Source organism: Mustelus asterias, chromosome 8 (genome assembly GCF_964213995.1).
Source record: "Mustelus asterias chromosome 8, sMusAst1.hap1.1, whole genome shotgun sequence".
Lineage (NCBI taxonomy): Eukaryota > Metazoa > Chordata > Chondrichthyes > Carcharhiniformes > Triakidae > Mustelus > Mustelus asterias.
The window spans coordinates 115,841,259-115,913,347 of record NC_135808.1 but is presented as its reverse complement, the minus strand read 5'-3'; the positions used below and the strand labels follow the sequence as shown (position 1 = coordinate 115,913,347).

Below are 72,089 nucleotides of genomic sequence, written 5' to 3'. Positions count from 1 at the left end.
ATGAAGGAAAGGTTAATGGGACTACTGAAAGCAAAGACTCGAGGTTAAACGAGCCGCAGCACAGCTTTGGCACTTTCAGTTTAGCAACGGATCCGAGTGTGGTGGGCAGTGCAAAAGAAACCAGTGATGGGAATCATAATGGCATGAAGCTTCCTTTCACAATTGAAGGTTTGGATCACACCGCATCAGCACCTTTAGCTTTTGAAAGCCTGCCTTCATCCTATGAAATACCAGAGGCCATTTATGCCATTATTCATAAAGACCTCTTCAAAGACCCTTCGAGTGCAGTGCTGGGCGGAGCAGCTGCCAAATTCCTGACCATGGAAGATTTCGAGATAGGCCAGGACATTGCCAGAGCACCTTTCTCAGACCAAATCGACCAGGAGGAAGAGATGCTGAGGGCCTTCCAAACGACCCAGGGAGCTGCAAGTGAAACCCTCCTCACTCCGGCAGTCGCAAGGTCAAAAGAATACTTATCAGAGATCTCCTCATTCGTCGACCTAAATGAGGGAATACTGGAAAGCTTGTCAGAAGGCAGCCAAAAGGGAGGGAGTGTTGGAAATCTCTCAGCCATTGGTTTAAGTAAACTGACCGCGGAAAGTTTGACTCCCTTAACTGTGCCACATGATGAGGATGATGAAGGTTTGATGGATGTGTCAGCCAGCAGTCTAAATGGACAGATAAAGCCTTACTTGGCCAGTAATGGCAATCAAATATCCAACGAAAGTGTGATGCATCACAGAGAGTCAGAACCCATTCCAGTTGCCAATGGAAATGATTTCTTACCCAGTGCCTCTCTCCTGCCATATGTGGACGGGCTAGAACCTGCCCAGGCAGACACATTCAAGAAACATTCAAACGACTTAGTTCATGAAAGTTGGTCAAATGGAAGCGTGACTTCCCCCAGCAAGAAGCCGGCATTGGAAATGATGGAACTGGAGCAGGAGTCACTGACAAGTCACCCTAACCAGAAGGATGAGGTGCGGAGTAACGCTGAGCTCCAGTCTGCGGGACAGATCCAAGGACAGTCTAAAGCGGCAGAGAATGAGAATGTGGACACGGAGCATGTGGACTTCGCAGCTGCCCGCAGGCAGTGGCTGCTGCTGGAAGAGATTAGCAGAGCGCCCAGCGAGAGGCCCCCGGTCAAACAGAAGAAACGCAAAAGCCCGGCCAAACGCCCGGTGAACGACAGCGCGGAGGACGCCGTGATCACCGAGCTGCTGAGAAAGGTCCATCCACACGCCGCAGCTTTCCCCGGCAAAGCGCAGGGCGGCGATGAGGTGGAAGGCTGGAGGAGTTTGACCAACCTGAATGGCAAGCAGGACCTGGGGGCAGTGCGGGAGAGCAGCGGCGCAATGAGGGATTTGGAGCTATTGAACATTGCTGACTTCAGTGCCTGCTCAGAGGGCAGCGACTCTGGTCTGGACGACTCGACCTGCAGGTCAGAAGCTGACAATCTGGCCGACAGCCTATTCCAGAGCGAAACTTCCAGCTCTGTGTCCCCGGCAAATGGGAAATCCGAGACTCCGATCGAGAGAGAGATCCGCCTGGGTGTCAAACGCGAGGAGAGCCTGAGGAAGGCGAGGGGCATTAAAAAGCACGCTTGTTCAGAGGAATTCGTGGAAATCAAAACTCGCCCACTTATCCTCCAACCTGCCCCCACCCCCGCGGCAAAAGTTAAAAACAACCAGTTTGCAGAGATGCAGATGCAGAGAGAAATCTTACTTGAACGCCAACGAGAAGAGGACCTGGTCCAGCAGGGAAAGGTGAAGGGGACCTATGACAAGAGTCTGATCCCAGAGATTGAGGAGAGAAGGAAGTTCTTTGAGCAACATTATCCTTTCCCACTCCCAGTCAACAGTAAGCTATTCATCCCCCATTTCAATACTCCTGCCATTCTGCCGGGAGCCCATTCTACACCGAAAAGACAGCCCTCCAGCCACGACATGAACCTTGGTCACTTGAGATTGGAGAATGGCACCTTGACTTCTTCAGAGGAAGACAAGACGGATGCTGGGCTGAAGCTCAGGTACCCAGCTGTAGAAAGTGCCAATGTTGTCATCCTGGAAACAGCAGACGTGGTCCTCCGGCACTCCGCAGACTTTGTGCTCTCGCCGCTGCAGCCTCCGCAGACGGAGGAGATATTGCAGAATAACCCCTTCTTCAAGCTGCGCTCGCACGGATCCCAGTCCATTCTCAGTCAGGAGATCCGAGAGGTCCTACAGCGGGAGGAAGAGCTGCGTCAACAGCGGTGCTACCTTCACGGAGCAGCAACTGCCCCTGAAAGCTTCCTGCCAACTTCCACTGCAGCTGATCATTTGCCACCAGGTAAAATTGACCAATTCTTTATTTGGGTGTGGTCCGTAGAAAAATTTCTTTTGCCTGAGTTTCCAGAAATTCTTGATTTTCCCGTTTCTACGACCAAACTCTGGTTGCCAAAATTGACCCTTAAAATTGCCCATGTCACAATCACAAGAGATGTTGCTGGCATCTCTATTGCTGGGTGCTGTCAGATAGGACAGTACTCATCCTCCTGGGATCAGTGGGAAGACACTTCGTTAGCATGCTTCAGATAAATGCAAACACCATTCTCACCTTCATGAGCCCATGTTGGGGGCAACTCCAACTTTGGCAGAGGGCTCCCCATTTCTGCATGGGTTTCCTCCAGGTGCTCCAGTTTCTTCCCACAGTACAAAGATGTTCAGGTTGGATGGATTGGCCACACTAAATTTCCACTTAGTGTCCAAGGATGTGGAGGTTGGATGGATTGGCCACACTACATTGCCCCCTAGTGTCCAAGATTGTGCAGGTTAGATGGATTGGCCACACTAAATTGCCCCTTAATATCCAAAGGTATGTAGATTTGAGTGGGGTTATGGGGATGGGGCAGAGGGGGAGGGGGAGGGTCTGGGAGGGATGCCCTTTCGGAGAGTCGGTGTAGACTCGATGGGCTAAATGACCTCTTTCTGCACTGTAGGGATTCCATGGTTCTATGGCTTGGAGCTTATCCAGGTCAGGGTAATTGTTAAATCGGGTTTATCTGGCTGATTCCAACAGGGAATTCAAGGAAAGCTTCTTCACACAAAAACGGGTAAGAATGTGGATTGCGATACCGCAAGGAGTCGCAAAGGCAAATAGATGTATTTAAGGGGAGTGAGATAAAGAGATGAGGGAAATGGAATGGAAGGAAATGCTGATGGGATTAGGTGAAGAAGTGTAAGGGAAAGTTCAGATGGGACACCAGTGGCAGCAAAGGCCATTTGGGTGGCGTGCTATGTTTCTGTGCTGCAGCCTCTGTGCAATGAATTGGGAAAAAAACGTTTTAATTCTTGAATCCAGGCCACTTGTCTGTAAGTCCAAGTCCGTTGATGCAATACAAATAAAGCCTCCTGCTTCATTGGACTGCACACATGTTGGGTGCTGAGGAAACATGATTCCTGGCCTGCTCCCACTTAGTTCCTCTGCCACAGCTGGAGAAAGCCAAAAACCTTTGAGATAAGGCCACATCGTGTCCCCATTTGATCATCCACCCAGGTTCTTGGGATGTCTGGAAATAATAGGTAGGCAACTGGACCTTCCTTTCCTGTACCCCTACTGCCACTGGGTCTTGTCAGGGAGTAGTATTGAGCCAAGTGCTTGCTGGGACAGGAAGTCTCAATAATCTTGATGCTGGATAAGACAAGTGTATTCCGAGTGCCGCTGTTTAATTGTAATACAGCCAAGAAAAGCCACCCTAAATGATTTTCCTCTGGTTGTGCTTAAAGTTCCAAACTTTTAAACTGTCTAAGATTGACTCTGATGGCTCTTACAAACTTTCAGTAATGAAAGTTGAATAGACTTGACGGTTTGGTGCATATTTTGGCCTTGGGTCGGCACGGTGGCACAGTGGTTAGTACTGTTGCCTCACATCCCCAGGGACCCGGGTTCGATTCCTGGCTTCGGTCACTGTCTGTGTGGAGTTTGCACATTCTCTCCGTGTCTGCGTGGGTTTCCTCCGGGTGCTCCGGTTTCCTCCCACCGTCCAAAGATGAGCAGATTAGATGAATTGGCAATGCTAAATTGCTCCTTTGTGTTAGGGGCACTAGCTAGGGTAAATAGATGTGGTTATGAGAATAGGGCCTGGGTGGGATTGTGGTCGGTGCAGACTCGATGGGCTGAATGGCCTCCTCCTGCACTGTAGAGATTCTATGATTTTCTACCATCTGACCCTCGTGGGTGGAATTTTCCACTCCCGTGGTGGGAATCATAGTGGGCGGGGGCAATACATTTGAAGTGATGGGAAAAGTCAGTTTCTTGCCATGGGAAATCAGTTTGGAAATTTGTTCTCCAACCTTTGATGGCGGGCTAAAGGCTGCTTGCCTTTTCCGCTGATGTAGGTCGGGAACCATTCATTTGCTGGTTCCATCCACATGGAATAGAATAACAAAAGCTTTGATTCAATTTGAGGTGATTTCTGAATAGCCTGACAACTACTGACTATTTAGTGTTGCATTGAAGGACTACGGTTACTATGGTGTTGGTGCATTACTGTTCACTTGGGGCAAAATTTTCCCCTTCCCCCACCACCGACTGGAATCATGGCAGGCAGACAGATTTAGTTTCGCGTGAATGAGAAAGTTATTTTCCCGCCAGCGGAAAATTAGTTTTGGAACTTCATTCTCACAACTTTGAAGGCTGAACTAAGTCGAGAATAACATTTACATTCATTTGCATCTCATGAGTACTCATTAAAAGGCCAACTCGCAGGAATCATGTTTCCTGCTCCAAATTAAGTAGGACGTTTAACAACACCAGGTTAAAGTCCAACAGGTTTATTTGGTAGCAAAAGCCACACAAGCTTTCGGAGCCTGAAGCCCCTTTTTCAGGTGAGTGGGAATTCTGTTCACAAACAGGGCATATAAAGACACAAACTCAATTTACATGAATAATGGTTGGAATGTGAATACTTACAGCTAATCAAGTCTTTAAGGTACATGTCTTTTAAGATATATGTATCTTAAAGACTTGATTAGCTGTAAGTATTCGCATTCCAACCATTATTCATGTAAATTGAGTCTGTGTCTTTATATGCCCTGTTTGTGAACAGAATTCCCACTCACCTGAACAAAGAACAATACAGCACAGGAACAGGCCCTTCGGCCCTCCAAGCCCGCGCCGCTCCCTGGTCCAAACTAGACCATTCTTTTGTATCCCTCCATTCCCACTCCATTCATATGGCTGTCTAGATAAGTCTTAAACGTTCCCAGTGTGTCCGCCTCCACCACCTTGCCTGGCAGCGCATTCCAGGCCCCCACCACCCTCTGTGTAAAATATGTCCTTCTGATATCTGTGTTAAACCTCCCCCCTTTCACCTTGAACCTATGACCCCTCGTGAACGTCACCACCGACCTGGGGAAAAGCTTCCCACCGTTCACCCTATCTATGCCTTTCATAATTTTATACACCTCTATTAAGTCTCCCCTCATCCTCCGTCTTTCCAGGGAGAACAACCCCAGTTTACCCAATCTCTCCTCATAACTAAGCCCCTCCATACCAGGCAACATCCTGGTAAACCTGAAGAAGGGGCTTAAGGCTCCGAAAGCTTGTGTGGCTTTTGCTACCAAATAAACCTGTTGGACTTTAACCTGGTGTTGTTAAACTTCTTACTGCGTTTACCCCAGTCCAACGCTGGCATCTCCACATCCAAATTAAGTGCCCTGCCTGTGGATAATTAGAATGGTCTGTATCCTGACTGTATATAAAGGGCATGAGCCTGGCATCAACGACTTTGAGGTACTTAGACATTGCTTTCGCCTAACTTTAACAGAGACACAATTCGGGTGCGTGTATCACAGGCAGTTCTGAGGCTGGACAGGGGAACAGGCTTATTGGGTGGAGAGGGAGTTGGGTGGTGTGGGGGGAGGAGAAGATGCTATTGGGTAGGAGGCCCATGGTGAAAGTCTGGTAGGTGAAGGTCTGATTGGATGGGTCACAAATGGGGACAAGACATAATGAATAATGGGAGGGGGCAGGGTTACAGGTGTCGGTTCTGAGGGGAGAAATGGCATGTGGAGATGAACCATGACATGGCCCAGTGAAAAGGGGGGAGATTCAAGGGAGATGAATAGTGATATTGGGTGGGTCTATGGTGATGGATAGCTGGTGGGTGACAGGGGGAGGGTGGAAAGTGGTGGAGCATGTCTGTAACATTACACGCACTATTTTTTCAGTACAATGCAACACATTTGTTATAAAATTCTGATACTTAAAAGTGTGAGGAGGGTCTTTTCAGGTGGGTGGATTCAAGGTCAGCCCATTGGCTACCTAAAAGAGCACCCTATTGATCATGAAAACAATGGATGATAACAATGCTGAATTGTGATCCTCACTCTATGGTGAAGCTCACATGAAAGACTCTCGGCAACCAACCCTATCTTGGTAAGGTGCCTCATCCAGAAAAGGAGATGAAAGGCCCATCACAGGGCAATGACGAGCAAGGGCCTGAGCTGCAAGTGGCAGCAGGGCCTCTATAAGGTCAAGAGATCAGTGAACATGGACCACTGCAATGGTAAATATTGGCCCATCAATGAGTATATTACTGATTGTTTGCTCATCTCTAGACCTGAGCACAATGTCAGAGGTGCCTGGGATATGACTGCTCACATCTCCCAACTTCTCCAGTATAAGTTGTGGCTGCAAGGACTCCAGAAGAGAATTGTGGAGCTCCTGGCCTATGATGAATGAATGTGTGTCCAGGTGCCCTTTAAATATAGCGCCAGGAAATTCAACCCTTTGAGATAACATCAGGGTAGGTGACTTGCTGCCTATGCCACCACAAAATTTGCCAAGCCCCTCACACATAATTGATGGGCTGAAAAGCAGAAGGTTGTGTGTTTACCTGACCTGCTGCCCAGTGGGAATCATCCCAACTTTCCGGCCTGCCATCGCCCTTCGTCTCCAATTGGAACGTTCCACCCCATGTCTTCGAAAGTTCTGTTCACAGATTGAACTTTGCAGCATCTCCTATTGAATCTGTATGACAAATTAAAAAATCTTCCAAAATGCCAAATGGACTTAACTCATTAGATTTAAAAGTCAGGACATAACTTTCATAATCTTTTTCCAATAGGAGAACATGGTTAACATTTCTCAATACATAATAGTGTTTCAATCTATGGACAATGTTCTATTTTCCATACAGTTCTCATTTTCCAACTGATAGTAAAACTGTACAAACAGCAAGGGCTAGAAATCCTTAGAATTGAAAATGTGTTGCAATAGAATGAAATGTTGTGGAATGAATCTGTACAAAGGAGTTTTCAACCTTACAGTTTAATGGGATTTCACCCAAGTCAAAAAACAGCGAATTATCCAAGGCACAGCTAAGTAGCTAAGCAAGTCACATCCATAGTATTTCTGCCAAAATGCTAGTTAGTGAGCTAATGAGGCATTTAATTGGCTGTGTCAATTTGATTCAGTGGTAGCATTTTTAGCCTTTGGAGTTGGAAGGTTGTGAGTTCAAATCCTATTCTACAATGTTCCAAAGATGTGCGGGTTAGGTTGATTGGCCATGCTAAAATTGCCCCTTAGTGTCCTGAGATGCGTAGGTTAGAGGGATTAGCGGGTAAAAGCTGTAGGGAAATGGGGGTAGGGCCTGGGTGGGATTGTGGTCGGTGCAGACTCGATGGGCCAAATGGCCTCTTTCTGCACTGTAGGGTTTCTGTGATTTCTGTGATGTGAATTTAAACATTTAATCTAGACTGGAACCTCAAGCGTAGTGGAGAGTGCTGTCTTCCTAATAAAATGTTATATCTCCAGTCAAAATGCAGACAAAATACGATCCAAGGCACTATGTAGAGGAATGCAAGGCCTTGGCTGATGCTTGCTCCTCAATTAACATCACCAAAACAAATTAATTAAATGTTTATTCAGTATTTTCTCTTTACAGGAACTTGCTGTGCATAGTTTTAAAAATTGCATTTGACCATCAACGATGGCATTATCATGGTGTCTGTCCTTCTAAAGAGAAACATTCAGCTGGAAAGAGGTGGATTCCTGACTGCCTTTAGAGGCAAGATGGCGTGGGGTGTCATGATATGCCCAAAGAGCCACATTGCCAAGAACTGGTGGCCATCTAGTGGCAATGATGGATGAACAACATCCCAAAATACACAAGCTACAGTGCTATAACCTCTGATTCTTTAACCAATCACCTTAAATCTGTACCCTCTGGTTATAGATCTTTCTGCCACTGGAGATTGTTCTTCCGTATTTGCTTTAGAAATCCTATTAATAATTTTGACACTTTTATCAAATTTGTTTGTAATCCCTACTTTTAAGAAACCACAGTTTCTCCATTCCCTGACCCCTATTCTACCTAATTTCTCTTCACCTTCTCCAAGGCCTTGATGCCCTTACTAAAGTGTTCTGTGCAGAGATGTATTGTAATAACCTAGCTGGAACCTAGCCAATGATTTACAAAGGTTTGACATAACTTCCTTGTTAATGTTAATTCTTCCCTTCTGCCTTCAATCAAACAATCCAAAGAAGTCAAAGTCAGCTCCTGATATAATAAGAAATATGGAAATGGTAGCGATTTTGAAGATTTTTTTAAAAATCTGTCTTCGTTGACACTAAAAGCATCCCAGTAACAGTAGGAATTAAAGGAGGTGAATGGAGGGAGGAACTTAACCAATAACTATCACTAGAAAAATTGTATTCAGAAAACTAATGGGACTAAAGGCTGACAAGCCTCCTGGACCTGATGACCTGCATCCTTAAAAGAAGTGACTTCAGAGATAGTGGATGCATTGATTGTAATCTTCTGAAATACCCCAGACTTTGGAAAGGGTCCAATAGATTGGAAAACCACAAATGTAATGCCTCTATTTAAGAAAGTAGGGGAGAATAAACCAGGGAACAGTAGGCCAATTAGTCTAATATCTGCCATTGGGAAAATGCTGGATTTTATTATTAAGGAAGTTGTGCCAGGGCATTTAGAAAATCATCATAAAATCATGTTGACTTTGATTTTATGAAGGGGAAATCCCTCATATTTATTAGAGTTCTTTGAGGATGTAACAATCAGGGAGAATCAGTCAATGGTAATGTATTTGTATTTCTAAAAGGCATTTAATAAGGTGTCACCTAAAAGGGGAGTACACAAGAGTTTATGATGTTGGAGTTGATATATTAGTGTCGAAAGAGGAGACAGCTAACAAACAGGAAACAGGGCGGGATTCTCTGGGCTTCCCACGTGTTCCTCACGGTGGGAGGCGGTAATGGGATATCCCATTGACTTCACCCCACGCTGCCAGGAAACCCACCATAGGGATATGCCATTAGTGGGATCAGAAGATCCTGCTAGTGTGAACAGCTGAAAAGTTCTGGTCAGAGAATCATGGAATGGAGATGAGAAAAATGGATAATCTCCACATTGGCAAACCATAGCCAGTGGAGTGACACAGGGATCAGCTCCACTACCTTCAATCTATTTTAATGACTTGGATGCTGCGTATTGTAGCTAAATTTACTAACAAATCAAATGTAGGTTGGAAAGCAAATTGTGAAGAGGACAAAGTGTTTGTAAGTGGATGGGCAAAATGTGACAAATGGAGTATTAGGAAAATGTGAGGTTGTCTACTTCGATAGGAAGAATAGAGAAGCAGAATACTATTTAAATGGGGAAATATTGCTGTGGTGCAGAGGGATCTGGGTGTCCTGGTACATGAATCACAAGTTAGGATCCAGGTTAAGCAAGTAATTAGGAGGGCAAAATGAATTTTGGCCTTCATTGCAAGGAAGCTGGAGTACAAATTCAGGGAGGTCTTGCTATAACTGTATAGGATGTTGGTGAGATTGCACCTATGATACTGTGTGCATTTTTGGTCTCTTTACTTAAGGAGAGATATATTTGCCTTGGAAGCAGTTTAGAGAAGGTTCACCAGGTCGATTCCTAAGGTAAAGAGTTTGTATGTGTTGTCTGATGAGGATAGACTGAGCATGTTGGACCTGTACTCATTGGAGTTTACAAATGAGAGATGATCTTATTGAAATCTGTAAGATTCTGAGGAGGCTTGACTGAACAGATGTTGAGAGGATGTTACCCCACATGGGGGAATCTACCAAGGGGGACATTCTCAGAATAAGGGGTCAACCAATTAAGAAGGAGCTGAAGAAGAATTTCCTCTCTTCGAAGGTCTTTACTCTTTGTAATTCTCCACCCGAGAAAGCAGTAGACACCGGGTCATTGGATATATTCAAGGCTGGCTCAGACAGATTTTTGATTGAAAAGGGAGTATTAAAATCAGTCCTATCTATTTGTTAAGGCATTGGAATTAGAAGACAAAATGTGTTGACATGCATTTGGAGTTCTTGGGAACAAAGGGAGATTAAGACAAGTATTCATGTACTTTCTAAGTTTACTGTTAATCAGTTTAGTAAATTTAATACAAAGTTGTATAAACTTTTCTCTCTTTCTTCCAAAAACCTAGCTCCTCTGCTTAGTGGATTATTTGATCCTCTGTATGGTTACAGAACAAACTGTTAACCCATGGTAACAATCCTCACCTGCTACCGGCTTCTCTTGTCCAACGATAGCAGTTTCATGTAGCAGATATTTTCTTCAAGCTTTTTATAATCCACTTGCATTTAAATTTTGTTCCTTAGAGATATTTTAAACCTCATCATCACAGCTCCAACAATGAGGCACAACTTAACCAACCCAAACAGTCCAGCTCCATTTGTCCTCATTATTCTGCCTTCATGTTTCTTCAGTTCAGTCTACAGCTTGTTGACGTTGATCAGTGTTTTCCCCAAGATTGCTCCTCATCAGGGTCACCAGTTTTACTGGATTCTTGTCTGACAACATGAAGATGTTATTTATATACATTTCACAGCATAGGAGAAAGGCATCATGTTACAAATGACAGTACACAGAGTTCAAGTACTCATTCTGCCAGTTCAGAACTAGATTCAGTTAATTTCAGCAAATAAAAAATACATGTCTGAACATAATGGAAACTGTGTAAACTTGTTACAGTACAACTCTATCTTTAATAAATGAATACACTAATTGGCATGGACACTTAACTTTTTCTAGTAGTTCTTTTATGGAAACTTAATTTTTAGATAAGCATAATTTGGAATTATGCATATACAATGATATGCAACAACTATAGTCTACTATAAATACTGTAATAGGTGCTGCAAACTTCAGTACTACACTCTATCGCTGAGTACAACAGCGAAGATTTTGGTGTTACAGAAAGTACAGTAGTAATATACTTCACGAATGCTGCACAGGGCCATCGAGATCGAAAATCCACAACGTGATTAAAGATGGCGCACGCACACTGCCCCGCCCCCCCCCCCCCCCCCCCCCTCCCCGCCCCAATCACCAGCCTTGGGATCACTGGCCTCCCGATAGCCTCCCCAACCCCCCCTCCCCCCGCCAACAGGATTGCGAGCCTCCCAATGTCTTCCCTAACCAACCCTGCCCACCCACCCCGATCGCCAGCCTCCCCAACACAAAGGAGCAGCGCTCTGTGATTTCAAATAAACCCGTTGGACTACAACCTGGTATCGTGTGGCCTCTCATCTTGTCCACCCCAGTCCAACACTGGGATCTCCACATCATTAACACAAGAGCAGGGCTGCCAAAAGAAGTTGGGTAGGGAACCCAGCAAAGACTTGCTGCATGAGTTTCTCCCCCCAGCCTTTGGCTGTTGAATCACTGAAGGGATTTGCTCATATATCAGGGAGGTTTCGGGGATTTTAGCAGACAATTCTGAAATTCATGTAAAATGGTGCAAATTTATATATTTTGTATCCCCCAAATATGTAATAATGTTCTACCAATGATGAAATACTAGTCAGTATTAACATTCTTTATCAGTTTACTCAGGGAGGTTGACTTTGTAGTTATGAATTCTTGAGCAATTTTGAAGGGCGTTGCTTTTTTCCCCATTCTTGCTTCTCACATTTAATCAATAACCATAGAATCAGAATGATAGAATTCCTTACAGGTCAGAAAGAGGCCATTCAGCCCATCGAGCCTGCACCAACTACAATCCCAACCAGGCCTTATTCTCGTAACCCCACGTATTTGCCCTGCTAATCCCTCTGAAACTGAGGGGCAATTTACCATGGCCAATTAACTTAACCCGCACATCTTTAGAGTATGGGAGGAAACCGGAGCACCCGGAGGAAACCCACACAGACACGAAGAGAACGTGCAAACTCCATACAGTCAGTGACCCAAGCTGGGAATTGAACCTGGGTCCCTGCTGCTGTGAGATAGTAGTGCTAACCATTGTGCTATGTCTTAGTCTTAGACTGTCCCGATCTATCATCTTTTGTTTGTCCTCAACTTAAAATGAACATTCATACGCATGCATCCTCCTCTTTTCAGTTGAAATCAACACCAAGCACATAAGCTCCTATTTTAACTTGTTCTTTGCCTGGACTTCCATATGGAAGTATTAACCACCCCTACCAATCATCTTTCCTTCCTGTGATTCTTTGTGGCGTCCGACACAATGACCTTGGAACTTCCAGTTGGGTTTCTCTAATAGTAATGTGTTAAGAATGGGCATCTATGGACAAACTAACAAAATGCCGTTTTTCTACAGTAGGTACAAGCGACGAAAACATGTCACAGGAGTACTCTGGCCCTGCACCGGGAAGCTCGTATATGTGCTAGCAACTACAGGTTTGAATAGCACTCCTACAGGAATACGATGAATTCAACTGAATAATGCAACAATTAAGCCACCCTGAAACTGGTTCACCTGTGTGCAAACCCAAAGGCTGTCATGTTCTGCACTTCCATGTGCTTTGAGTTATTACATGGTTAATAGACCTGTTCAACCATTTGAAACATTCCTTCACATCTCTAGTGGTGAACATAATACAATTGTTCACGTCTGATTTGAATCCTGCTTTTCTTTACCCTGTAAGAAGTCTCACAACACCAGGTTAAAGTCCAACAGATTTATTTGGTAGTAAATACCATAAGCTTTCGGAGCACTGCTCCTTCGTCAGATGGAGTGGAAATGTGCTCTCAAACAGTGCACAGACACAGAAATCAAGTTACAGAATACTAATTAGAATGCAAATCTCTACAGCCAGCCAGGTCTTAAAGGTACAGACAATGTGGGTGGAGGGAGCATTCAACACAGGTTAAGGAGATGTGTATTGTCTCCAGACAGAACAGCTAGAACAGACAGAATATCTGGAGACAATACACATCTCTTTAACCTGTGTTGAATGCTCCTTCCACCCACATTGTCTGTACCTTTAAAACCTGGCTGGCTGTAGAGATTTGCATTCTAATTAGTATTCTGTAACTTGATTTCTGTGTCTGTGCCCTGTTTGAGAGCACATTTCCACTCCATCTGACGAAGGAGCAGTGCTCCGAATGCTTATGGTATTTGCTACCAACTAAATCTGTTAGACTTTAACCTGGTGTTGTGAGACGTCTTACTGTGTTTACCCCAGTCCAACGCTGGCATCTCCACATCATTTCTTTACCCTCCCAGGGTTAGAAATTTCAACTTACATGAGTGGCTGAAGTATGTGAATGTAGTTAAATGAGCTGTGTTACTATCCATACACCTGGCCCAAAGTTTAATTGGATAAACATGTGAAACTAATAGCTATTTTTTAAAAATTGTAGAAGTGCTTACTGGAACGCGTTAATGTGAAATTAATAGTTTTTGTAGTTGCACCCAATGTATTTCATTGCAAGATGTGTTATAATTATTTTTTAAAAAGATGCTTCTAATTAAGACAATAGCCAAATTTTCAGGAATCCCTACAAAAGTGGATTGGCACCAGATTGAAATTAATACATGTGATACTCAGTATTATAAAACATACAGTATAATTTATTTTGCAATGAATGGGCCCAAGTTTAAAAATATAAATGGAAAATGCTGAAAATATTTAGCATTGGAAGCAAAGTTGATGACATTTGCGAATCTGAAGCAAAAGTAGGAAACAGCACTGATGTAGTCATCCATGTTCTGAAAAGAGAGGGGAGGGAGGGAACCGGAGTACAGAACTGGAATGAAGAATGCCCCACATATTCCATGAAAACACAGGTGTCGCTAGGACCAACATTACTAACCAACCATTACTTGTCCGCGACCTATTCAGCTTTATACCACAACCAAACTCACCAGTCTCTGTGATCCCTTATTCACTCCTCAATCACCCCCAACTTCCTCTCCCTTTCCCATGCACCTTTCTGTGCAACCACAGGAAATGCAACACCTTCACTTTTATCTCCTCCCCACCTTCCAGGGCTGAAACATGACTTCCAGGTACAAAAGTGACTTACTTCATTTTATTTAGTATACTGTACTCACAGCTCAATTTGCAGTCTCCTGCTATTAGGGAGACCAAAAGCAAATTGGATGGCCACTTTTCAGAGCATCCCCATTGAATCCGCAAGTGTGATCTTAGTTTCTGGTTTCCTATTATTTTAATGGTCTGCCACACTCCTGTTCCGTGAAGCCCTGTCATGGGTGAGTGGCAATGACACTGTAGAGCATCAACCTGCTGTCCTGTCTCAGGATGACAGCATTTGAGCTTCCACCACTGCCACCAGCCCAATGCCTTTGCTGTTGCCAGCCAGTCAACAAGGAATGGAGCTGCTCATGCGGAGAACGGGCGATGCAAAGTAGGGCCTTCCAGGTCCAGAGCTGCATAATGCCATGCTGCAAATCCATCTACAGCCTTCCCATTAAAAGTCAGCAGCCTTCTAGATACGCAGTAGCCACTGAATGTGGGTCTGCAAAGCAACATGGAGTCAAAGGAACCTTGCACCATGAGGAAGCCTGCAATCATGCTCTGCCTGTTTTTCTCTGGAAATGTATTCCCCTCACTTCACCTACAGTGTGTAAGTTACCTCCCTGACACAAAGGACATCAAGATGCTGGTGATCTTCCCTGCTCTAGCCTGGGAGACCGACACAAGGAACAACATACCCACAGTCACCTTCACACTGGCAATGCTGGCCTGGGCTTTGCAGACCCGGTTTTGAGGCCACAGGTCTGCTTGCAAGAGGTGGCAGATTTTAGTGAGCAATTTCTTTGTGAAGTGGAGGCATTGCACACACTGTTCCTGGCTTAGATTGAAGGTCCTGTGTAGTTATGGACTCCTGCAGATAGCTCTTCTGTTTGAACAGTCTCTGCTCTTTCTCCCTGTTATCTTGCAGGTGAGGGAGGGGGCGAACAAACTACAGCATCCATAACAGGGGGCAAATGGTGTGAACAGAACACTTGAAGTGAGAATCAAGGGTCTTCATTATGTGCCACATTATTCCCCAACTTTAAGCAATAGTACTCTATGAATGGCAAAACACTCCAGTTAACTCAGCCACAGCCAGTAGAAATCAATCAGCAATTAACCCAAAATAGTATCTGATGCCTGTAAATAGCACTGGTGAGGGATCCTATCTGTGTTCAATTGTGTGAGGCTAAGGAATGGTAATAGCTGGAGTATTGAGGTTGGAATTGGCACCTCTATAGTCCAAGTAAGTGTTACAAGCCATTCTGTCTACTCTGCACACTCCTGGTGCATGCTTCCAGTGTCCATGCTAACAACATACCCTAAATAGTATCCAGCACGGTCCAAACCAAAAGCGTGCAAGCACAGCACTGACGCAATGTTGGACCCACAATGGCAGCCATAGTCCCAAAAATGCTGGCCATTATGGTTTATGAAAGACTTTCTCAACAACATAGTAATCTCAGACAAAAGCAAAATACTGCAGGTGCTGGAAATCTGAAATAAAAGCAAAACAATTCTGCAAATTCACAGGTCAGGCAGCATCTGTGGAGAAAAGAATTAATGCTGCAAAATTTGATTTAAAGCTCTCCAGTCGAAACTGTCTTAAGCTAATCTTTTTCTGAATTATTTGCAATCCCAACCAACAACATAACTTTCAAGACATTATTTGTGATCAAACCAAAATAGACTACAGACCAAATGCTGAAAATGGGATTAGAATAGATAGGTGCCCAATGGACAGCACAGACATGACGGGCTGAAAGGCCCCTTTCTGTGCTGTAATGTCTATACTCTTTGACTCAACAGAATTACCATGATTTACAAATGAACAGAGTTCAACCCCTTTGTTTAGAAATGTGTCATGCTCACATTTTAATTAATTCTCAATAAAATATGCACATCAATGTTTGCAGAAGCTAGCCATGAATTCATCCATTCAAATGATAAGGAGGTAACCCCATTTGGTCTAGTAAAGCTGTGATTTAATGGGGAAAGATTCACTTATGATATATAAAAGGGACACTTGTTAATCTGAGAACATAGTTTATTAAAAATAATTTAACTTGCATTTTAAAAACATCACTTTTCATTTTTATGTTAGCTCATAAATATTTTTACAGGCTAGGTTAAAACAAACTTCATTCAGAGAGATAAAATAATCCCCCCAAAAAAACACAAAATAAAACCACATTTTAAAACATCCAAACTGCTATTTAAAAATTGATGAATGCTGCTTGCTCTTCTCACTAGATCATTGCCTTTCTAGTTTGTTGACTTGTTGCAATGAGAGTCTCTGGAGTAGAAAGTAAAATGGGTACAGGAAGAATCTCACATTCTGTTGATTGTGGAGTATTTGGATTCTCTGCCTCAGAAATCTTCAGTGCACAGCAATAGGTAAGGTCAAGACGCTCATCAGAAAAGGGCAGATACAAACACCTTCAAGATCAGAATCGATTGAGGTAAACCAAGATTACCATCAGACGAGACTAATTGCAACCAGCAATGTTATCAGAAAGGTTAGGTTTCCACCGATGTAGAGTGTCAATACCATCATTTTAAACCTATGACCCTGTAATTGTAGAATTGAACAATTTAATGTAAATTGAGTTTACGTTTCCGCTGTTTTACAGAATTTCTACCTTTGTAATTTACACAAAAATAATTGAGCTTTCTATACTTCTGATGCTATCAGTAAAAAAATAATAAAAACCTAAAGCTAAAATGGTGTACCTGTGGATCAATCAATTCACTTGAATCCATTATCTCCATTTTATCCTCTTCTCTTTTCTGTGCTGTAGAAGGTTGGATTAAATTCATTATTTGGAGTAATTGAGAAATATTTTTGTTTCAAATTCTGAAGGTATATACTAAACATGCACGAATATGTCCCAAAAGATTTCATACCCATAAGCAAAGTGACATAACACAGTTAAACTATAGCTTTTGCATGGACTGTTGCTGGTAACAATATGAGTACATTTCAATCTTCATCTCCGCTAGTGCAAGGTTTTACCTACTGGGACTTGATTATGAGCAATTAACACTTCTCTTAATATTCTGTGCCCAAATTCCCATTAATGTTAAAGTTTTATTCATTAGTCACAAGTAAGGCTTGCATTAACACTGCATTGAAGTTACTGTGAAATTTTCCTAGTTGCCACAGTCCAGCGCCTGTTCGGGTCAATGCACCTAACCAGCACGTCTTTCAGAATATGGGAGGAAACCGGAGCACTCGGAGGGAACCTACGCAGACACGGGGAGAACATGCAAACTCCACACAGACAGTGACCCAAGCCAGGAATTGAACCTGGGTCCCTGGCGCTATGAGGCACCATTGCAAACCACTATGCTACATGTAATAATGTTCTGCATTATATGTTCATGGTTATTAAAACTGTCTGAAAATAACATTGGCCTTGTGCTGGTTAACTTATCTAAATGTTGCAAAGTTAAATGTTGCATGGAAATTACCGCAAAGTAAATTTTATATTTAATGTTCCGTTTCGTTCTGAGTGAGCTTCCATTTCTGCAAAGCACAAGAACACAGGATTTAGAAGCAGGAGTAGGCCATTCAGCCCCTCGAGCCTGCTCCACTATTCGATAAGATCATGGCTGATTTGATTGGTCTCAACTCCACTTTTCTGTTCTCCCCCCCCCCCCCACCCCAACTCAATAACCCTCGACTGCTCTGCCGATCAAAAGTCGATCTAACTCAGCCTTGGATACATTCATTGACCCAACAGCCTGCATCGCTCACTGGGGAAGAGAATTCCACAAACTAACAACACTCAGAGACAAATTACTCCTCATCTCAGTCTTAAATGAAAGACCGCTAATTTTTGTCTTTAAACTTTGTCCGCTAGTTCTAAACTCTCCCGTAAATGGTAATCCACTGAGCATCCATTCTGCTAGGGTATTAAGTGATTTCTCTGTCCTTGGATAACCCAACAAATGGCAGCCAATGTGTTTTTAGACCGGAATATCCTGCCTGGAAATTATGGGATGACTTGATCTTGTCAGCCTGGTGTGGCAGTGTCTAAGAAGTGACCTCATTGAGTATATCAGATAGGAAATGATGAAGCCACGACACAGGACTATGTACAAAATAAAAAGGGGAAGCAGCAAGCGATAAACAGGCAAACTGCTCCCACAGCCAACATATCCAAACAAGGCTCTGCCACAACCAGTTGTGAACGGTGGTGGTCAATTAACGTTTATTTATTAGTCACAAGTAGGCTTACATTAACAAGGCAATGAATGACATTACTGTGAAAATCCTCCAGTCGCCACACTCCAGTGCCTGTTCAGGGACACGGAGGGAGAATTTAGCCTGGTTAATCCACCTAACCGGCACGTCTTTCGGACTGTGGGAAGAAACCGGAGCACCCGGAGGAAACTCACGCAGAAATGGGGAGAACGTGCAGACTCCGCACAGACAGTGACCCAAACCTGGAATCAAACCTGGGCCCCTGGCGCTGTGAGGCAGCAGTGCAAACTACTAAAACATTTCAAGATGACAGTTCACCACCATCTTCTCAGGGGCAATTAGGGACGGGGAATAAATGCTAGTCTTGCCAGTGACACTCACATCCTATGGACAAACCAAAAGAAAATAAACATTGGAAGCGAATAACGGGACACTGGTTCAAAAGGAATATCCTACATCAAGTTTCTGATGTCAGGAAGTTCTTTGTGAGATAGTTATTAACACGATTTTAGTCTTACCCAGGCTATGCGCCTGCAAATGCTTCAAATTTTCCAATATGATTCAGTGGTTTTCAAAATTCCCCAACACTGCTGTAAAAACTCAGACAATTTAAATTGCAGTTATCTTCTAGACTAGAACAGTAAATTAAGAAACTATAAAACTAACTGAAATTGCTAAATAGAAATACTGACCTTTACAAGCGATTATGAAATTATGTGCCTCTAGAATTAGTTCAGTTGCAACATGCCAAATTATGAATCCAACCATAATTAATGTATCCCATGGATTATAGAGGTCCAAGGCTGGCAGATCCATTCCAAGAAAGATTGATGCAACTATGTGAAAGTAAAAGAAGCAAATGATTCTTTTTCTGATCAGCAATTTTTACTGCAAGGTCTTTTATAGGAATGCTCAGAAATCAAATGTGAGGAATACAAAAATACTATACTTCACAACTCCAATCATATTCTACAAACAGAAATGCCTGGAAGGCTGGGAGGAGATTTGACAGAGGTGCTTGTTTCTTCGGAAGGAACTCTTCAAATGTAGACAATAAAAATATAACAAAACTTACTCCAACTTACAAATCAAGGAAAGGGTTTAATAAAGAAACTTCATTACTCCAAACTTGGGGCTTCGCCCTGGGCCACTCCAAGCTCCCCACAATTCCCAACATGTTCTTATTTATAGTGAGTCAGCTAACCATCACCACATCATTCTGTAATTGGTTCCATGGTTTATTGGGTCAGCTGACCCTTACAGCTTGTTACCATTGGTCACATTCCATCCAATACAAAGTTGTCACCGGTTACATTCTAACAGTGCTCAATGTCATGAGGGGTCTAGACAGAATAGATGGAGGATTTTTCCATTGGATGAAGGGTCAAGAGCCAGAAGACAAAGATTCACATAACTGGCCAAAGCACCAAAACAGACATGAGGAAAACATCTGGAAGTCTGTCTGAAAGTATGGTGGAGCCACATCGAGGCAGATTCAATCATGGCTTCCAAAAGAAAATTGAATAAGTACCTGAAGCAAATAAAACTGCAGAGTTAAGAGAAAAGGGTGAGTAAGTGAGACTCATTAGGTGGGATTTTCCGGCCGTGCTTGCCCCAAGGTTAGAAAATCCCGCCTGAGGTAAACAGACCTTTGTATGGTCCGTGTCCCACCATCTATGATTCCTGTGGTAGGCAGGAAGGGAACATTCCGCCCATTGAATCTATTCTGGCTCACTGCAGGAACAATTCGATGAATTGAATGATTTCCCTCTGTTCTGTAACCATTCTGATTTATAATGCATTAAATATAGGAGGTAATGTTATTTGTGCTGATGCTTGGTGTCAGAGGATAGCACAAACTACTCATGGTGCATTGTCACCATTATTGATTCATCTGCAAAATGCCTGGCATGAAGGAGCAGCATTAGTCACCAAAGGAAAAGATAACCATGTATCATGTTCACTGTAATCTATAAGTGACAGAGAGGCGCTTTGTGACACAATGCCTTGCAAAATTAAATCAAGCTTTTGGCAAAATATCGCCAAATGCTTTTGAACAATTAGTTCTTTAAAGGAATAGCTTCGTACCTCTCAATTTCTTTGTTCATCATTAAACACAAATGGTTCAGATGGAGAAAAGAAAGAGAAACTGTTTCCAACAACTGAAGGGTGAATAATGAGGGAATACCATTTAATCTGTCAAGTGGTTAGGATTTGGCATGCACAGCTTCATATGGTGGATACAGATTCAACAGTAGCCCTCAGAAAGACCTGAAGGAGAAGAAAATTGCAGCGATATGGGGAAAGAGCAGAAGAGTGTGACTAACTGGATTGCTCTTTGTAAGATCTGTGCAAATGTAAAAAGCCAAATGGTGGCTTCCTGTGCTATACTATTCTATAACTCTACAAATTTCACTGACATGACTTAGTAATCAATATACTGGGTAGGAAACCTGTTCTTGCTTGATCATTTAAAGCTGCTTGAAAGAGGCACTAATTAATGTAATTGTCAATCTTCTGTCACTCGCTGATTGAAAGATGCAACATCTATGTTTCTTCCAGAAGCCAAGTTGAGAGCATGGTTTCACAAATACTCCATGAAACAACACATTGACATACCAGTCTCTGATTAACAGATTTATACAAAGACAATACACCTAAAAAGCGAATATAAAATTTATCAAATACCTTCACCAATTCGATAAAAAAACATTTTTGTTTTAAATTCCAACCAACACAACTAACAGTGTTTGCCTTCAATAAATGTCCATACTTACTTGCTATTGTTCTGGCAAAGGTGCCCGTAGCCCAATGCACCCAGTTAAAAATATACTGTCTGCAGAAGATAAAAGAAAATGTTAGGAAAGTTGGGTTTATTTTTATTTTTAAGGTTGTGCTTTTCATTTGTCTTTGAAGATGCTTTAGAATTGCTTTGGTTTTCTTTTGTAATGACCAAAGATTGTAACATAGAAAACAATAAGAAAATATACTAACATTATTATTGTTAGACCTACTTGGATGTTTGTGGATTGGGTCTGAAGATGGCCATAATCGGCTGAAGAATTACCAGTATAAGAATCAAACAGCCAAAGTATGGATGGGCACCTGCAGACTGAGACGAGTATATGGTTAATACATTGATAATGCAACCTTCAAGCATTACTCATTCAGAACTCCATTCTGAACTTAGAGTAAGAAGCAAAGGAATAAAATCAGAAGATAAAAGCAAATTACTGCGGATGCTGGAATCTGAAACTTAAAGAGAAAATGCTGGAAAATCTCAGCAGATCTGGCAGCATCTGTACGGAGAGAAAAGAGCTGAGTCCAGATGACCCTTTCTCAAATAAAAACAGAAATTACTCAGCAGGCCAGGCAGCAACATTTTTTTTATTCATTCAGCTTTGTGGAGGTCGTGGAGCGAGCTGAGAGTAGCAGAGGCTGAGTGACAGGTCTCTGCAGCTAGAGACCTGCACATGCGCAATGACGTCCTCTGCTGCTCTCAACCAGCGTTCAGGTGCCTTAAACCCCGGCCCCTCCCTCGATAGGTGAGAAACCGTTTCTGCTGGGGTTTTTTCATACACTGAGTGCATAAGATAGTAGATTTGAATCTGCCCAAAAAAGAGATCTGAAACACTCCCCTCCTAACACTGCCCTTCAATTATAGTCACAAAATCAGAATTACTAGAAGGAGACCATTCAGCCTATCACTGCCCTCATTGAAATTTATCAGTGATAAAACCTGGAACCTTTTTTTTGTTTGATGTGGCTCAGTCCCACATGAAATAAGGCAATTATGCAGAAAAATGTCATTGCTTATTCAATCAATACAGAATTAAATACAGAAGTGCTGCAAATTCAGTCTGAGGGTTTCCAGGTGCTGCACAGCCTCTTGTCTGCAAAATGATAGGCGGGAAACAGATGCACACCTCTGGCCAAAAGATGCTACGTGCAAAGGCAAACAAGAGGTGTCACTTACCTAGGCCCATTTCAGATATCAGGTCCTGTACTTACAAGGGGCCTGGCACCTGCTTTTGGTCCCCACTGTAACATGAGTTCTCCCTGAGGCAGCTATCACTGCGAACACTCAACAAAGCCAACACAAAGATCACTTGCCAGAAAAAAAACCATGTTACTTTGACCTGCAGCACATTCCCAAGCTCTGTCAGTCATGATCTTGGATCTTCCCATGCCAACCCTGAGATTTCCCAATCCCCCTCCACCCTCAGGCCTCCGACCTCTGATCTCTTTTCCCACCCAGGAGTCCAAGACCTCCACCATCCTCTCGCACTCTCTCTCTGTGAAACCCCCATTCAGATTAAGACAGGGATTATGCAATTCTGTGATTTACTGGCAGTTGAATTGCCTGTCAACAATAACTGACATTAATGGTGTCTGCTTTAGAGAGAGATAACAGCTGGCTGGCACCTACTGAAATATACCACTGCAAGGAATCAGTGCTTCGAAAGGAGGAAGGAGGGACAACATTAAGAAAAGGTCCATTTCTTTGTGCACTACACTAGGGGGAGCTCGTGTGCACATATTCAGATGCTGCGTCAGTCTCAGAACCTCGCTGACTGTGTGAAGTGAGAGATGCCTTTAAGCTCTGCATTCTGTCACTGAATTGTGCATTTCTTTGCAAGGTGGTGTCTTAAACTGTCAGTTTTTCAACAAAATCAATTGGTGGAAAAAGAATTACAACTACTCAGAAAGCAGCCATTTTAATATCCATTTAAATTGTTTCAAATAGTTATTAGAGCAATGAAGTTTAAAGTTTATTTATTAGTGTCACAAATAGGCTTACATTAACACTGCAATGAAGTTACTGTGAAAATCCCCTAGTCGCCACACTCCGGCACCTGTTCGGTACACTGAGGGAGAACTTAGCATGGCCAATGCACCTAACCAGCACATCTTTCAGACTGTGGGAGAAAACCGGAGCACCCGGAGGAAACCCAGACACGGGGAGAATGTGCAGACTCCACACAGACAGTGACCCAAGCAGGGAATCGAACCCAGGAGGCAGCAGTGCTAACCACTGTGCCGCCATTGAATACAAGATGCCTGGAAATGACAGATGGGTTGTTATCTTCAGCGACCAATTGTTGCTCTTAAACTGTGGATTAATGAAACAATTGGTTTAATTAATAAGTAAAATAAATATTTAATAAAAAAACTTCATCACCCAAGTGGGGTTCAAAGACATGACCCTGGGATGAGTGGGCCTATTATCTATCAACTGAGTGTGTCAGGTTTTATGGGAACTGCCTGCACAAACCCCTTCCAGCTTTATGATTTGTGCAAATATTTAATAATTTACGAAGATATCATAGTGGTCAAAGTTGCAGTTGGACAGGTCTTTGTGTGGTGTTAAACTAGCCTGGGAGCAAAATGACACGCACCCACCCACCATCCGGGTGGGACAATCTGCAGATGCTCCAGCAGGCTCAGTGCGGGCTGTGTGGGCGCATGCAACTAACTGTTCCTGAAGGCTTTCCAGTCAGCGGCAGGAGTTACAGCAAAAAGGCAAAGTGCCCAACTATTAAGAAGAATTTCAGCTGGCGACTGCAGATGAGAATTGAAGCAGAAACTCTCAATGATACAGTACATATATTTGAGGCACTTTTAAAAATCCAATTTCTTTGACCGAGCTTTTGGTTGCCATCCTAATATGGAGGGCGGAATTTTCCAGCTGTTCATGCTGGCGGGATTTTCCAGTCCCACTGCAGTGAATGGAGATTTGGTTGAGCGCCAAATTCTCCGTCCTCGCTGGCAGCAGTAGTGAATGGCCGGAAAATCCCAGCCCTTACGTGGTTCGGCATCAAATTGGAGTGTCTTGGGGGAGTTTACCATAGTAGAAGGTACTACATGAATGCAAGTTGTTGTATAGCAGGCAATGTATAGCTTCTAAGGTTTTGTGAAAGCACTCCCTCTAAAGGCCGCCTCTGGGAAGTGCAATGTGCTCATCGGCTTGACATCCTACTTAGTTTACAGCTTAATTCTAACTCACTAAATTAGATTCTAAGGCATTGTGCTTATTTTGTTCATGAAATAAAAATGTATCCTCCCACTTGTAAAGAAGCTAACAGGTAAGGTTTCACATTTAGCTCACTTCCAGTTGTAACATTTTCAGGTTTTTATTTAAAACTGAATTATTTCTGACTTACATGACTCCAGGCTCCTCTGTAAAGGAAAGGTAGAATAAAGGCAAGGCACGTTAGCAACACTGTGGTTACCATCAGTATCCAGTGCACCTAAAACAAGAGAGAAATAACAGAAGTCAAATGTTGCAGTGAGCTGCTTGCATTTTTCCAACGGCGACTTAAGGTTAATACTTGAACAGCAACCATATACCACTTAGAATCAGAGAATCCCTACAGTGCAGAAGGAGGTCATTCGGCCCATCGAGCCTGCACTGACAACAATCCCACCCAGGCCCTATCCTTGTAACCCCACGTAATCCCCCTGACACTAAGGGGCAATCCCACCCAGACCTGTTCCCTGTGACCCCAAGTTTTTACTCCACTAATCCTCCTAACCTACACGTCTTGGGACACTAAGGGGCAATTTAGCATGACCAATCCACCTAACCTGCACATCTTTGGAGTGTGGGAGGAAACTGGAGCACCCGGAGGAAACCCACGCAGACACGGGGAGAATGTACAAACTCCACACAGACAGTGATCCGAGGCCGGAATTGAACCCGGGTCCCTGGCACAGTGAGGCAGCAGTGCCGCTTACTGAATTGTCAAACTCCGAATAGTCAAAACATCTTAGTATACTATGTTTAGAATGTATATTTGGGGAGGGGGAGGGATGGTGGCACAGTGGTTAGCACTGCTGCCTCACAGTATCAGGGACCCACGTTCAATTCCAGCCTCAGGTGCCTGTCTGAATCTGTACATTCTCCCTGTGTCTGCGAGGGTTTCCTTCAGGTGCTCTGGTTTCCTCCCACAGTCTAATGATGAGTAGATTAGGTTGATTGGCCATGCTAAATTGCCCCTTAGTGTCAAAGGGGTTAGCAATGTAAATACATGGGGTTACGGGGAGAGGGTGGGAGTGTTGTTGGTGCAGGCTCAATGGGTCAAATGGCCTCTTTCTGCACTGTAGGAATTCTATGCTATTTTTTGTTTCCAACATCCAACTGCATTTAATGTTAAAATTGAACATTGATTTATTGATGATGCATCAGACCTTCAAACCTTTCATTCTGGTCAACACTTATGTGACAATGTTGAAAAGCTTGAGCTGATGGACAAAGGTCTATTGTACAAAAGAGCACCATTTGATTTGATTTATTATTATCACATGTATTAACATACAGTGAAAAGTATTGTTTCTTGTGCGCGCTACAAAGTATACCATTCATAGAGAAGGAAAGGAGAGTGCAGAACGTAGTGTTACAGTCATAGCTAGGGTGTAGAGAAAGATCAGCTTAATGCACGGTAAGTCCATTCAAAACTCTGACAGCAGCAGGGAAGAAGCTGTTCTTGAGTCAGTTGGCACGTGACTTCAGACTTTTGTATCTTTTTCCCGACGGAAGAAGGTGGAAGAGAATGTCCAGGGTCCTTAATTATGCTGGCTGCTTTGCCGAGGCAGCAGGAAGTGTAGACAGAGTTAATGGATGGGAGGCTGGTTTGCGTGATGGATTGGGCTACATTCACGACTTTTTGTAGTTCCTTGCGGTCTTGGGCAGAGCAGGAGCCATACCAAGCTGTGATACAACCAGAAAGAATGCTTTCTATGGTGCATCTGTAAAAGTTGGAGAGAGTTGTAGCCGACGTGCCAAATTTCCTTCGTCTTCTGAAAAAATAGAGGCATTGGTGGGCTTTCTTAACTATGGTGTCAGCATGGGGGGGACCAGGACAGGTTGTTTGTGACCTGGACACCTAAAAACTTGAAGCTCTCGACCTTTTCTACTTTGTCCCCGTTGATGTAGACAGGGGCATGTTCTCCTTTACACTTCCTGAAGTCGATGACAATCTCCTTCGTTTTGTTGACATTGAGGGAGAGATTATTGTTGCCGCACCAGTTCACCAGATTCTCTATCTCATTAGTAAAAGATAGAACTAGAAGGTATACTCGGCACAGCTTGCAAGAAGTTGCCTTGCTCCGGCGCCATCTTGAGACGAGTTTGAAAAGAGCATGATCATGTGCATGAAAAACAATGGTTAGGTGATGTCTATTGATGGTTTTGAAGGGCTAAACATTGCAGGATGAAGGAGATTTTGAGGGTCACTCCACCCACATCACAGGGTCCTTCACTCTGCCCTTTTATAAAGAGCAAAGATCAGTACAGCCCAGGAATAGGCCCTTTGGCTCACCAAGCCCGCACCGACACATGGCGCTTTTCGAAACTAAAGATCTATGCGAACAATTTGAAAACTAAAACTGTCATCCTAGGGCACAATTGTTCTACTATTTCATCATGTGACAAGAAATGGTTGATTGGAAATGCAACCACAGGCCAGTGGCAGTTCAATGCGGCAGTCATTTCAGCAATTTGAATCTGAAATTCAATAATGCAGAACTAGGAGGTGTCACTGGAGTTTGCCATTGTACAGCAAGTGGTTAAACATTGACTGCTTAAAGCCCAGTGTAGGTCAAATCTGTGAGATGCCATTGGGAGTACAAGGGCAATGTACAAAGAACAAACAACAAAGAACAAAGAACAATACAGCACAGGAACAGGCCCTTCGGCCCTCCAAGCCCGCGCCGCTCCCCGGTCCAGGATTGAATCCTGAATCCAGGATCCCCGCCCAATTTTCCAGCCTATCTACATACCAAAATCCTATCCACCGAGCTGTCCCTCACAGCTACGATGCTTTGTTCATTACAACCTATTAACTCACCCCCACCCCCCCATTCCAGACCATGTGATCTCCAGGGAGAGGCGAAAACCCAGAGTGAAAAACCCCAGGGCCAATATGGGGAAAAAAATCTGGGAAATTCCTCTCCGACCCCCTGAGGCGATCGAAACGAGTCCAGGAGATCACAATGGCCCTGATCAGGAAATGCTTCCCAACCCTAGTCATTTCCACTTCCACGAACACCATATGAATTCCCTGCCCCCGAGACAGGTTCCCAACTATCCGCAGTCTCGCTCTGTACTGGCACCAGCAAGATGATCATAGAATGAAGCCTTGAAACGAGATACAAGGAACAATTAGCCCGCGCCGCTCCCTGGTCCAGACTAGACCACTCTTTTGTATCCCTCCATTCCCACTCCGTTCATATAGCTGTCTAGATAAGTCTTAAACGTTCCCAGTGTGTCCGCCACCACCACCTTGCCCGGCAACACATTCCATACAGTTTGCTTTCTCACACTGACTTTGTCCTAAAGAGGAACCACTTTTTATTGATACAAATTTCCAGTCTAGTTTACCTGCTGTGTGTACTATCATGCCCGTCTCTATGGCATGCACACACCCTGAGGTTTAGAACCAAAAAAAAAAGCAATGGCAGTATAAGTCTGCTCTATTCAGCCAGTGCAACAAACCCATACCACTCTCAAGTGCAGTACAAGTTCACTTGTATGGTAACGCTACTCGTCACCCATAGCTTTAGTGTTTATGTCAACGCAAGGAGCAAATAAAAATCCAAGGTCAAGTGCAGAGTTTTGCAAATTAAGTGAGGCCGATCCATCATAAAACTATTTCAGTGAGATGCTCTGGTATCATTGATAAATAATGGGCTGAATCTTGCTCAAAACATAACAGCACGTTAACATTACACACCATTACTAATAGACCAATTGTCAACAACTTCAGGGTGAAGAGACTGGCTGCATGATACAAATCCTCAAGTGAGTCTTTGGGGTTCTCTTTCCCAGAGAGTGGGGGAGACAGGATCATTGAATATTTCTAAGGCAGAAATAGATAGATTCTTGACTAACAAGAGAGTCAAAGGTTATTGTGGGTTAGTGGAATGTGGAACCGAGGCCACAAGCATCCTTTCCGGATGTATCACAGCTTGGTATGGGACCTGCTCTGTCCAAGACTGCAAGAAACTACTGCAAGAAAGGGTTGTGAATGTAGCCCAGTCCAACACACAAACCAGCCTCCCACCCATTAACTCTGTCTACACTTCCTGCTGCCGCGGCAAAGCAGCCAGCATAATTAAGGACCCCATGCACCCCACACATACTCTCTTCCACCTTCTTCCGTCAAGAAAAAGATACAAAAGTCTGAGGTCAGGTACCAACTAACTCAAGAACAGCTTCTTCCCTGCTGCCATCAGACTTTTGAATGGACTTACCTCGCCTCAAGTTGATCTTTCGCTACACCCTAGATATGACTGTAACACTACATTCTACACTCCCTTCCTTCTCTATGTAGGGTATGCTTTGTCTGTATAGCGTGCAAGAAACAATACTTTTCACTGTATACTAATACATGTGACAATAATAAATCAAATCAACAATCCAATCAATCATGATCTCATTGAATGGTAGAACAAGCTTGAGTGGCCAAAGTACCTACTCCTGCTCCTAATATGAATTGGACTTGTGGCTGGGATAAGCACCTGAACTCCCATTCACTTCAAAGCTTTCATGGATGGAAATGGGCCTGCACCACTTGCCTGCCGTACTGGGGGCTTGGGTAGGTCAGTTGGACCTGAAAGAAAGCTGAATTTATTGCCCATGATTGAAGATCCAGTTATTTAAATGTAATGGACATACGTTTTGATCATTCATCACCATTGGGTCAAACAGTGCCTGTGTGAATTTTAGAGGGGAAAATTTGGAAGTGGAACTGCAGCAGCTAATGCCATTTGATTTTCATACATTCAAACTAATGGATGAAAAGGCCAGTGAATGCTATAATGGATGGTGGATCTCCCTACAAGACATCCTCATCTGCATTCTGCTCATGTGATTTGAGCAGAGCACCCAGGGAAAGACTAAAATCTCTATAGTAAAAAAATGGATTTACGCACAATATTTATCAGCATCACAACCTCTATAATTTGCTGCTGCTGAATTTAAAGTGTTAAAGTTTATTTATTAGTTGCAAGTAGGCTTACATTAACACTGCAATGAAGTTACTATGAGAATCCCCTAGTCGCCACACTCCAGTACCTGTTTGGGTACACTGAGGGAGAATTTAGCATGGCCAATGCACCTAACCAGCACGTCTTTTGGACTGTGGGAAACCAGAGCACTCAGAGGGAATCCACACAGACACAGGGAGAATGTGCAAACTCTGCACAGACAGTGACACAGCCAGGAATCAAACCCAGGTCCCTGGCACTATGAGGCGGCAATACCACCCCACCTGTTCTTTATGGGCGGGTTTGGTTAGGTTATATTTGGAGTTTGGAATTTGAACCTACATTAGCCACTATTATTGATACAGCACTGACATTTACCTGAAACCAGACCTTTTTGCCAAACAGTGTGCTGGTTGGCCAGACGGGTTTAAAGAATCGAGCTACAATGACACCGATGTTGGCCGTAGTCACCCAAGCAATAAACATTAATGCACCTAAGGGGAAAAGATAAAAACTGTTACTTATCATGGCATACTAAAGCGTAACCTGAAAAGTCCCTATGAATCAAATGAGCAAAAGTCTAAAGTTTCTTATACCCTTGTCTAGGCACGCTCACTGATGTGCGAAGACATAATCACAAGTGCTAGTGCTCGTTCAGTTAGAATCATAGAATCCCTACAGTGCAGAAGGAGGGCATTTGGCCCATCAAGTCTACACCAACCACAATCCAGCTCAAGTCCTATCCCCAAAACCCCTGGCATTTACCCTAGCTAGCCCCCCTGACACTGAGGGGCAATTTAGCATGGCCAATCCACCTAACCAGCACATCTTTGGACTGTGGGAGGAAACCCACACAGACACAGAAAGAATGTGCAAACTCCATGCAGACAGTGACCCAAACCGGGAATTGAACCTGGGCCCCTGCCATTGTGAGGCAGCAGTGCTAACCACTGTGCCACCGTGCCGCTCAACACCCAAGTGGTTAGCCAAGCAAATCATAATTTAATGATTGAATACTTTAAATCGCTGTACACAAACAATTGTGTGGGTTATTTTTAATTCATATAAAAACAAATATTACCATTGATACCAATGTCCAGCCAATTTGGTTCAAGCCCTGTGACATTAAGAAGTGACTCTGGTACACCTTAGAAAGAGGCATCAGTGTACATTGAAACAACAGGACTGGGCTATCTGCAGCAAGAATACCAAAAGCAGCAGATAATAGATAAAGCTTAGTGTCTTCACAACCTGGGGATCAGAGCAAGGCACTAGATGGTGGTGGACATCAGGAGAAGGTGAATCCTGAATATCCCATCCTGAATCACAGTGGAGCCCAGCAGGTAAGAGGAGCAGAACTGATTTAAATGTTTGTCAGCATCTTTTATCAAATGCCACATGGATGATATTACTCCACCTTCTCTTAAGGTCCTCAGCATCAGAGCTGCTAATGTCCAACCAGTTTTGTTCACTCCATGTGGTATGAAAAAGCAGCTGTGTACACTGGACACAGGATGGGCTATAGTACATGATAATATCTGGATGCACTTCTGCACACCAAAACTAGCCACACTCCAACCCATCCACGTCAAACTTTCCCCCCAGTGCAAGTATGACACTTGCACCTATCTGACAATGTGAACAATGTCTCAATCATGTCCTGTCCACACAAAGCAGGTCAGATCTAACCTTAATAATCATACTTTTAGTCTCCTTCCAGCCAGATGAGAGAAGGAGTCATCAATAATAGTTCATAAATAAATAATGTTAAAATCCCTGTCGAGTGGGATAACTTTTATTTACAAAGATTTGAATTCCCAGTGTTGAATTTAAAGGAATTGCATGACAAAATTTCAAGTTAAGACTTTTACTGCAACAAACTAAAATCAACATTGACCAAACATTAATTAATAGGCAAGTAAGACTCTCAGCTGCAGAAAAGGCATCCCTTATTGTTGTTTTAACACACTTGAAAACCCCTTGCTACATTCATTTTTTACATCACACTCGCCACAGAATTATCATCTTTACACAAACCAGTCCAAATCCATTCCCAGTTTCTAAAGCCTCACTTCTTCCCATTTCACTGAGTCGTAACATCTAGAAACTGTTGAAGGTTCTTTTCCTTAGTCTTCCAAACTGACTGCTAGCAGCTAGGCTCACTCTGGTGATCTGTTCCTCTAGCCAGGATCAACCTTCCAATGTCATGGAATTTCCATGGGTTCCATCTCTCCGACTGCAGAACATCTCCATACTTGCATTCCCTCTGGTAGCTAACAAAATGAGCTTCTTTCTCTCTGCTGACTGCAGCAGCTGCTGTTTCCCCCCATCCCCCTTCCCTTCCTCTCTCTGTCCAGATTTCTTTTAATCAAATCAGACTGCCTGGCAATCTGTAACTCCAACTATGGCAAAGCGACCTGCTCTGTCCTTTGTTCTAAGCTGTTAAACTTGCCACATGGATTTCAATAGCAATTGACCTGGGCCCCTGTCCAAAATGGTAACAAGGTCACACCAGTTTATTGCCTGGCAGAATGAGCAGGAAGTCACATGTTCCCTTTTTACCTTGAATGAAAAGACCCAGTTTAAAACATAACCATCTTATAAAAAGCTCACATTTCTAACAATAAGCAAAATAACATGCACTGATATAGCACCTATCACAACCCTAAAGCCTGTGACTACTTTAAAAATGTAGTTACTATTTTAATGATGGAAAATAATCTGCTCACCAATTCCACTAGAACTACCAGTTACATACTTTCTCACAGGCTGCAAAGGAAGATACCTATAGTGTGGCTGAGGTCAGCCATTGTTGCAAGAGCAACTCTGAACGGCATCCCAGCGCAGCCATCTTCAGTTGCTTCTTCAATGAGCCTGCCTCTGTCATAAGATCAGGAGTGAAACTGTTGCCTACCATGTTCAGCTCCATTCATAACTTGTCTGGCAAGGATGCTACCGGGCCAGCCATTGTTCATTTGTTCAGGCGATGTGCATATCACTAGTGGGCCAACATTTGTTGCCCATCTCTAATTACTCTTGAACTGAGTGGCTTACTTACTGAGCCATTTCAAAGGGAGCCTACAATAGGACATGCTGTTAAAGGCAGCTGCCCCTTAGCACATACACCAGATTGTGCTCAATTTGCACAGATTCAGGTTCAAACATGGGCCTGGATTTTCATCTGGGTTTTTGGTAGTACAGGGCATGCAACTTCGTGCCTTGCAGTCCCACTGATTGCTTATTTTCCCTGGAATTTTGTGTTTTCAATGAAGGGTTGAGCACATTGTGTGATTTGCGAGCAACGAGTGGATTTGGGCTCGTATTTGTGGAAGGGAAGCTACTGGAAGGGTGTAGAGATGGGTACGTCCTGTCCTCTGCCAAATGAAAGGGTAGTAAAAGGCTCGACATCAGAAACCTGCCTGGAGAAACCTTGCCATGACACTGAAGGTTACTTGTAACCCTTTTACTATAAGTACGGTGTCCTGACATGTTGGATGAAACATTATTTCCCTGTGCAGCCAATTGACTCTATCCCTTGCTTAAAACAACACATACCGAAGGGTTCACTTGTTACTCTACTTTTGAGTTACTTTGCTGCACCAATCTTTTGTTTCACAGCCCTGAAAGTCTCTGAGTCTTAAAGGGACATCATGCTCACATAGTTCTGCAAGTCACCACAGTGGCACAGTTCATCTGCTGCACCCTCACTCCAACTCAAATCCTCTCACACCCATAGCAGCCACTCAAGGCATTCCCTTTCAGAGAACGCAGCAAACTGAGCACTCCCAACCCTACCTCCAGAAACGCCACAAAAACAGGTCATAAAGCCCTCAAGCCCTTACTCCATTTGTGACCTGGAACATGGCTTGCCACCCTGCCGCTGCAACGCAATGCTTAGGCCACCAAGCCTGTGCAAGGCAAACCCTTCCCTCCCATGCCACACCTTCCACTTGTGATCATTGACTCCCATGAAGTTCATGACAAGGAAATACATGCCTCTCCCGTTCCCCTTTCCAGGATGGCCCACTCCCAGGAGTCCCAGGAAGGAGCAGCATCCCGGTTCCCCTCGAACATGATCTGGAGATCCTGCTGGAGGCCCATAGGAACATCCTGTTTCCCCCCCCAAGGCCCAGGTTGCCTTCCAGGACTACAAAGGCAGTCTGGCCAAACAGACTTGAGGTTGGCAATGCCTTGGGCCAGCACCAGAGAATATATATATCCATTGTCTTCAATAATCCTCTGCACTATAGTAGGATGAATTGAGATGTTCCTATTACATGGGGAGGCGATGGCCTGGTGGTATTATTGCTAGACTATTAATCCAGAAACTCAGCTAAGGTTCTGGGGACCCGGGTTCAAATCCCGCCACAGCAGATGGTAGAATTTGAATTCAAAAAAAAAAAAATCTGGAATTAAGAATCTACTGATGACCATGAAACCATTGTCGATTGTTGGAAAAATCCATCTGGTTCACTAATGTCCTTTAGGGAAGGAAATCTGCCATCCTTACCTGGTCTGGCCTGCATGTGACTCCAGAGCCACAGCAATGTGGTTGACTCTCAACTGCCTCTGAACAAAGGCAACTAGGGATGGGCAATAAATGCTGGCCAGTCAGCGATGCCAATGTCCCACGCATGAATAAAAAAACACTTGTGCAGCCTGGCTTTGCTGTATGCAGCATGTCCAGGCCCTTGGGTGGACACAAGGTGCATGGTGCTCAAAAGTGCAGCAGCCAAGGTGAATCAAATAATGTACAAGTGAATGGAGAACATTGAGGAGACGACAATTGATACATCTTGACGAGATCTCCAATTACAATGCTCGATGATGCTATTCTCCTTGGAAGAAGGCCCATAAGACCAGAATGCTTCCAATGCCCTTGACCTGGCAGAAGCGGTCACATCTCGAATGTTTTAAAGATTCTAAAAACCCATACCAGCACATGAGAATGGCACGCAAGAGGAAATACAATTTTTCTGTGGTCCTCGCAATGGGAAATCCAACCTCAGAAGAAGTATGTGCCCATGGACAAGGCCACAGAGAGGAAAATTGCATTTACAGCAAGTAAAGTTGAGTTCTGCAATCTGATTCACACCTCTTGTGGGAGACAAGAACCTGACCTTTACATTCACATTGATCATTTCAGTACAACCCACTGTTCAGTACAATACAACTCAACTTACCATGAGCCTTAATAAATAGGGGCGATCGAGAGCCCGTGAGCTCACGAGGGGATCCACCAAAGTGAACCTTCCCATGTGTAATCAGTGGCTGGCGGTGATGTTTATGAATCCTTCCTTCAATAAAATAAAATAACCGATAGTTATATCAAGTATATTACACTTGTAAATTTCTTATTACTTATTTTAGTTAGTGCATCATTCTGGCAGCATTAAACATATTGTGCAAATAATATGATAATGAGAAAGATAAAAAGCAAGTTGTCAAATTAACACCAGCCCTGAAAATGAAATGTGCCAAAACATGAGAAAATTAAGTGTTTATTCAGGGAAAACAAATGTAATTATTTAAAGTGGAACGTAAGTAACAACAGCAGTGAAGTAGTTATATAACAGCTTTTTCAAGGATCAGTCGGGAAATGTCTTGCATGGATTCAGACTGGGATGCTTGCTGGTTCAATCTTGTAATGATTTATTTTGATCTTAGCCATTGTATCTAATGGGAACTATAGGATATAGAATCATTGAATCCCTACAGTGCAGGAGGAAGCCATTCAGCCCATTGAGCCTGGACTGACAACAATCCCACCCAGGCCCTATCCCTGTAACCCCACATATTTACTCCATGAATCCCCCTGACAGTAAGGGGCAATTTAGCACGGCCAATTCACCTAACCTGCACATCTTTGAATTTTGGGAGGAAACTGGAGCACCCGAAGCAAACCCATTCAGACACGGGGAGAACGTGGAATAGACACTTGAACCTGTGGAATTGCAGTCCAGCACAAGCACCTTCAAGAGAGGGGAATGGAAAATAGGTGGACGTACCAGTAGAAGGTGGTCTCTCATAGTCCTCAGAACAGCCCTCTGCAATCACCTCAAAAAACACCTTCACTAAAAATTCAGAGCAAGGCAGAAAATGGGGCTATAATTCCCTATAAACATGATTCCTGAAAGACAGCCCTGTCATACTGCACACCAGAGCATTACATGGTAATAGTTTTGCCAATTTACAAAGAGAGTTGAGATCATTACTCCACAAGGTGATGCTGATTTTAAATCTTAAACAGGGCAAATGCTAGACCAGTAAAACTAGGTAGTATGGTGGTACAGTGGAATTGAACCCGGGTCCCTGGTGCTGTGAGGCAGCAGTGCTAACCACTGTTCCATACATGGTTATCTGGATATTCTGTTGAATAAGGACAGATGAAAGGGGTGGGGGGCATGGTGGCACAGTGGTTAGCACTGCTGCCTCACAGCGCCAGGGACCTGGGTTCAATTCCCGCCTCGGGGCACTGTCTGTGTGGAGTTTGCACATTCTCCCTGAGTCTGCATATGTTTCCTCCGGGTCACCAGTTTCCTCCCACAGTCCAAAGATGTACAGATTAGGTTGATTGGCCATGCTAAATTGACCCGAGTGCCAGCGGGGGTAAATATGTGGGGTTACAGGAATAAGGCCTGGGTGGAATTGTGGTCAGTGCAGGCTCGATGGGCAGAAAGGCCTCCTTCTGCACTGTAGGGATTTTATGAGAATAAATACAATGGCACTTCAACTTTGTCAATAATTTTTCTATATTTTGTATCTTTCTTGTGGATGTTACCTTATTCAGGCTCCTGCTGTCTCAAAGTAGTCTCATATGGCTTTGCTTTGGTGAGTGGAGAAGTCAGATATCTGACCTGATTTCCTATCTATATTAGCACTTTTGCATTGAAACACTCTAAAACCACTTAGCCCCACCTAGCTGATTAACCATGTATTCAATGTGCACGCTGCAGGTATATTTACATTGTTTATAAAGGGACAAACCCACCATTCTCAGCTCTTCCTTCTGCTAGGAAAATGTAATATTGTCTGTCCAGGAGGTCAAAACGTTCGCTGTATTCAGAGAGATGAATGTTCCTCCTGAATGAACACTGAGTCACCCCATCTTCGAAACTCCATGCCATATCATGAAGAGGAATCTGCAATAATTTACCATTGTTAAACAGCAAATTATTTTCCCAATTTCATATCTATTGCCATTAATGAGCATGAAAAGAAAGGAACGTATGAATGTAAGAAAGTTTAGCGAGGGAAGTCTATGCCCACTCGTTCCCTTCCCGTGATGTTCACTCTATACAGAACACAGGTCCCTCCTGGTCCCCCCATGCCGACACTATAATAAAGGAAGCCCACCAATGCCTCTGCTTTCTCAGAAGACTAAGGAAATTTGGCATGTCCTCTACAACTCTCACCAACATTTACACATGCACCATAGAAAGCATTCTTTCTGGTTGTATCACAGCTTGGTATGGCTCCTGCTCTGCCCAAGACCGCAAGGAACTACAAAGGGTCATGAATGAAGTCCATCACTCAAACCAGCCTCCCATCCATTGACACTGTCTACACTTCCCACTGCCTCAGAAAAGCAGCCAGCATAATTAAGAACCCCACGCACCTCAGACATGCTCTCTTCCATCAGGAAAAAGATACAAAAGCCTGAGATCATGTACCAACCAATTCAAGATCAGCTTCTTCCCTGCTGCCATAGAGTTATGAATGAATCTACCTCGCATTAGGTTGATCTTTCTCTACACCCTAGCTATGACTGTAATACTACATTCTGCACTCTCTCCTTTCCTTCTCTATGTACGGTACACTTTGTATAGCGCACAAGAAACAATACTTTTCGCTGTATACTAATACATGTGACAATAATAAATCAAATCAACGGTACGATTATTTTATCATACACTTCCATCCATCATGATCTATTGAATTCCAATCTTATGAACACTAACCTTAATGAAAAAGGGAACCAGGCCAAGTATAAAGCAAGCTGTCACCCAAGATGAATTACATCCGCCCTAACATTCTGTTGTTAAATACTTTTATTGCTTTTTATCTCCACCTTCTCAATCATTATCATTCCAGCTCCAACCAACTGATCCTGAATCAGTTACCTGTTCTAGGAACCCCCTTCCACATGTTTACTGTGATTGGAACAAAATGTTTCCCCAATCCCAAACCCTGCTCAATGTAAGAAAATGCAACTTGCAATTTTCTTATAGAAATATGCCATAAACTGCAGTGACCAGTTAACCTGTCTTAGTGTTGTCGATTGAGAGAAGGATGGTTGCTGGGAAAGTGGGAGAATACTCTGTTCATCTTCAAAACGTACACAGAGACTTTACAAGGACCTGCATCATTCAGACAGGCATATAGATCAATTGAGATAATAGAAGGCAATTTTGCACCCACCTGAGAGTTCAATATTGGATGTGAACGGCCAGTGGAATGGGCTGGATTGATCTGTACACTTTGATCATTTACAACACACAAATAGACGTCGTCATTACCCTGATAACAGAAGATTGTTAAGTAAATATAAATCACACCTGGAATAACCAAGCCCCACTATGTCAATACACCACCTAATCTATCTGCACTTATTTTTTGTTGCACTATTTACTTTCTCATTAACAAAATTACATAAGGTCCTGCTGCCAATGGATACATTACAGACTTGCATGTCCTAGTCATTCCCCTGTAAAAATTCATTCCTGGACCGAGCAGAACTCTGTTCATCTCACACTTCCAGAGGGATTTTTGGAAATTATTGTTCCTGTGTTTTTCAATATATAATGGGGTGGATTCTGAGGACTCCCTCACGAGGAATGAGGCAATAGCTCCCTGAAAATGATGGGGAATAACCTATTGCCCTGTTACCGATACCACTGTAGTCACAGCAAACTCCAACCAGGCTTCATGCAGCAAAGTCAGTCAATACTTTGCCTAGTATCAGCTGGCAGTCCAGTCAAAGAGAGGTCATAAGGTAAGTTGTGCTGTGTGTGTTTGTGTGTGTGTGAGTGTGGGGTGGGATGGCGGGGGGGCAGTGCTAGAGGATCAGGAATACTCCCAAAATTGCAACTAAATCATAGAAGCTTATCACTGCTCCCTCTTCCATTCTGGGGAGCGAGATGGGTCTAGCAGGGCAACAGCCCATGTTTCTTATGTGGAAGCCATAGGAAACCCCCGAGCTTTTTTCAACAACACAATAACGAGATAAAAGTTACCCTTGGACTCCTCTTTGGCTACAGAACTAGCTGATATGAGGCAGTGTGTACAGAATGTACGCCTCACCTAGTAATGCCCTAAAATGTAAAATCAAGATCCCATCCAAGCTTTAGGCCTCAATTTGAATGTTAAAGGACTTAGGTGTATGCTTCGGTTGTCTAAAAGTAGGTCTGAGGGAAGATAGGACCTGGGTGTCACTGAGAATGGGGCAGTAATGACTTTCTATCATCTTGGGGGCATCACCATCCCATTTCCAACTGCTGAGGGGTCTCAAAATCACTTGTTTTGTTTCTATTCTAAGCTTTGTCCCTATTTGAATATGTAACTTTCAGGGGAATACTGGATAATAATTCCTTTGGTCCCATGTCCCCACCCCATTTGCTCATAAAAACAGTATATTTCAATGTTAATATTAACATTTTTAAAAATGAGATTTCTTGGAATCCATCATTCTATTAAATGCAATGAGACTTAGAACTTAATTTTGGCATGTGTTAATACTGAAACCATTGTGGCTGCCAAGCTGTTCGACTCACAATAACACCGGATCTGCAGTATAATTTTGTGATCTTTAAAAATATATATTCTTTCATGAGTTGCGGACGTCACTGGCTGGGCCAGCATTTGTTGCCCATCCCTAATTGCTCTTGCGAAGTGATGAGTCGCCACCCTGAACCGCTGCAGTACATGTCCATCCGCATTGCTGTTCGGAAGGGAGTTTCAGGATTTTGCCCCGAGTGACAGTGAGGGAATAGTTCCGGGTCAGAATGGCAGGGGAACTTTTAGATGATTCCATACAAATGCTACCCTTGTCCTTCTTGGTGGTAGAGGTCACGGGTTTGGAAGGTACTATTGAAGGAATCGTGGTGAGTTGCTTCAATGCTTCTTGTAGATGGTCCACGCTGCTGCCACTGTGTCGGTGGTGGAGGGAGTGAATGCTGAAGGTTGTGGATGAGGTGCCAATCAAGTGGATAGCTTTGTCCCGAATGGTGCCGAGCTTGAGTGTCGCTGGAATTGGGCCTGGACTTGATTCCAAAGGGGAACGGCGAGAGATTTATGGAAATCTCACATTGGAGTGTCAAATCTGGTTAAAAAAACTCACGGGATGTGCACATTTGTTAAACTTAATAGGAGTCAGTTTCAATAAACATTCTCAACCACGTTCTCAAGCGGCATGGTGGCACAGCACTGCTGCCTCACAGCACCAGGGACCCGGGTTCAATTCCTGGCTCGGGTCAAAATCTGCGTGGAGTTTGCACGCTCTCCCCGTGTCTGCGTGGTTTTCCTCCGGGTGCTCCAGTTTCCTCCCACAGTCTGAAAGACGTGCTGGTTAGGTGCATTGACCGGAACAGGCGCCAGACTGAGGCGACTAGGTGAATTTCACAGTAACTTCTTTGAAGTGTTAATGTAAGCCTTACTTAATAAATAAACTTTTTTGTTAAATGATTAAAGATGAAACTCTGCAGATATCGGTGAGCAAGAATGCTGACAACTCTCTCCTCTGAGAGAGGTTTCCAACAAGAGCCAGGACTAAGAAAGAGTGATTGAGTGGATTGAACTGTTGGCATATCAGGACATTCACAAACATTGTAAATATTGGCAACTGCCTTCACCCAATACAAGGAGAATTTTAATTTCCTATGATACTGACCATCCATTTATCATCTGACAGGGCGAAAGAGATGTAACCATTTGAAGGTCCACTCAACTCAAACAGCACTGAAGAATCTTGCTTTGCGAAGGAGAGGAAGAAGCATAATTGATCCAGCTCAGGGTCACATCCAGAGGGATTCCGTAGGCAAAATTTTTTACGGCCACATTCCGTCACATTGAACTGGCAACAGAAGAAGCTAAAATGGATCATTTCCATATAGTTGGCGACTGAGCTTGACATTTTTTTCATTGCATTAAAGGCTGCACCTTAGCGTTACAAAATTAATTTTAAATTATTTCCGTGCATGCACCTGATTTAAAGAAGTGGTACTGTCATTAAATGATATGTTTGGAAATAGGTATCAGTGATGCTGGGTGGGAAATCAATAGAATCCCCGAAGAAATCGTGTAAATGGTTAAAAACAGCTGTCGGGTAGTATGGGGAGCCAGGGACGTGGGTTCGATTCCCAGCTTGGGTCATTGTCTGTGTAGAGTCTGCATGTTCTCCCCATGTCTGAGTGGGCTTCCTCCGGGTGCTCCGGTTTCCTCCCACAGTCCAAAAATGTGTAGGTTAGGTTGCCTGGCCCAAGCTAAATTTAGCCTAGTGTCAGGGGATTAGCAGGGTAAATATGTGGGGTTATGGGAATAGGGCCTGGGTGGGATTGTGTAGACTCGATGGGCTGGATGGCCACCTTCTGCACTGTAGGGATTCTATGATTCTATTCTATGATTCTCCCCGTGTCTGGATGGGTTTCCTCCGGGTGCTCCAGTTTCCTCCCGCAGTCCGAAAGACGTGGTGATTAGGTGCATTGGCCATGCTAAATTCTCCCTCAGTGTACCCAAACAGGTGCTGAAGTGTGGTGACTAGGGGATTTTCACAGTAACTTCATTGCAGTGTTAATGTAAGCCTACTTGTGACACTAATAAATAAACGTTTATCCAGAATATCCAAAGTAAAAGCATGAGATTGCGAGATCTCGGGAAAATTCTCTCAAAGGATTTGGGAAAGACTGATCTGGCACAGCATGACATCTCGTTCGGCCAAGTATCATAACTTGATATGATCAATCTTAGAACCAGTGAAATTTACAGATTCTGGGTTGATCAGAATCACTCACTGCAGCCAATCATCAGTTTTTTTTCCGATTCATGGGATGTGGGCATCGCTGGGTGCCTTTGAACTAAGTCGCTTGCTAGGCTATTTCAGAGGGCAATGAAGAGTCAACCACATTGCTGTGGATCTGGAGCCATATGTAGGCTAGAGCAGGTGAGGGTGGCAGACTTCCTTCCCTAAAAGACAAACAAAGAAAAGGGAAGTACAGCTCAGGAACAGGCCCGCCAAGCCGGTGCCGGTCATGATGCCCTAACTAAACTAAAAAAAAATCTTCTGCCCTTACTGGGTCTGTGTCCCTCTATTTCATGTACCCATCCAGATATCTCTTAAATGTTGCTAATGTGCCTGCTTCCACCACTTCCTCTGGCAGCATGTTCCCGGCATCCATCACTCTGTGAAAAACTTCCCCCACACATCTCCCTTAAACTTCCCCCCTCTCACCTTGAACCTGTGCTCCCTTGTAATTGACACTTCAACCATAGGAAAAAGCCACTGACTATCCACCCTGTCTATGCCTCTCATAATTTTGTGGACCGATATCTGCACATCTGGAACGAAATAGACTAGTTAGTGACAGGCAGCACGGTTTTGTATGGAGAAGCTCATGTCTCACCAGCTTGATTGAGTTTTTTGAAGCAGTGACAAAGATAATTGATGAGGGAAGGGCTATGGATGTAGTTTATATGGACTTCAATAAGGCATTTGACAAGGTCCCACATGGCAGACCTCCATTTTTCCAGTGAAAACAATCCTAGTTTATTCAACCTCTCCTCATAGCCAACACCCTCGAGACCAGGCAACATCCTGATTAATCTTCTTTGCACTCTCTCCAAAGTTTCCACATCCTTCTGGTAGTGTGGCAACCAGAACTGCACGCAATACTCCAAATGTGGCCTAACTAAGGTTTTATGTAGCTGCAACATGATTTGCCAACTCTTGTATTCAATGCCCTGGCCGATGAAGGCAAGCATGCCATATGCCTACTTAATCATCTTGCCAGTTTTAGGGAACTGTGGACCTGCATGCCCAGATCCCTCTGTATGTTAATGTTCCTTAGGGTTCTGCCATTTACAGTATAATTCACACCTAAATTTGATCCTCCAAAATACATCACCTCGCACTTATTCGGATTAAACTCCATCTGCCATTTCTGTGCCCAAGTCTCCAATCTATCTATCTGCCATCAGTTGATGTCATATACATGGATTTTAGTAAGGCGTTTGATAAGGTCCCCCATGGTCGGCTTATGATGAAAGTGAGGAGGTGTGGGATAGAGGGAAAGTTGGCCGATTGGATAAGTAACTGGCTGTCTGATCGAACAGTAAGAAGTCTCACAACACCAGGTTAAAGTCCAACCCATCCAACCCATCTACTAGTCTATTTCTTTCCAAATGTGCATATATTCTGTCCCTCAGTATCTTCTTCAAAAGCTTCCCCACCACTGACACCAGGCTCACTGGCCTACAATTTCCTGGATTATTCCTGCTTCCTTTCTTAAACAGGAGAACAACATTGACTATTTTACAGTCCTCTGGAACCTTGCCTGTGGTCAAAGGAGATGTGAAGATATATGTTAAGGCCCCAGATATTTCTCCCCTTGCCTCCCTCAGTAAACAGGTATAGATCCCATCTGCCCTGGGGACTTGTCTACTTTAATGCAATTCAGGATACATAAGAACATAAGAAATAGGAGCAGGAGTAGGCCATCTAGCCCCTCGAGCCTGCCCCGCCATTCAATAATATCATGGCTGATCTGACGTGGATCAGTACCACTTACCCGCCTGACCCCCATAACCCTCAATTCCCTTACCGATCAGGAATCCATCCATCCGCGCTTTAAACATATTCAGCGAGGTAGCCTCCACCACCTCAGTGGGCAGAGAATTCCAGAGATTCACCACCCTCTGGGAGAAGAAGTTCTTCCTCAACTCTGTCTTAAACCGACCCCCCTTTATTTTGAGGCTGTGTCCTCTAGTTTTAACTTCCTTACTAAGTGGAAAGAATCTCTCCGCCTCCACCCTATCCAGCCCCCGCATTATCTTATAAGTCTCCATAAGATCCCCCCCTCATCCTTCTAAACTCCAACGAGTACAAACCCAATCTCCTCAGCCTCTCCTCATAATCCAAACCCCTCATCTCCGGTATCAACCTGGTGAACCTTCTCTGCACTCCCTCCAATGCCAATATATCCTTCCTCATATAAGGGGACCAATACTGCACACAGTATTCCAGCTGCGGCCTCACCAATGCCCTGTACAGGTGCATCAAGACATCCCTGCTTTTATATTCTATCCCCCTCGCGATATAGGCCAACATCCCATTTGCCTTCTTGATCACCTGTACCAATACCATTGAGTCCACTCAATCAATTAAAGTCTGTTGGACTTTAACCTGGTGTTGTGAGACTTCTTACTGTGCTTACCCCAGTCCAACGCCGGCATCTCCACATCATGTCTGATCGAAGACAGAGAGTGGTGGTGGATGGAAAATTTTCGGATTGGAGGCAAGTTGCTAGCGGAGTGCCACAGGGATCAGTGCTTGGTCCTCTGCTCTTTGTGATTTTTATTAATGACTTAGAGGAGGGGGCTGAAGGGTGGATCAGTAAATTTGCTGAAGACACCAAGATTGGTGGAGTAGTGGATGAGGTGGAGGGCTGTTGTAGACTGCAAAGAGACATAGATAGGATGCAAAGCTGGGCTGAAAAATGGCAAATGGAGTTTAACCCTGATAAATGTGAGGTGATTCATTTTGGTAAGACTAATTTAAATGTGGATTACAGGGTCAAAGGTAGGGTTCTGAAGACTGTGGAGGAACAGAGAGATCTTGGGGTCCATATCCACAGATCTCTAAAGTTTGCCACTCAAGTGGATAGAGCTGTGAAGAAAGCCTGTGTGTTTGCTTTTATTAACAGGGGGTTGGAGTTTAAGAGCTGTGGGGTTATGCTGCAACTGTACAGGACTTGGTGAGACCACATTTGGAATATTGTGTGCAGTTCTGATCACCTCACTATAAGAAGGATGTGGAAGCGCTGGAAAGAGTGCAGAGGAGATTTACCAGGATGCTGCCTGGTTTGGAGGGTAGGTCTTATGAGGAAAGGTTGAGGGAGCTAGGGCTGTGCTCTCTGGAGTGGAGGAGGCTGAGGGGAGACTTAATAGAGGTTTATAAAATGATGAAGGGGATAGATAGAGTGAACGTTCAAGGACTATTTCCTTGGGTGGATGGAGCTATTACAAGGGGGCATAACTATAGGGTTCGTGGTGGGAGATATAGGAAGGATATCAGAGGTAGGTTCTTTACGCAGAGAGTGGTTGGGGTGTGGAATGGACTGCCTGCAGTGATAGTGGAGTCAGACACTTTAGGAACATTTAAGTGGTTATTGGATAGGCACATGGAGCACACCAGGATGATAGGGAGTGGGATAGCTTGATCTTGGTTTCAGATAAAGCTCGGCACAACATCGTGGGCCGAAGGGCCTGTTCTGTGCTGTACTGTTCTATGTTCTATCTATATCCTGTTGTATCCTCTGACAATCCCCGGCACTATCAGCAACTCCACCAATCTTTGTGTCATCCGTAAACTTTCTAATCAGACCACCTACATTTTCCTCCAGATCCTTTATATATACTACAAACAAAAGAGGTCCCAGCACTGACCCCTGCAAAAAAACACTAGCGATAGATCTCCATTCTGAAAAACACCCTTCCACTGCTAGTCTGGCTTCTATAACCAAGCCAGTTCTGTATTGATATAGCCACCCACTCTGAATCCCATGTGATTTTAATTTTTGTACCAGTCTGCCATATGGGACCTTGTCAAATGCCTTATTAAAGCCATATAAACTACATCCATATAAACTACATCCATCTTTGTCACCGCTTCAAAAAACTCAATCAAGCTGGTGAGACATGAGCTTCTCCATACTAAACCATGCTGCCTGTCACTAACTAGTCTATTTCTTTCCAAATGTGCATATATTCTGTCCCTCAGTATCTTCTTCAAAAGCTTCCCCACCACTGACACCAGGCTCACTGGCCTACAATTTCCTGGATTATTCCTGCTTCCTTTCTTAAACAGGAGAACAACATTGACTATTTTACAGTCCTCTGGAACCTTGCCTGTGGTCAAAGGAGACGTGAAGATATCTGTTAAGGCCCCAGATATTTCTCCCCTTGCCTCCCTCAGTAAACAGGTATAGATCCCATCTGCCCTGGGGACTTGTCTACTTTAATGCAATTCAGGATACCCCCAATACTTCCTCCTTCGGTATAGAACATAGAAAAGCTACAGCACAAACAGGCCCTTCGGCCCGCAAGTTGCGCCGAACAATTTCCTTACCTTCTAGGCACATCTATAACCCTCTATCTTACTAACCTCCATGAACCTATCCAAAAATATCTTAAAAGACTCAACCAAAACGCTTCCACCACCACTACCGGCAGCCAATTCCACGCACCCACCACCCTCAGTGAAAAACTTACCCCTAACATCTCCTCTTAACCTACTCCCCAGCACCCTAAACCTGTGGCCTCTCGTGACAACCATTTCAGCCCTGGGTAAAAGCCTCTGAGAATCCACTCTATCAATACCTCTCGACATCTTATACACCTCTATCAGGTCACCTCTCATCCTTTGCCTCTCCAAGGAGAATAGACCTAGCTCTCTCAACCTATCCTCATAAGGCATACCACTTAATCCTGGCAACATCCTCGTAAATCTCCTCTGCACCCGTTCTATGGCTTCCACGTCCTTTCTGTAATGAGGCGACCAGAACTGGGCACAGTACTCCAGGTGGGGTCTGACCAGGGTCCTATACAGCTGCAGCATTATCTCCCGATTTCTAAACTCAATTCCTCTATTGATGAAGGCCAGTATTCCATACGCCTTCTTAACTACAACCTCTACCTGCGACGCCGCTTTGAGCGTCCTATGAACCCGGACCCCAAGATCCTTCTGATCTTCCACACTGCCAAGCGTCTTACCCTTAATATTATATCCTTCCATTCTATTCGACCTGTCAAAATGAACCACCACACACTTATCTAGGTTGAAGTCCATCTGCCACTTCTCTGCCCAGTCTTGCATCTTATCTATGTCTCGTTGCAACTGCTGACATCCCTCTACACTATCCACAACACCTCCAACCTTTGTGTCATCAGCAAACTTGCCAACCCATCCTTCCACTTCCTTATCCAGGTCATTTATAAAAATCACAAAGAGCAAGGGTCCCAGAACAGATCCCTGGGGCACCCCACTGGTGACCGACCTCCACTCTTGAAAAGACCCATCTACAACCACTCTTTGCCTTCTGTGGGCAAGCCAGTTCGGAATCCACAAAGAAACGTCCCCTTGTATCCCATGCCCCTTCACTTTCTCCATAAGCCTTGCATGGGGCACCTTATCAAATGCCTTACTGAAATCCATATAAACTACATCTACCACTCTTCCCCTGTCTATGTGTCTAGTCACATCTTCAAAAAACTCAATCAGACTCGTAAGGCATGATCTGCCTCGGACAAAGCCGTGCTGGCTACTTCTGATCATACTATTCCTTTCCAAATGTTCATAAATCCTGCCTCTCAGGATCTTCTCCATCAACTTACCTACCACTGAGGTTACACTCACCGGTCTATAATTTCCTGGGCTATCTCTTCTCCCTTTCTTGAATAATGGAACCACATCCGCCATCCTCCTATCCTCCGGAACCTCTCCCATCTCCATTGACGACGCAAAGATCATCGCCAGAGGATCAGCAATCTTTTCCCTCGCCTCCCACAGTAACCTGGGGTACATCCCATCCGGTCCCGGCGATTTATCTAACTTGATGCTTTTCAACAGCTCCAACACATCCTCTTTCCTAATGCCCACATGCTCAATCTTCTCAGTCCACTGCAAGTCTGCACTGCAACTACCAAGATCCTTTTCCACTGTGAATACTGAAGCAAAGTATTCATTGAGTACCTCTGCTATTTCAACCGGTTCAATACAGACTTTCCCACCGTCATATTTGATAGGTCCTATTCCTTCACATCTTATCCTCTTGCTCTTCACATACTTGTAGAATGCCTTGGGGTTTTCCTTTATCCTGTCTGCCAAGGCCTTCTCATGTCCCCTCCTGGCTCTTCTAATTTCCCTCTTTAGTTCCTTCCTACTAGTCGTATACTCTTTTAGATTTCTAACATTACCTAGCTCCCTGAACCTTTTGTAGGCTTTTCTTTTCTTCCTGACTAAATCCGTTACAGCTTTCGTGCACCACGGTTTCTGTAACCTACCATAACTACCCTGTCGCACCGGAACATTTCCGTGCAGAGCTCCACACAAATTTTCCTTGCAAGTTTGCCACATTTCTTCCATACATTTCCCTGAGAAAACCTCCTTCCAATTTATGCCTCTAATTTCCTGCCTAATAGCATCATAGCTGCCCTTACTCCAGATAAACACTTTCCTAGCTCGGCTGATCCTATCTCTCTCCAATGCTAGTGTAAAGGAGATAGAGTTATGATCACTATCCCCAAAATGCTCTCCCACTGATAGATCTGACACCTGCCCAGGTTCATTCCCTAATATCAAATCAAGCACACCCTCTCCTCTTGTAGGCTTATCCACATACTGTGTCAGGAAGCTCTCCTGAACACACCTAACAAACTCCTCTCCATCTAAACCCCTTACCCTAGGGATATTCCAATCGATATTTGGGAAATATCGATTGGATATCAAAAGGTTTGGCTGGGTGCCAAATTCTCCATTCTTACTGGCAGTGATAGCTGAGGCATGCAAGAACAGAAAATTCCAGCCATATATTGGGTGGGTATAAAACAAGCACTCCAACCAATCTTATAGGTTTCCTGTAAGATGAATATACGTTAAAATCATTCTCCCAAGTATCAAAGGAGGAAATTGTAATCTAAACGTTTTGACCTGAAATTACATCTTATATGATAGAAATTTAATCCTGTGCTTCCTTTATGTAATACAGGCACTCTTTATTAAAAATTAGAGTTGTAAAAATCATAGAATCCTACAGTGCAGAAGGAGGCCATTTGGCCCATCGAGTCTGCACCGCCCACAATCCCACCCAGGCCCTATCCCCATGCATTTACCCTAGCTGGTCCCCCTGACACTAAGGGACAATTTAGCATGGCCAATCCACTTAACCTAATCTTTGGACTGTGGGAAGAAACCGGAGCACCCTGAGGAAACCCACGCAGACATGGGGAGAATGTATAAACTCCACAGAGACAGTGAACCAAGCCGGCAATCGAACCCGGATCCATGGCACTGTGAGACAGTAGTGCTGACCACTGTGCCACCTTAAAATAAGTTAAACCTTTCCAAAGATATGTGAATGAATCTGCTGTGCAATGCTGATCTCATTACATCGAAAGTAAACCATCAGTTCCACGGGCTACTTCTTCTGAAGTTATGCTTAAATGGGAATTCTCGACAGTTATTGGAGATATCCCAAGATAGATTTTCACAAGTGCCCACCCAAAATGTGAAACTCAATTTCAGTTAAAGTATGATTTGTAATGCAGAAAGGTGGAAGAACAATTTTCATAAAATAAAATTTAAATTCAGTAAATCATCCACATGTCTACTCAAAACATGAATCAAACTTATTTCTAAACATGCTGTGTCATCTTTTCCCCTTGAAATCCAACATCTTATCTTGAATCGATTTGGAGGGCACTTACTGGTTCAGTCAACTGGCTGTTAATTGGTAAAATTGGTGGAGATTCCATTGTAGTCTGCACTGGTAGAGGAGGGGCATTTAGTTGAGAAATCACTGGACCACGTAACTTCACCCAATAAATGTTGAACTTCTGAACCACTGTGACCCTGAAATGAAAACAGATGAAGTTAAGGGAGAAATACAGAAATATCCTTCTTCTGTCAAAAAACAAAGGAAATACTTACTAGTGGATGAGGGGCTCAATCTCCTATGCTAAATTCTAGATACAAACAACCTGTTTGGCCACTTCCAAGTCTCAATGGATACCATGGGGGCGATCTTACCATTTCACCCCACAGGCCGATGGGTTCTCTCTGGTGAGAATCACAGTTGGTCCCCAGCAATGGCCCCCCCAGGGAGGTTGGGGGTTAGGGGGGATACCCCTTGACCAGTGCCAGCCTGGCAATGCCAGCCCTGCACCCTGGCACTGCCCACCAACTGATCGAAGGGTGTGGTCCGGCAGCTTATCACAGGCTGGTCAGGCAGCCGTTCATTGGGGGGGGGGGGGGGGGGGGGGGGAAATCAGTTCAGCCGGGTGCAAGGGTCGTGATAAGCCCCGGGCTCCAGTGGTAGGGGGTGTGCTTTGTTTCGGCAGGCTGAGTGCAGCAGAGGCTGAGTGCAGCAGAGGCTGAGTGCAGCAGAGGCTGAGTGCAGCAGAGGCTGAGTGACAGCCTCTCTGCTAGAGACCTGCACTTGTGCAATGGTGTCCTCTGCTGCTCTCAGCCGGTATTCAGGCGACTTGAGCCCCACTCCCTCCCTCTACAGGCAAGAAACCATTTCTGCTGATTTTACATGCACTGAGTGCATCAGATCACAAATTTGAGCTCACCTAAAAAGAGATCTGAAACTCTCACACCCGTCCTGGATTTAGAATTTTTTTTAGTAAGGACCCCGTCCCCACATCTTCCTCTCTGCAGCAAACTCTTCTAATACTTCACCTGGAAAATGAGGAGAGCCCCAAACTTGACAAGTGTTTCTGATATTGCTATAAATGACAAACAAAAGAAATCGACCCCAAGAGTTAAAGATGCATGGCCTCCAGTGCAATAAAGGTACATCTGTTCACACTGCCGGGCACTGGGTAAGCTATGTCGTAATTTGGTGATGTCTATGGATCAAAATTATTTCTGAACATCCTTTCCCATCTCTTGCCCTTGAAATCCAACACCTTATCCTGAAACTTTAGAGGACACCTACTGGTTTAGTCAGCTGGGAGTTAATTGCCAACATTGGTGAAGATTCTGTTGTAATCTGTGTTGGGAAAAGATTTTTTTACAGATTTTCAATCCATTGGAAGTAATGGAATGACAAGCAGGCAGCTTTCATGTGTATGGCACAATCCTCACAGCTAGATTGCTGCCTAAAGAGTAGGAAGATGAAAACCTCGACCAATGTAGCCCAGAATACTGCATTAAAGTATTTGCATTGCAGTTAACATTTCTTTACTCTGGTTTGCCCAAGTGTTGTAATATTATACCGGTAAAAAGTCAAGGTGGGACTTTAACAGAAGATGCAGCAACTTACATTTATACAGTCCATTTAATATAGTTAATCATCCCAAGACACCTAAAGGCAATATAAATAACTTGGAGCCACAGAAGAAGATATTAGGGAAGATGAGCATAGACGTAGGTTTAAGGAGCATCAGAAAAGAGAAGAAAGAGATTGAGAGGCAATGAAGTTTAGGGTGGGAATTCCAGAGCTTACAGACAATGTAATTGAGAGCATGGCTGCCAATGATGGATAAAGTACTGTGTATGTGATATGATTAATCATAGAATCCTTACAGTGCAAAGGAGTCCATTGGCCCATCGAGCTTGCACCGACAACAATCTTACCCAGGCCCTATCACCTAAACCCTCATATTTACCCTATTAATTCCCCTGCACTAAGGGGCAATTTACCATAGTCAATCAACCTAACCCACACATCGTTGGAGTGTGGGAGGAAAGCACCCAAAGGAAACTCACGCAGACATGGGGATAACGTGATGAATCAGAAAGAGTGGAAGGGTCTGAAGAGGTGGTGATGAGATGGAGCTGAGTATCATTGCCATAAGTGTGGGATCTGGTAATGTGTTTTTGGATGATATCATCGAGTGATATATGAGAAGTAGCAGGGGGCGAAGGATACTCGTTGTGGGAGTCGAGAAGCAAAAATGCAGCAAGAAGAGAACAGAAGACTTTGCAGCTGATCACTGGCTATGATTCGATACACAATAGAAACAAGCTAAGTCAATTACACTAGGCTGGAGATCAGGAGGAGAATGGTGTGGTCAACTGTCTCAAAGTCTGCAGATTCCATTGCTGAATGTGAACACCTATCATCAATTACCATTGTTGCAATATACTTATACATTTGGCCTCCATTTACTGTAGAAAAGGTAATGGAATTTTATTCTATTATTTTATACTTGTACAGTGAAAATAAAGTGAATAGTTCCTAAGTGATTAAGCTTCAGGATCTGTTCTGCTATTGATGTTTTTGGTTCCTTTATTCCACGATTCAATGACATTCAGTTGTGTGTTGTGCAGTAAGTGGAAAGGAAATATAGTTTAAAGTTTATTTATTAGTGTCACAAGTAGGCTTACATTAACACTGCAAAGAAGTTACTGTGAAAATCCCCTAGTCGACACACTCCGACGCCTGAAGGAGAATTTGGCACGGCCAATGCACCTGACCAGCAAGTCTTTCCAGACTGTGAGAGGAAACAGGAGCACCCAGAGGAAACCCACGCAGACACGGTGAGAACATGCAGACTCACACAGACAGTGACCCAAGCTGTGAGGCAGCAGTGCTAACCACTGTGCCAACATGCTGCCCTTTTTAGTAGGGTCACTCATGGATAAAAACAATATTTGGTACAAAAATGTACAATTCTTATCGCAATAAAATGTGACAATCTGGAAAACATACAAATCCCTCATGCACATTAACTGATGTTTCATTTGCACTTACACTAACTTGCATGTGACATCTCCATTTTAGACCTATATCAAACATTAACCACTGCACAATGTTAAATGTTATCTTAGTTTAAACTCATCTAATTTTATTAGAAATATAGAGAGTTGTTTTATCCAGTGAATGCTATTTGTTAAATGTACTGCAATGCTTACAGGAATTGGACATGACCTGGTTTTGTTGCAGATGGGTTCCACAGCACCACAATTGTGTGCTTTCCTGACGAGCTTGTGTGACTGACTGCGGAGTCCTGTGGAAGAGAGAGACAAGAGCAAAATGCTTAATACAAGCGGGATCCATACAACAAACATGTTCAATACATCAAAACACATCATATTTTTACTTGCTGTCTAGACTAACTTCTAATGTTCAAATAATCCATAAAATTATTGACTTTATGTTAAAGGCATTACATAAATACAAATTATTGTCAGACTGCAAAACTTAAGGGGAAACCATAGAATACTACAGTACAGAATGAGGCCATTTGGCTCATCGAGCCTGCACCAACAACAATCCCATCCAAGTCCTATCCCCATAACCCCACGTATTTACCTTGCTAATCTCCCTGACTCTAAAGGGAAATTTAGCATGGTCATTCAACCTAACCCGTACATCTTTGGACTGTGGGAGGAAACCGGAGCACCCGGAAGAAACCCATGCAGAAACGGGGAGAATGTGCAAACTCCACAAAGACAGTCACCTGAGGCCAGAATTGAACCCGGGTCCCTGCGCTGTGAGGCAGCCGTGCTAACCACTGTGCCACCGTGCTGCCCACTACGATGGCATAGTGTTAATATTACTGGACTAGTAATCCAGAGAGGCCCAGACTAATGGTCTGGGGACACAGATTCAAGTCCCACCACGGTAGCTGGTGAAATTTAAATTCAATTAAAATCTAGAATTGAAAGTCAACATCGATAATGATGACTTGAAACTATCATTAATCATCATAATAACCCTCTGGTTCACTGATGTCCTTTATGGAAGGAAATATTCCATCCTCATCTGGTCTGGTCCACATGTGATTCCAGATCCACAGTAATGCGGTTGACTCTTAACTGCTTAGCAAACATCACAGTTCAAGGGGAAGTTGGGGTGGACAACAACTGCTGGCTTTGCCAGAGACGTCCCCATTCCAAGAAAGAACAAATTTTTTAAAAAGATGGGCAAGATCACTGAATAAATTTGGATGAAGGCGGCTTTTGGTCCCATTCAAATTCATCCAATTTGGGAAATCTGCATTCCGCCATCACTTCCAGTCATTTGCTTCTTCCCATGCCCAGAGCACCTTTCACATACATTTAAAATCATGACATTTTCAGCTTATCTGACCAACGATGCAAAATTCTAGATTGATTTTCAAGAAATTCTGTAATTCATTTAGAATTAACAAAGCAGTTACACACTTTTACATCTCCACATGTCAGGAGCTGGGAGGCCTTATCAATAAGAGTAAAGGTTCCTACGGGCCCAGCATTCAGGTCAGCAGCATCTCGTGCTTGTATAAAAAATCCTTGAAATGAAGTTCCAGACTGCCTCACAGTGAGTGTAACTGAAATCAAGGGAAAATACAGTCAGAGTACGGAGACAAACATTCAACATGCAAACAGCCTCTGTCATTGCGTTCTGGGTTTTCCAAAAGAAGTGCTGACAAAGGACAGAAGGCATCTCCCCATTAAAAATAGAGGAAAATCACTCATCCCAGTTTAATAGTGTTACAAGTAGGCTTACATGAACACTGCAATGAAGTTACTATGAAAATCCCCTGGTCACCACATTCCAACACCTCTTCAGTACACTGAGGGAGAATTTAGCATGGCCAATGCACCTAGCCAGCGTGTCTCTTGGACAGTGGGAGGAAACCCCAGAGCACCCGGAGGAAACTCACGCAGACACATGGCAGACTGGTACCAAAACTAAAATCACATGGGATTCGGGGTGGGCTGACTACATGGATACAGAACTGGCTTGGTCATAGAAGACATAGAGATATGGGCCAAACGCAAGCAATTGGGACTTGATGAAGTGTATCCCAGGACATTGTGAGAGGCTAGGGAGAAAATTGTGGGTCCCCTAGCAGAGATATTTGAATCATCGACAGCCACAGGTGAGTGCCTGAAGATTGGAGGGTGGCACACGTTGTGCCTTTGTTTAAAAAGGGCTGCAGGGAAAAGGCCTTTTTATACAAAGCACTACAGGCCAGTGAGCCTCACATCTGTAGTGGGTAGGTTGTTGGAAGGTATTCTGAGAGACAGGATCTACAGGCATTTAGAAATGCAAGGACTGATCAGGGACAGTCAGCATGGCTTTGTGAGTGGAAAATCATGTCTCACAAATTTGATTGAGTTTTTTGAAAGGGCAACCAAGAAGGTAGATGAGGGCAGTGCATTTGATGTTGTCCACATGGATTTTAGCAAGGCCTTTGACAAGGTACCGCATGGTAATTTGTTGCATAAGGTTAAATCTCACAGGATCCAGGGTGAGGTAGTGAAATGGATACAAAATTGGCTTGATGACAGAAGACAGAGGGTGGTTGTAGAGGGTTGTTTTTCAAACTGGAGGCCTGTGACCAGCGGTGTGCCTCAGGGATCAGTGCTGGGTCCACTGTTATTTGGCATTTTTATTAATGATTTGGATGAGAATTTAGGAGGCATGGTTAGTAAGTTTGCAGATGACACCAAGATTGGTGGCATAGTGGACAGTGAAGAAGGTTATCTAGGATTGCAATGGAATCTTGATCAATTGGGCCAGTGAGCTGACGAATGGCAGATGGAGTTTAATTTAGATAAATGCGAGGTGATTTTGGTAGATCAAACTAGGGCAGGACTTGCTCAGTTAATGGTAGGGCATTAGGGAGAGTTATAGAACAAAATGATCGAGGGGTACAAGTTCATAGTTCCTTGAAAGTGGAGTCACAGGTGGACAGAGTGGTGAAGAAGGTATTCAGCATGCTTGGTTTCATTGGTCAGAACATTGAATACAGGAGTTGAGACGTCTTGTTGAAGTTGTACAAGACATTGGTAAGGCCACACTTGGAATATTGTGTACAGTTCTGGTCACCCTATTATAGAAAGGATATTAATAAACTAGAAAGAGTGCAGAAAAGATTTACTAGGATGCTACTGGGACTTGTGATTTGAGTTATAAGGCAAGTCTGGATAGACTGGGACTTTCTTTTCCCTGGAGCATAGGAGGTCTAGGGTTGATCTTATAGAGGTCTATAAAATAATGAGGGGCATTGATCAACTAGATAGTCAACATCTTTTCCCAATGGTAGGGGAGTCTAAAACTAGAGGGCATAGGTTTAAGATGAGAGGGGAGAGATACAAAAGGGTCCAAATGGGCAATTTTTTCACACAGAGGGTGCTGAGTGTCTGGAACAAGCTGCCAGAGGTAGTAGTAGAAGCAGGTACAATTTTGTCTTTTAAAAAACATTTAAACAGTTACATGGGTAAGATGGGTATAGAGGGATATGGGCCGAACACAGGCAATTAGGATTGCTGAGTGGTTGAAAAAAGGTGCGGCATGCACAAGTTGGGCCGAAGGGCCTGTTTCCATGCTGTAACCCTCTATGACTCTATGACCCCAGTAACAGTGGATGAGGGTGTTTTTCAGAATGGACATCAGTAGTTAGTGGTGTTCCACAAGGAGCAATGCTGGGACCTCCATTGTTTGTAAATGATCTGGAGGAAAAAGTGGGTGGTCTGATCAGTAAATTTGAGGTTAAGACTTTAAGATTAGTGGAGTTGCTAATAGTGCTAGGGATTGTCAGAGGATATAACAGGATACAGATAGATTGGAGACTTGGGCACAGAAATGGTAGATGGAGTTTAATTCGGACAAATGCGAGATGATACATTTTGGAGGATCAAATTTAGGTGTGAACTATTGTAAATGGCAGAACCCTTCGGAACATTAACATACAGAGGGATCTGGGCGTGCAGATCCGCAGTTCCCTAAAAGTGGCAACTCAGGTGGCCAAAGTGATGAAGAAGGCATTTGGCATGCTTGCTTCATCTGACAGGGCATTGAGTACAAGAGTTGGGAAACCATGTTGCAGCTATATGAAAACTGGGTTCAGCCGCATTTGGAGTATTAGTGCAGTTTTGGTTGCCACACTACCAGAAGGACGTGGAAGCTTTGGAGAGAGTGCAAAGAAGGTTCACCAGGATGTTGCCTGGTCTTGAGAATGTTGACTATGAAGAGAGATTGAATAAACTAGGATTGTTTTCACTGGAAAGATGGAGGCTGAGGAGAGACCTGATGGAGGTGTACAAACTCATGAGAGACATAGACAGTGTGGATAGTCAGAGGCTTTTTCCCAGGGTGGAAGTGTCAATTACAAGGGGTACAGGTTCAAGGTGAGAGGGGGAAAGTTTAAGGGAGATATGCAGGGGACGTTTTTAACACAGAGTTGCGGGTGCCTGGAACGGGTTGCCATTGGAGGTGGTGGAAGCAGGCACATTAGCAACATTTAAGAGGTGTCTGTATTGGTACATGAATAGGGAGGGAATAGTGGGATACAGACCGAGTAAGGGCAGAAGGTTTTTTTTAGTTTAGTTAGGGCATTATGACCTCTAGCATAGGCTTAGAGGGCCGAAGGACCTGTTCCTGTGCTGTTACTTTCTTTGTTCTTTGAGTTGGGGAGAATGTGCAGACTCCGCGCAGACAGTGACCAAGCCGGCAAACAAACCCAGGTCCCTGGCGCTGTGAGGCAGCAGTGATAACCACTGTGCCGCCCAGGCCTCCTCTTTAAGGATAGACCAAGAGCAGCATCAACAACAGCCTCCCAGAAGGAAAAAACAGGAAATAAGAATACTAGTCTTTATTGGACTTATATACTTTAAAATGGAGCACAAGTAAAATGGAAATAAGAATGCTGGTCCAAATGCTTTTTGCCTTATGGGCTGCAAATATGCCTGTCACACCAGCTGTTGAATGGCGATGACAGCAAAGTAAATAAAAAATAAATGGGATGTTGCAGCCAGGATTTCCTTGGGGAGCAGGACAAGTCCTGACATCAGGACCAAATGAAAGTTGGACAGGCAGTGGGACTTCAGCAATTAGTCGTTTAGTAGTATGGAACTGGAGTATTACTATCTAAGCACTTTGACTTGCACTCATCAGGATAGCTCACAAGAAATTACCAATCGACAGAACGCTAATTGGTTGGCAAGTGGACTCTGATTGGTGGAGGTGTTGCCATGGAGAATGCAGCATGGAGCAGCTAGCTGCCCAGCTTGGTCAAATTCTAAACGAGACTCTGATTGGTTAAGGCATTGCCCTGGAGCATGGCTGCTCCCCAAGCTTTTGTTTTGGTGAAAAAGGTTCAAATGGTGCACATGTTCCTTCTGCCTGCTAGGAGGCATAGCCCAGTGTGAATGTATGTGGCTTCTAGCGTGCATGACTGAGCCATTCTGCGGGCTCAACTGACAATCTTAAATTGGTTTTCCATGTAATTTTTAGCATTATCGGGATTGTTTAGCAGGTGATACCCAATCATGGAAGCACATCTAATTTGGGACACTTCATAGAGTTTTGCAAGCACATGCTTATTGGGTGTTGTTGGTACTTTGCCTGTTGCAAACAGCTAAAGGGACCTGCTGTTTGAAATCATTGGGGTGTACAGCCTATATACCTGGCATCACACTGGCTCTGAAATTCATATACATTATTCATTTGCGTGATAGGCAGAACATCTTTTTGTTTCAGGACAGCATCCTGTAAATGGAGAATACCACATGTCATTTCCTCATAGGAACAGTTTTCAATGGCTAGCTTCACCTTTTGCTCAAAATTTTGAAATACCTTACCCTTCCAGGGTAATCTGAGGTAGACATTTTATAGGACTGAAAGTGGCGGCCTCAGGCCCATTCATAAGTTTGCGTGAAACAGCAACTGATGATCTGATCAGGGGAGCCAATATTCCTCCACCAATCTGAGTCCACTTACCAACCATTTAGCACTCTATTCTCAAGCAGTATAAATTGTTGCTCCCCCATTACAGTTTGGTTATTTCTTGCAATCTTGATGAGTGCAAGATGGAAAGCTTAGATAGTATCTGAGTTTTTTTCTGCAAGGCTACTGCAACCTTCATGGAGGTGGCCTCCTAATTGGCTGCCATCAGGCCAGCTGTCAAGTTAAGGAAATGACATATGTGACGATACTGTATCTTTAAGAAATATATTTATATCATGCTTCTTGTGAGGGGTATCTTTAAAATTTAGCTCTAGTTTAATTGGTGCCAATCTGTCTGCAAATCAGGTAGCTCCATACTGAGAATGTAGGAGAATAATTGATCCTAGATAATGGGTATTTGTTTTAATCTGAGCTCATGCATTTTTGTATAACATGTTTTGCATAAAATTGGTTTTCCCCTGGGGTTTCAAAGGGAGGTTTAATTAGGTTGATTGATAAGAGACAGAGTCATGTGAATGGGCAGAACTAAGCTTAAAGGGAAAAACGGTATCGTTTCTGCTTGATACTGAAAGAAGCAAGACGTGCTTTTCTCTCTCTGGAGGCTACTGTTTGTGTGTCAGAAGACAGGAGTCTCTGTCTCTCTATCTCCAGAAGTGTTCAAACACGTGAGGACTGGCAGCCCACGTACCAGTATGTAAATCTCTGTTGTTTGCTAACTTTTGAGGAGGAGTTTAAGTCTATGAGGAATATTGCTTAAATTGGAACCAATGGAGATAGAATAGCAGTTAAAAATTGTATCTTGTCATGCTTAAATATTTCAAATGGTATAAGTTAAGTTAATTATATCGCAAGGGGGGATAGAATATAAAAGCAGAGATGTCTTGCTGCATATGTACAGGGCATTGGTGAGGCCGCAGCTGGAATACTGTGTGCAGTATTGGTCCCCTTATTTGCGGAAGGATATATTGGCCTTGGAGGGAGTGCAGAGAAGGTTCACCAGGTTGATACCAGAGATGAGGGGTGTTGATTATGAGGAGAGACTGAGCAGATTGGGTTTGTATTCATTGGAATTTAGAAGGCTGAGGGGGGATCTTATAGAGACCTATAAGATAATGAAGGGGCTGGATAGGGTAGAGGTGGAGAGATTCTTTCCACTTAGAAAGGAAGCTAGAACTAGAGGGCACAGCCTCAAAATAAAGAGGGGTCAGTTTAGGACAGAGTTGAGGAGGAACTTCTTCTCTCAGGGGGTGGTGAATCTCTGGAATTCTCTGCCCACTGAAGTGGTGGAGGCTACCTCATTGAATATGTTTAAATCACGGATAGATGGATTCCTGATCGGTAAGGGAATTAGGGGTTATAGGGATCAGGTGGGTAAGTGGAACTGATCCACTTCAGATCAGCCATGATCTTATTGAATGGCGGGGCAGGCTCGAGGGGCTAGATGGCCTACTCCTGCTCCTATTTCTTATGTTCTTATGTTCTTAATTCAGTAGTTATAGAATCATAGAATCCCTACAGTGCAGAAGGAGGCCATTCGGCCCATCGAGTCTGCACCGACCACAATCCCACCCAGGCCCTATTCCCAATGCCCCACATATTTAAACTGCTACTCCCCCTGACATTTAGCATGGCCAATCAACCTGACCCACACATCTTTGGACTGTATTGTTAAAATAAAATTGTTTTGATAAGAGCCTCCCCGGTGTGTCTCACATGTGGGGTGAAACACCTTATCTTCACACTAATGCCAAATTAATAAAATAGTTGGGGTCTTGTCTAACTTCATACTATACTTTGAGGTTTCTGATCTGGTCCCTAACACCTAACAAACTATTCCATTGCATCAAACTACAAACCACAAATATTACTGAATATTGTACTGAATAATCTGTACTTTGACGCACTTTGTTTTAACACTGATAAATGGATTAGCACAGATGAAATTAACATAGTAGCACATTCACAATTGTAACATCAAATTTGAAAATATCATTTTGGCTGTTGAAAAATATCCACACCTTTTATTTGATCCTTTGAGTTGAACATCTCTTTGTCCACTGTGATAATGGCCGGGCTCGATGCTTTCTGAGGAAAACTTCCATGGTTCGGAGACATGGTGTCACAGGCATCGCTCACCTGACCATTTGCATAGGCTGCTACTGGTTCTATAAAGATGCTAAGTACAGCAAACATACCAGGAATACACAGTCCCATTCTACTGTGGAATCAGAAAAGAATTGTTTCAATTGGCGCTGATTTCTGTTAGTTTGCCAGAGGTTAATTTAACAACCAGCAAAAAGTAATACTTGTGTGGTAAATGATAATTAAGAAATTTATAGTTATGATTAAAAAGTAATATTAATTACATAGGTTAAAAGCAAATTACTGCTGATGCTGGAATCTGCGGATGCCAGCTTTGACAAAGGATCATCTGGACTCGAAATGTCAGCTCTTTTCTCTCCTTACAGGTGCTGCCAGACCTGCTGAGATTTTCCAGCATTTGCTGTTTTGGTTTCATTACGTAGGTGTTGGTGGGGGCTCAGTTGGCTCATTCTCACTTCTGAGTCAGAAGAATTCATGCCCTTCTCCAGAAACTTGATTACATAACCCATTCCTGCACTATTACCTCAGGTGTCCTCCAAAGATTCAAGGGCTTTGACAAAGGGTCATCTGGGCTCGAAACATCAGTTCTTTTCTCTCCTTACAGATGCCACCAGACCGGCTGAGATTTTCCATTTTTTGGCTCCAAAGATTCATGTTGCCCCTCACAACATCATCTAAAAATGTAAAGTCAAAAGAAACTCCCCTCTTCCTTCTTCCCTGCCTCGTTAATAGCTTAAAATCTATTACATTGACAACTTTTTCCAATTCTGATGAATGGTCATTAACCTGAAAGATTGGGCCTGATTTTACCATTTTGATTCTAAGTGCTGAATCTGGGCACAATTCAGATCTGACTTGGAAACCTGTTCTCAGGTGCCCCCATACGCACTTAGCCTGAAAAAAAAAAATCAAGGGGGTTGAATCATGCTGTGGGCGGGGCTTATCGCACCCAAAATGCTGCTGGTCTGATCGGAGCTTTGAACTGCGCATGCGCAGTGAGAAAAAAAACTTGAAAAACACGCCCTTGTCAGATCGCTCCCGGGTTGCAAAAACGGATAAAGCGGCCCGGGAGCAATGGTCCCCACAGACATTGCCCCACCCCCACAACATAACTGTCCCCCTTATCCACCCAACCCTCCAGCTACCCAGAGCGATTGCAACCCCCTGCTCCCGGCCAAAAAAAACAAAAAAAAAAAAACGAGGGGTCATAGGTTCAAGGTGAAGGGAGGGAGGTTTAACACAGATATCAGAAGGACATATTTTACACAGAGGGTCGTGGGGGCCTGGAATGTGTTGCCGGGCAAGGTGATGGAGGCGGACACACTGGGAACGTTTAAGACTTATCTAGACAGCTATATGAACGGAGTGGGAATGGAGGGATACAAAAGAGTGGTCTAGTTTGGACCAGGGAGCGGCGCGGGCTAATTGTTCTTTGTTTCTCATTTCAAGGCTTCATTCTATGATCATCTTGCTGGTGCCAGTACAGAGCGAGACTGCGGATAGTTGGGAACCTGTCTCGGGGGCAGGGAATTCAGATGGTGTTCGTAAAGCAGAAGTGGAAATGAATAGGGTTGGGAAGCATTTTCTGATCAGGGCCAGTGTGATCTCCTGGACTCGTTTCGATCGCCTCAGGGGGTCGGAGAGGAATTTCCCAGATTTTTTTTCCCCATATTGGCCCTGGGGTTTTCACTCTGGGTTTTCGCCTCTCCCTGGAGATCACATGGTCTGGAATGGGGGGGTGGGGGTGAGTTAATAGGTTGTGATGAACAAAGCATCGTAGCTGTGAGGGACAGCTCGGTGGATAGGATATTAGGATGTAGATAGGCTGGAAAATTGGGCGGGGATCCTGGATTCAGGATTCAATCCTGGACTGGGGAGCGGCGTGGGCTTGGAGGGCTGAAGGGCCTGTTCCTGTGCTGTATTGTTCTTTGTTCTCCCCTTCCCCCCCACCAATTGCCGGCAGAGTGGCAGCGGGCCCCCTCTGCTCCTCCACCAGAGATCCATCTAGCCTCCCTCCTCCCCCCACTCCCGGCCAGAAAACCATCTGGCCTCCCCCCCCCCACCAGAGAATGATCTGGCCTCCCCCGCCCCCGCCTCCCCACCAGAGAATGATCGGGCCTCCTCCTCCCTCCCATCCCCTGCCTCACCAGAGAATGATCTGACCTGCCTCCCTCCCTCCTTCACCATCAATCTGAGTTAGTGAGCCGTTGGAAGCTCTGAACTTACCTCTTCAGAAGCTGGAGCACTCGAAGCAGACCTTTGCCGAGCAGGTCTGTTTTGCACCAAATCTGGACGGGCGAACACAATGGTAAAGGGGGAAATGCTGGCAAAGTTGGGCAGGCAGCCCATTAATTCAATTTAAATGCATGCAATTGCATTTAAATCACCGTTGCGCCCGTTTCGGGCACAGTTCGGATCGTGGCCATTTTCAGGCCTTGGTAAGTGGGCATTTGGGCAGACGCGGACTGCGTTAATGACCTCACGCCCGACTTTACCAAGTTTTCGCGCCCGAAAACGGGCATGACGCAATGGTAAAATTGGGCTCATTGACTCTGATTCTCTCTCCACAGATGCTGACTGGTCTGCTAAGTATTTCAAGTGTTTTTTGTCCTCAGTCATATCTTTAGCTAGTTTAACGCTGCAGCTTAAATTTCCATGTCAATGTTTCAGTCAACCATGCAAGGGCACACAGGAACAGAAAATTGTTTGGGGTGAGCTCTGCTGCATCGGCAGCTCCTGCACTCACAATTTCCCAGCGTTGGTTCAACAGTGAAGAATTTACCTCCTCTATTTGGGCAGGGGTATTACAATGAAATGCAAACGGAGGAATTATGCCCTCTGATAATTCCCCTAATTGCCCTTGTTTGAATGGGAGATGCAAAGGACATTTCAGGCATCGATTCTAAATTCTAAGGTTGGCAAAAAGAGATTTGGAGTTTTTCTTTGCAACAAAAGCCTGTGCATACTGTGAAGACAAGGTGATCCAAAAAGGTGTAATAGAATTAGCTAGGTCAATAAACTTGCAAAAAAACTCACTCAGCACCCAGATAACTGACCTGATATGGTCAAGCAATTATCGCTTCTCGGCCTTTTGGCTAAGATCAAGTGTAGTTATGAGGATGCTGCACTTGGTTGAGGTCATTGGGTTGCATTTAAGCTTCATATGTTTCATATGAAGCAATTTTTAAAAGCAGTATCTCGGCCTTTTGGCTAAGATGCAAATGAGATCAAGTCTTGGAGGAGGAATTGCTTTCCCTCCTCCAATCAGCTTGGTTCATGTAGATCAGGCCCAGGACAGGGTAAATGGTCGCTTGCCCTGTCTTGCCAGCCTGGATTGGAAATGTCTCAACTTGTTGCGACTCTGAATTGGACTTGATTTGATTGAATTGGAAAAGTACATTAAAAAAAAATTCACGCTTTGGCCTTTTGGCTAGTATGGTTAGGATGCTGCACTTGGTTGAGGCCATTAAGTTGCATTTAAGCTTCATATTCATATGAAGCAATTTTTTTAAGTGGCATCTCGGCCTTTTGGCTAAGATGCAAATGAGACCAAGCCTTGGAAGAGGAAACCTCCCCCTCCTCCAATCACTTGGCTCATGTAGATCAGGCCCAAGACAGGAGTGGAGGCCCTGTCTTGTCAGCTTGGATCGGAAATGTCTCAACTTGTTGAGACTCTGAATTGGACTTGATTTGATTGAATTGGAAAAGTACAAAAAGAAAATTTCACGCTTCTCGGCCTTTTGGCTAAGATCAAGTGTAGTATGGACAGGCTGCACTTGATTGAGGTCATTAGGTTGCATTTAAGCTTCATTTGAAGCAATTTTTTAAAAGCGGCATCTCGGCCTTTTGGCTAAGATGCAAATGAGATCAAGCCTTGGAGGAGGTGAGTCTGCGCCTACTCCAATCAGCTTGGCTCATGTAGATCAGGCCCAAGACAGGAGTGGAGGCCCTGTCTTGTCAGCTTGGATTGGAAATGTCTCAACTTGTTGAGACTCTGATTTGGACTTGATTTGATTGAATTGGAAAAGTTAAAAAAAAAAATTACAGGGCACTCCAAGGGTGGCACGGTGGCACAGTGGTTAGCCCTGCTGCCTCACAGCACCAGGGACCTAGGTTCGATTCCCAGCGACTAGGGGATTTTCACAGTAACTTCATTGCAGTGTTAATGTAAGCCTACTTGTGACACTAATAAATAATCTTTAATAAACTTTAGTCTCAATGTAGCTATGCTCAACTTGCATCCATGGCTGGCATAAGCAGACCACTAACCATGTCTGCAGTGGGTTGATTTGGATCCAAACAGACATTCTTCAAGATTGCCTTCTCTGTTAGATAAAGGTGGCATAAGTGGCAGTCTAAAAATTGAAGCATTTTTATTGCTACCCAGGCAATTGGCACTGGCCTAATGGGTCAAATGTTGATCATCAATTAAGCCACCACACATTGTTGGAGTGGAGCCCTTTTTGATACACACACACACACACCAAGAAATCATTCCAAGGGCTCAGAGGGCAACATCCTCCTACACTTTGATAAGATTGGACAGTCGCACCAAGCTGCTTTTCCTGCTCAGTGCAGAAAAGCGATCATGAAGTTGATCTTGCTGAACGGCATGGTGACGCAGTGGTTGGGGCAGCACAGTGGTACAGAAGCATTGCTGCTTCACAGCGCCAGGGCCCCAGGTTCAATTCAGCCTCGGGTCACTGTCTTTGTGGAGTTTGCACATTCTCACCGTGTCTGCATGGGTTTCCTCCGGGTGCTCCTGTTTCCTCCCACAGTCCAAAGATGTGCGGGTTAGGTTGATTGGCCATGCTAAAATTGACTCTAGTGTCAGGGGATCAGCAGGGTAAATATGTGGGGTTATGGAGTGGGGCCTGAGTGGGATTGAGGTTGGTGCAGACTCGATGGGCCAAATGGCCTTCTTCTGCACTGTAGGGATTCTATGAATTCCTCAACGAAGCATTTGGCCGTACACTTCAAGTTGATTTATATTGCCTGTGGTACTCTGGAAGCAACCAAAGGCAAAAAAAAATTGACAATTGTAGTGACTGATAATGCCTGCTCCGTGTGGGAGATGTGTACTGCAGCAAGTGCCACAGCTCTGTAACTCTGTGCATTATCAGATATCATTAATTCTTGCTCCAAACATGAACAAAATAGCTGAGTTCAAGAGGTGAGGTGAGAGAGATTGTCCTTGACATCAAACATTTGACCGAGTGTGGCATCAGGGTGCCCAGCAAAAGCAAAGTCAATAGGAATCAGAAGGAAAACTGCACTGGTTAGAGTCATGCCGAGCAAAACAGAACATGATGGTGGTTATTAGATGTCAGATCAGCTCATCCCCAGGACACCGCTGCAGAAGTTCCTCAGTGTAGTGTCCTAGGCCCAACCATCTTTAGCTACTTCATCCCTGACCTTTCCTCCATCATAAAGGCATGAAGTGAGGATGTTATTGATGCAAAATAACATGCACAATATACAAGTGCCAGGTGATGACCATCTCCAACAAGGGAGAGTCTAAACACCTCCCCTTAACACTCAACAGCACTTCCATTGTCAATTTCCCTTACCATCAGTAGACTGGAGAGGGTTACCATGAAACAGAAACTCAACTGGACCAACTACATAAATACAGAGGTTACAGGAAAGGTTCAGAAGCTGGATATTCTACAGCAACTGACTCACCTCCTGACTGCACCCCAAAGCCATTCCACCATCTAGAATGCACAAGAGTATTAAAGGGATTTTTATCACTGATTTCTTATGAACAAACCACGGGAGACTCAGAGCAGGTTACGATCTCTTTATTCAAGCATATGCAGGAAGAGAACACTACCTCAAAGGAATACCTCTGAGGCAGACTCTGATGTTCACAGGATAACTGCACATATTCATACCATGCCTTGCATGTACACAAACAGGGGGCGATGTCTAAGTATCAAATTTGCTTAAAAACTGGAGTAAATCATGTTGGTTTTTTCAGTAAGAATTCGGAGAAGAATCCCCTACACTCTGTGCACTAGTGTAAATTACGATAAAAATATGTAGGAGGGGCCTATTCCTACCGGAGAGGCCGGCAGCATAGCGCTGAGCAAGCCACTGCGCATGCACCGATCTGTCAGCACTGGCCATCTCGATAGCTCACCTCCCTCTGCTTGTGATCCCAAAGTGCAGAGTCTCAGCAGGACATCCCACCCCCATCGATCGGCCCCCCCATCAGGCCCAGCCCCCATTAGGCCCTGCTACCTTGGCACTGCCCTATGCCAAGGTGCCCCCTGGGCATTGGCACTTTGCCCCTTGGGCACTGCCAAGGTGCCAATGCCCGGGGGCATGCCCCCTCACCACCCACTATGGGGGGGCCCTGATTGCCCTCCCTTCACTCCAGTGGGATCGGCCACCAGGTCCCCGCAAGTGGGAAGCTATAGTAATTCCCGCCTGCGTGAAATACTCCTGGTGGGGCCCGGGGGGGGGGGGGGGGGGGGGGGGGGGGGTTGGAATATCAGTCCCGGGCCCTCTAATCATATACAAATTATATTAAAATGAATCTTTGCATGCCTAATGCAGCTCCGCACCTATTTCCAGTGGGACTGACGGAGCTGGATATCCGGCACTCAGAGACGTGCTCGGGGCCGGACGCCCAGCGCAGATCCCACGAGTCAGCTGGCGCAGTGGGATGGGAGAATCGCCCCCACAGTTTTAATTTTTGATCCAACAATATGTATAGGTTTTACCAAAAACAGGCACGTCTTGTATTAGTCACATATTTACCTTTGCACCTCTTGCAGAGGTTTCTAACTTATCTTGGTATGCACTCCACCCCTCAGCCCCCACAGTTCCAACAACACTCAAGAAGCTTGACACCATTCAAGAAAAAATATCCTGTTTGATTGGCATCCGATCCACCACCTTAAACATACATCGCCTGCTCAATGTGGCTGCAGTGAACCGTCTACAAGGAACGGTGCAACAACCTGCCAAAGCTTCTTTGACAGCATCTCCCAAACCAATCACTTTTATCACCAGGAGGACAAAAGCAGCAGACACAAGTGAACACCTCCAAACTCTTCTCCAAATCACACATCATCCTGACCTGGAGGTATATTGCCTTTCCTTTACTGTCACTGAACCAACATACAGGAACTGTATACCACTGTGGGAGTACCTGCACCACATGGACTGCAACAATTCAAAAAGCTGGTTCTCACAAGTAAATACCTATGACACCCACATCTTCTGGATGAATAAAAAAAATATGCTAGAGGAAACTCACACAGACATGGGGAGAACATGCAGGCTCCGCACAGACAGTGACCCAAGCCTGGAATTGAACCCGGGTCCCTGGCACTGTGAGGCAGCAGTGCTAACCACTGTGCCACTTATGAAGTTGGTAGTCATTAGGGGGCACAGTTAATTATTTTATTGTGATTCCTAGTTCCTGGTAATTAATCCGTAGTATGGCAGACTGGTTTCACGAAACAGAATGTAGCAAGCCTGAATACTGGGCATAAATTATACATGAGGTGGTATCGATTTCTCCTGTGTATGAGACATTACCACCATCACATTGTCAGTCATTGATGAAGCATTGAGTTGGATTAATGAGGTGTGGATGCTGTACTCAAATACAGCACATCTGCAGTAAACATCACGGCACTTTTCCACTGAGAAACAAGAATATGGTGTTTTGCCATGTTACAAGGAGACTTTAAGATTATTTGACAATCCATTAAAAGGATGAAGACATTTTGTTCTTGCAGAAATTGTTACTAGAATTTTGAAACAGTAGCGCTGAGGTGATGGCCTAGCTGTATTATTGCTAAACTATTAATCCAGAAACTCAACTAATGTTCTGAAGACCCGTGTTCGAATCCCGCCAGGACAGATGGTGGAATTTGAATTCAATAAAAATATCTGGAATTAAGAATCTACTGATGAAACCATTGTCGATTGTCAGAAAAACCCATCTGCTCTACTAATGTCCTTTAGGGAAGGGAATCTGCCGTCCTGACCTCGTCTGGCCTACATGTGACTCCAGCGCCACAGCAATGTGGTTGACTCTCAACTGCCCTCCAAGGGCACTTAGGGATGGGCAATAAATGCTGGCCAGCCAGCGATGCTCGTGTCCCACAAATTCCTGAAATTATATAGTCTGGTTTAAATGGATTTATCCCTCCATTTAAATAGTAGAATTTTTACACAAATATTGGGATCACAGTCTGAGGATTCAGAGTAGACCATTTAGGAGGTGAGGAGACATTTCTTCACTCAAAGAGTGGTGAGCCTGTGGAATTCAGTACCACAGGAAGTAGTTGATGCCAAAACATTGAATGCATTCAAGAAGTGGTTAGATATAGCACTTGGGATGAATGGGATCAAAGATCATGGGGAAAAAGCAGGATTAGGCTATTGAATTGGACGATCAGCCATGATCGTAATGAATGGCGTTGCACGCGCGAAGGGCCAAGTGGCCTCCTCCTACTCCTATCTTCTATGTTTCTATACAGAAGCTGATACTACACGGCAGAATTTTAAAACTATCGAGAATAATACTGTCTGGCAATGACAAATAGTCATGGTCAAACTTAAATAGTGTTACAAAATGGAAATAATTACCCTTTAAATCCCAAGGTTACAACCTGGGAAACATTGGCTATTATTATTATTTAAACATTGTGTATTTGAATCACATCCATACCACGTGCTTTTATAAAGTGGTTTGTCCGGTTTTTGATTGTTTGACATTTGTGTCAATGCCGAGCCCAGCTCCTCGTGCTTTCAGATTATTACACACTGCAAGATTAATTACCCTCAGGTATGTTGCTGACAAACTGATCACTGGAAGGATTAGCCGTGATTCCGTGTTTGTGATTGTTTGATTATGATAACTGCTTAGAAACTTTGGTCGGGGGTGATATTACCATCGTTTTTTAAAAAAAAATCTTCCTATGTGACACAGAATCTGACAAGTGTGGTTGATTGATACAGAACAGGGCACTGCTGCGCCTTTCATAAATAATGCAGTGCCTGCCAGGAGTACTGTAGCTTTTACGGTTGAGTTGACACATGAAAACGAAGAAGTCTTCAGACTATTTGCCTCCACTGCCAATACAGACAATTCTGTTTTAAGTTGCTAAGCGTTTTTTTTAAAAAAAACTGTACTCCAAATAGTCTATTGACGTGCCACATACTGATAATTCCTGGATAATCCACTCGCTGGAATTAATCACGCTCTTATTCTGACATGTTTTTAGTGAACATTGTGCATTACCTCAAGATGGATCTCCGATCCACTGCCAAACACTCCCCCTATCTGGTCTGCTTTTGCCCCGTATATCGGGACTGCATCAAGGATCACCGAAAGGCGCTGATCAAAACTAAAGTTATTTGCATATTGTGGCTTAAAATACAAGGAGGTTACTCTACTCACACTTACCTGTGGAGGTGAAACCGCCGTGCCTTCACCTGAGCGAAACTTCGAGTCAGGTTTCACTATTGAGGCGGGGCTCTCTGGCTTTGCAACAACACTATCCAGCCTCGAGAAGTAAACTTTATCCTGGTGAGTTAGGCTCACAAAATTATCGTGCCTTCCACCTTCTTCCATCGGGAAATAGCTATAAAAGTCTGAAAACACCTACCAATCAACTCAAGCTTCTTCCCTGCTGCCATCAGACTTTTGAATGGTCTTATCATACATTAAGCTGATCTATCTTTTCACCCTGCCCGTAACTGCATTATATTCTGCACCCTCTCCTTTCCTTCTCCCCTATGTACTCTATGAACGGTATGTTATGTCTGTATAGTGTGTAACAATACATGTGACAATAATAAATCAATCAATCAATGATGCTTTTGATGTGAAAGGCTTTCTGGACTCACTGAATTCACTTGTTCACTTCCCGTTATCGTATCTAATTGTTTCTGAACTGATTCCAGGGATTTTGCCTCCAGCATTTTATCAAGTAATGGAAGAACCCCCATAGCAATCATAAAGTTACCTATCACTAGCTCTACCCCGTGCTTCCATTGTGCCGTTCCTGCAGTTTAATTTAAAATTCTATTCTGGGTTAATTGTATCTACTCCTTTCAACTATTTGATATAAAACTATATAATCATCACTCCCCCTGGTTTAAAATACCATGTTTCTCCCAATCTTTCCCTAATAGTGCTTGGGCAACTACTCACATTATATAAAAGCAGAGAATGTTGGATAATCTCAGCAGGTCTGGCAGCATCTGTTGTGGAGAGAGCTACTTATGTTGTTAATTTAAACTCATTTTACTGATCAGCTTTCTTCAATTCCATTTCCCCCCCCCCCCCCCCCTTTAATGGTGTCTACAAAGCTGACTGGTTTGCACTGAATTTGTGAATCATTGCTGTCAATCAGAAGGGATTGTGGTACCAACACTGGGCAGCACAATGGCGCAGTGGTTAGCACTGCCGCCTCACAGCGCCAGGGACCAGGGTTCGATTCCCACCTTGCATCACTGTCTGTGTGGAGTCTGCACATTCTCCCTGCATCTACGTGGGTTTCCTCCAAGTGCTCCAGTTTCCTCCCACAAGCCATCATAGAATCATAGAACTCTTACAGTGCAGAAGGAGGCCATTCAGCCCATCAAGTCTGCACCGACCGCAATCCCACGCAGGCCATATTCCTGTAACCCCACACATCTACCCTGCTAATCCCCTGAACTAGGGTCAATTTAGCATGGCCAATCAACCTAGCCTGTACCTGAAGGAAACCCACACAGACATGGGGAGAATGTGCAAACTCTGCAGAGACAGTGACCCAAGCCGGGAATCTAACCCGGGTCCCTGGCGCTGTGAGGCAGCAGTACTAACCACTGTGCCATTGTCTGCTGCCTAAAGCTTGAAAGACATGCTGGTTAGGTGCATTGGTCATGCTAAATTCTCCCTCAGGGCGGCAAGGTGGCACAGTGGTTAGCACTACTGCCTCACAACTCCAGGGATCTGGGTTCCATTCCCGGCTTGGGTCACTGTCTGTGTGGAGTTTGCACATTCTCCCTGTGTCTGCGTGGGTTTCCTCCGGGTGCTCCGGTTTCCTTCCATAGTCCAAAGATGTGCAGGTTAGGTGTATTGGCCATGATAAATTGCCCCTTATAGTGTCCCAGTATATGTTAGAGGGATTAGCAGGATAAATATGTGGGGTTTTGGGGATAGGGCCGGGGATTGTTGTCGGTGCAGGCTTGATAGGCCGAAAGGCCTCCTTCTGCACTGTGGGGATTCAATGATTCTATGAGTGTACCCGAACCGGCGCCTATGGGAATTTCACCGTAACCTCATTGCAATGTTAATGTAAGCCTACTTGTGACACTAATAAAATAAACAAATAACCTGAACCCTGGACATCCCAGCCAGAACATCTGTCCACTTTAATATTACTCCTCCAATCATTACCATTGTTTTCTATCCTTAACCAATTTCTTATCCACATCCCACATTGATGAGGGTAGGGCAGTGGATGTTGTCTGCATGGACTTCAGTAAGGCCTTTGACAAGGTCCCTCATGGCAGACTGGTGCAGAAGGTGAAGTCGCATGGAATCAGAGGTGAGCTGGCAAGGTGGATATGTTGAAGTGGAAATTTTCCTGCTTCTTGAGTGTGATATAAAGACTCAAAATTCGTTCTGACAATATAACAAGCATTTATTTGCGAATAACTGCATGCAGTTTTGGCTGAAAACTTGAGTTCAGAGAGCAGTTGGTTCAACTGCTAATTCTTCCACAAGTCCGCGCTTACACAAAGAAACTGTTCAGTATTTATACATAATCATTATCAGTTTTCGTGACCAGAGCATATTCAGGAATTTGATTAGTAATAGAATCGTGAGCAATATCAATAATCAGGTTTTAACTTGCTGACCTTCCAGAACTCGT

The 72,089-nt window shown here is 44.0% G+C and overlaps 1 protein-coding gene and 2 pseudogenes across 4 annotated transcripts; 2 read left to right on the top strand and 1 right to left on the bottom strand.

Annotated features, from left to right (window-relative positions):
- Positions 1–16,305: 16,305 nt before the first annotated feature.
- Positions 16,306–69,903, bottom strand: frrs1b (ferric-chelate reductase 1b). Of its 4 annotated transcripts, none has more exons than XM_078218793.1 (16): positions 69,629–69,903; positions 60,111–60,310; positions 53,580–53,725; positions 52,326–52,420; positions 49,169–49,313; positions 40,362–40,544; positions 37,895–37,993; positions 36,465–36,615; positions 34,657–34,770; positions 29,852–29,967; positions 24,649–24,735; positions 21,499–21,596; positions 21,262–21,320; positions 19,177–19,320; positions 17,008–17,069; positions 16,306–16,846 (listed from the first exon to the last, which is right to left on the bottom strand). In XM_078218793.1, the coding sequence occupies exons 2-16, from the start codon at positions 60,304–60,306 to the stop codon at positions 16,754–16,756; spliced, it is 1,788 nt and encodes a 595-aa protein (XP_078074919.1). In that variant the 5' UTR covers positions 60,307–60,310; positions 69,629–69,903; the 3' UTR covers positions 16,306–16,753. The 4 variants fall into 4 exon arrangements, with proteins under 4 accessions (XP_078074919.1, XP_078074920.1, XP_078074921.1 ...); XM_078218794.1 differs by having other exon boundaries at positions 60,111–60,307; XM_078218795.1 differs by having other exon boundaries at positions 16,361–16,846; positions 17,008–17,064.
- LOC144498018 (U2 spliceosomal RNA) lies at positions 63,271–63,472 on the top strand (annotated as a pseudogene).
- LOC144498087 (U2 spliceosomal RNA) lies at positions 63,920–64,122 on the top strand (annotated as a pseudogene).
- Positions 69,904–72,089: the final 2,186 nt, after the last annotated feature.

Excerpts from the sequence above, each read along its gene's own strand:
- frrs1b (XM_078218793.1), bottom strand. The coding sequence starts at position 60,306 with ATGGGACTGTGTATTCCTGGTATGTTTGCTGTACTTAGCATCTTTATA. Across the intron at positions 52,421-53,579 it reads TGACATGTGGAGATGTAAAA|GACTCCGCAGTCAGTCACAC; the intron begins GTGTGTAACTGC and ends TCTCTTCCACAG. Across the intron at positions 17,070-19,176 it reads TTTCATAATCGCTTGTAAAG|CACAGAAAAGAGAAGAGGAT; the intron begins GTCAGTATTTCT and ends AACCTTCTACAG.